Source organism: Pipistrellus kuhlii, unplaced genomic scaffold (assembly GCF_014108245.1).
Source record: "Pipistrellus kuhlii isolate mPipKuh1 unplaced genomic scaffold, mPipKuh1.p scaffold_m20_p_9, whole genome shotgun sequence".
In the NCBI taxonomy this organism is placed as follows: Eukaryota; Metazoa; Chordata; class Mammalia; order Chiroptera; family Vespertilionidae; genus Pipistrellus; species Pipistrellus kuhlii.
The window spans coordinates 35,782,228-35,841,648 of NW_023425595.1; the positions used below are offsets into that span (position 1 = coordinate 35,782,228).

At 61.8% G+C, this 59,421-nt stretch overlaps 2 protein-coding genes across 3 annotated transcripts; both read left to right on the plus strand.

Moving 5' to 3' along the window:
* Positions 1-1,686: 1,686 nt before the first annotated feature.
* CAPN5 (calpain 5) lies at positions 1,687-57,018 on the plus strand. Of its 2 annotated transcripts, XM_036428537.2 has the most exons (13): positions 1,687-1,800; positions 22,303-22,538; positions 30,206-30,337; positions 44,348-44,556; positions 45,398-45,590; positions 46,221-46,414; positions 47,415-47,492; positions 48,312-48,507; positions 49,801-49,923; positions 52,206-52,402; positions 53,483-53,598; positions 54,300-54,436; positions 55,555-57,018. In XM_036428537.2, exons 2-13 carry the CDS (start codon positions 22,374-22,376, stop codon positions 55,735-55,737), a joined length of 1,923 nt encoding a protein of 640 aa, XP_036284430.1. In that variant the 5' UTR covers positions 1,687-1,800; positions 22,303-22,373; the 3' UTR covers positions 55,738-57,018. The 2 variants fall into 2 exon arrangements, with proteins under 2 accessions (XP_036284430.1, XP_036284432.1); XM_036428539.2 differs by lacking the exon at positions 30,206-30,337 and having other exon boundaries at positions 1,698-1,800.
* LOC118713010 (olfactory marker protein) lies at positions 35,703-37,954 on the plus strand. The gene has a single exon (XM_045577414.1). The coding sequence runs from the start codon at positions 35,847-35,849 to the stop codon at positions 36,336-36,338; it is 492 nt and encodes a 163-aa protein (XP_045433370.1). The 5' UTR covers positions 35,703-35,846; the 3' UTR covers positions 36,339-37,954.
* Positions 57,019-59,421: the final 2,403 nt, after the last annotated feature.

Consider the following 59,421-nt stretch of genomic DNA (forward strand, 5'->3'; position numbering starts at 1 on the left):
ACAGGTTGGGTCACTTGCCCAAGGTCGCACAGCTACTATGAGCCCAGGCAGTGAGTCCAGAGTCTATGCTTGCAACCAGCACCGGTCACCCCTCCTGAGGCTCCAACACGGAAATAGGAAAGGGGCCCAAGCATCCTCTGATCGCCACCGTTTTCTCAGACATGCCCCCGGCGTCACTTTGAACACATGGGAGTCGCCCAGCCCAGAGGCAACGCTGCTCAACACCTGTGTGACGGGGCTTTCCTGGGCCCCACGGCCTGCCCACACTAATCTTCACTCACTTCTGCTGGACGCCCGTTTCACAGCCCAGAAAGCAAAGCTTGGAAAAGACAGGATCACACAGCCAGTCACTGGCAGTGAGGCTGGAGCCCAGAGCTGCCTGGCGCCTCAAGCCCTGTCTCCACCGGAGGAACCTCAGCCTGGCGCTCCGGAGTCTGCCACCAACTCCCCGGGCAGCAGGAGGGCAGGGCCCTGCAAGAGACAGAGTGGCCAGGTGCGAATGCTGAAGGCGTGGTGGGCTGGAGGGGGAGACCTGGCGTGAGAGCTGAGGCCTGCTACCAGGACATGTGTGTGGGGAGGGAAAGAACAGCCTTTCAGACAGGGGCAGGCACAGCAGTATATCTGAGGGTGGCGGCAGAGCCCAGTGCTGAGAGGAGCATGGAGGGCCTGGGGAGGCGGCAGTCCCAGGCACAGCCCTGGAATACGGTGGAGAGTCAGACACGGCACAGACTGGGAGCACTGCCGAGGGGGGTGGGCCGTGGCTGCGAACGGGAAGCTCCCGGGCTGAATCGGAGGCGCCTGAGGGGCTGGAGCCACACCAGGAGAGAAGCCCGGGAGGCCTGGACAGAGGCTGCGAGATGGTGGAAGCGGCCCCTTACTCTGAGCGACTGGGAGGAGGATGAAACCGTGAACCCAGACTGGGAGCACTGCGGGGAAGATGAGTGGGCCTGAGTGTCCCCTTCTGGGAAAGGGGCCGATACAGCCTCAGATGAGCAGGCCACAGCGTGTCTGCCCTGTGGTCCCAGAGCAGTGAGGAGGAAGCCCCGAGCCCCTACTGTGTGCGGAATGGGTCACTCAGAAGCCTTGTCAGCCTCATTCCTGAAACAAGACTCAGCGCGGGCCTGGAACCAGGTTTCCCCACCAGACAGGTCCCTTAGCGCCGCCAGGGGTCTGGTGACCCCTCCTCCAGCCCAGCCTTGGGGATGGACATGGACGTGGGGACGGGGAAGAGCTGGGCGCTCGCCTCTCCAGGTCGCTCTTTCCCAGCCCCCGCCGCGGCCCCGGCCGGCTCCCGGTCCCAGACGCTGCCCGGAGCCCGGCGGCCCGGAGCTCGGGGCCTGCACGCCTCCCGCGGGGCCACCTGCCGCCGGGGCTCGGCCCCGGGGGCTCCCGGCGATGCCACCGCAGCAGAGCGCGGCTGGAGGGCGAGGGAACGGGCCCGATCGAGCCCGGGGGGCTGGGGGGGCGGCTATGCTGAGCCGCACGGGCCCCCAAACCCCTTCCCATCCCCAGCGGGAGCTCCGCAGCCGCCTCACCGCGGTCCGCCCACCGCGCCGCGCCAGTCCGCATGCGCCGCCGCCGGCCCCGCCCCCGGAGACCACGCCCCGGGCCGATGGGCGGGGCGGGCGGGGCGGGGTGCCGCCGGCGGGAGCCCCACTCCGGCCCCTGCGCTGCAGCCCCGCCGATCCCGGCCCGGACCGAACCGAGGCTCCTGCCCGGCCCGCCCAGCCCAGCCCCCGCCCGGAGCCCGCGTCCCGGAGCCCGGAGCCCGGAGCCCGGAGCCCGGCGGCGGCGCTGCAGGTAGGAGGCGCGCGCGGAGGGAGGCGTGTGCGGGCGCGCGTGCTCCGGTGTGTGTGCCGGGTGTGTGTGTGAGCAGGTGTGTGTGTGAGCGGGTGTGTGTGTGCCGGTGCGTGTGCTTCGGGGTGTGTGTGCGCGCGGGTGTGTGTGTGTGCGGTGTGTGCGGGAGCAGTGCCGGCCAGCGCGTGCCCGGGGAGCGCCGACCGTGGGGCTGTGCACACTCCGCCCGCCGGGGAGCAAGGGGGGGAGCGCTGGCTTTCAGCCCCGAGGACAGCAGCTCGGAGGACCCGACGGGGCCCCCCAGGGTTCGTCCCCACCCAACCCTCCACCCCGCAGCCAGGGCCCTCCCCCCACCCCTATCCCCATCCCCAGCCCACCCTTATCCCCACCCCCACCCCCCACCCCCCGGAGTTCCGGAGCTAGTTTCCTAGTTCCGACGCCCCGCGGTTGAACCCGGGGGCTTGACCCTCAGTGCCTCACCGTTTTCCTTCCAGCCCTCCGCCCGTCAATTGCGCAACCCCTCCTGGGTGTCCTCCTCCCTCCCTCGCATCCACCCCCGTCCCGGGAGGCTTGGGAAAGGGGTGCACAGTGGATTCTCTTCCTGACCCTCCTCCTCCGCTTGTGGATCTGGGGCCTCCTCCCCCGCCCCCGCCGCTGGGCTTGGGTGTGGTGTGAGGGGCGGGGCGGGGCGGGAGAGTGGCTCTGGGGCTTCTCATCCTTCCTGGGCCCTTCGGAGGAGGTCTGAGGAGCCCCGCCTGGCCTGGGGTCCATAGATGAAGAAGGATCGATCGCTAGCAGGTGCCAAGTTCTCTCCGGGCTTCCTTCCTCCCCGTCCACACACTGTACACCTCACCCCGCAGGAATGAGGAGAGAGGGCACCTGAGGGTGAAGGGAGCTGCCGTCAGGGGTGCTGAGCCAGAATTTGAACCTGGGTCGCCTGGCTCTCAAGCCAGAATCCTCTCCCTCCCTGCACCAGCAACGGCGGAGAGCGAAGTGCCAGGGGCATCTCCTCCTGGGCTACCCGGGATGGAGACATCCCAGTGCACTTCCTGGAGGCGAGGGTGGGAGGGTGGGGTTCAGCCTGGCTGGAGTGGGAGGCCTCCAGGGGGAACCGCTGTGCTCAGCTGCAAAGGTGAACACCCCCCCTCCCCCATCTCAGGGTCTTTGGGCCTGGTACCTGCTCCCCTCCCCTGGTACCTGCTCCCCTCCCCTGGTACCTGCTCCCCTCCCCTGGTACCTGCTCCCCTCCCCTGGTACCTGCTCCCCTCCCCGAAGTCTGGGTGGGGGTGGGAGGCTTGGCAGAGGGTGTGGGTGTGGGCGGAGGAGGGTGGAACCAGCTGCTGCTGCTTCAGGCCCGAGCTGGTGCCAGGGCAAAGGTGCCCAGGTGGGGTGATGCCCTGAGGAGCAGCTCTGCTGAGGGTGAGGCAGGCGGGTCCCCAGACAAGCCCTTGCCCAGAGTCACATCCTTGCTGGGAGCCGAGGTGGGAGGCCAGCCCTGCCTGGTGCTGGGGGGATTTTACTTTCCATACTTGGGTGTGGGGTCTCCGAGGATGAAAAGTTCACCAGGCAGAAGAGAGGGCAGGACACGGCTGGCCCCGGGGGCAGATGGGCACAAGCCTGGGGTGTGAATCGGAAGGAGAGTCCGGGCAGGGCATTCACCAGCCAGATGTGTGTGAGATGGTCGTCTCCGGCTGCTGTGGGGGGTGGGTTGCTGGGGGGGCCGTGAGGTGGAGGCCAGAGCTCCCTAACTCCCCACCCCCACTTCCTCACTGGGGGGCATCTGCTACGGGCCCCCAGAACAGGGCTGGGGTAAATGGGGGTCGCTCAGGGACGGCACCCGCCCCAGCCTGGGGAAGGATAGGTGGGGGAGCCCTGAATGAGATGGAGTAGGCCTGGGCAATGTTGGCGAGGTGTAGGGTTGGACACTGTGGTTGTGAGAGGCCTGCGGGCTTTTGGGGGTGACACCCAGACTCTGCTCCCCGACCAGCGCTGCTCTGGCTGCTTCGGCCTCTGCTTTTCCCACGGGAAGCCTTCAGGACTGCCCAGACGCTCTGGTCCGGAGGGCACAGGGAACCTCTGGATGACCCCCCCCCCCCCAGTGTCTCTGTTACCCCTGCAGAACCTGGCTCTGTTCATGACCTTGAGGCAGGGACTTCTCTGCGAGCCTCAGTTTCCTCATGTGCGAAATGGGAATAAACGCTGCCCAGGTGCAGGGTTCAGGGAAGGACGAGTCAGTGTAAGAGTGTCGCTAGGGCCCAGTCTGCAGGGCTCAGCGGTTGAGCGTCAGCAGTTCAGTTTCCAGTCAGGGCCTGTGCCCAGGTTTGGGCCTGATCCCCAGTGTGGGGTGTGCTGAAGGCAGCTGGTCAGTGATTCTATCTCCTCATGGATGCTTCTATCTCTCTCTCTCTCCCTCTCCCTTCCTCTCTGAAAGACAATAAAAACATATATTTAAATAAAATTAAAAAAAGCGTCCCTGAAGCCCTGGCTGGTTTTGCTCAGTGGGTAGAGCATCGGCTCATGGACTGAAGGGTCGTGGGTTCGGTTCTTGGTCAAAGGCACAGGCCTCAGGCGCGGATCTGATCCTTGTCCCAGGTTGGGGTGAGTGTGGGAGGCAGCCAATCGATGTGTCTCTCACGTTTCTCTCTCACCCCCACCTTCCACTTGGAAAAATCAGTGGGAAAAAAATCCTTAAAAAAAGTGTCCCTGACGGGCTTTACTAATGGGGTTTGGTAGCCATTATAATGAATCATACCACTCTCAGCATCAGTCTCTTCCCGGGAGGCAGGGCCTGCAGAGGAAGGAGGGGCTGCATTTGGGAGAAGCAGGCTGAAAGGAAATGGGGTCCCCATGGAAGTGGAAGCCCCTCTTGGTGCCAGTGGGTGTGACCCCCTCAGGCCCCTTGTGGGGGTGGTCTCTCTCTGCGCCTCCCTGAAGCGCCTAACCCCTAAGTGTCATACACAAAGCTCAGCAGCCGGCCCTGGCACCCCCCTCCCCCCCCTGCAGAGGGCAGGTCTGCAAACCTCCCGGCCCCCTGCTGCTCTCCTGCCGTCTGGGGCCTGGGCAGATGTGAAGTCTGTCTGTCTGTCTGTAGCTGGTCTCACCTGGCCCCTGCCTTTCGTGCCCCCAATTCCTCAAGTGTGGTGCTAACTCTGTCTTGATGTGACACCCTGGGCTCCTCTTGCTTCGGTTCTGGCCAAGCTGCCGACTTCCCTGTGGCCTCAGGCCCTGCCTTTCCAGCTAATCCAGGAGGTGTTAAGGAGCCAGCCTCAGGCTTGGGCTGCGTTACTGCTTCCCATTCTGATTGCTCAGGGATGTGTTTCTAGGGTTAGCTTTCCCGGGGCGAGGGGTGTGAGGGGGCCCGGGGCTGAGGCTGTGGTGGCCTGTGCACGTGGCACTCGGGCTGCTGTGGGAAGAGGGGCTGGTGGCCCGAGCAGACAGATCCCACCATTGGTGCCTGGTGACCATCCCTGTCGGGAGCCAGGGTGTGCCCAGTGATGGCCACAGGATCTCGAGGCCTGGGGACAACAGGCAGAGGCCTGCTCTGCCTGCCCCTGCCCCCGGGGCCAGCCCCACACCCCGCCCGCTGTGTGAACTCTGCCTGTCAGGTCAGTGGGACCCAACCAGTTTGTTACGGATAATAGCAACCAAGACACTGAACTTCGGGGTGACTTTGTTTTACGCCGGAGCAGTTCACGGTGCAATAACTTCATCCTCACGCCTCGCCCACTTCCCTGAGCCACTCCCACCCACCCTTCCGCACGGACACTGGAGTTCTCCGTTGCTGCTCCGACAAATCAACGGACTTCATTATTTTTTCTTTTAATATATTTTATTGATTTTCCATAGAGAGGAAGGGAGAGGGATAGAGAGTTAGAAACATCGATGAGAGAGAAACATCGATCAACTGCCTCCTGTACACCCCTCCCCGGGGATGCACCCGCAACCAAGGTACATGCCCTTGACCGGAATGGAACCCGGGACCTTTCAGTCCGCAGACCGACGCTCTATCCACTGAGCCAAACCGGCCAGGGCCAGGCTGTGCGGTTTTAAAACAACACACGTGCATCCTCCTAGAGTCCTGGAGGTCAGAGGTCTGGAATGGGTCTCACGGGGCTAAAACCAAGGTGTGGGCAGCCGCTCCTCCCGGAGGCTCCGGGGAGAGCTCTCCCTGCCTCTCCCGGCGGCTGGCGGCTGCTGGCAGCCCCGCGGCCGCACCCCCCAGCTCCCCTGCTCCCCTCTTGTGGAGTCACATCTCCTTGCGCCTCCTCCCTGTAAGAACTCGGGTGACTGCACGGAGGGCCCACCTGGACGATCCAGGATTAGCTCTCCGTCTCAGAATCCTTCTGCACGGACATCTGCACGGTCCTTTTGCCATATAAGGTAGCATCCACTGCTTCGGGATTAGCATGTTGATAGCTTTGGGAGCCCTTATTGTACGTACCACCGGATCCAGCCACAGTGCCACTGCAGGCTCCTTCCCCAGGACCCACCGCTGCTGGCTCCTGCCCCGCGCGGTCCCTCTCCGCCTGTCTCCCCCAGCCCGGGAGCTGCCGCGGGCAGGGCCTGGGCCCGCTGCACGCACACACACACACACACACACACACACACACACACCCGCCCCAGAGCCCCGCCTGAGGCTGAGGTGCACAGGGCTCAGGGACGGTTGGTTGGAAGAGAGGAGCGTCTGCATGGGCTGCCCCCGGGACCAGACCCAGCCTTGCATTTGACAGTTTGTTGGGGTCATAGAATGAATGAGCCCATTCATTCTATGACCCCAGTGCTGGGTAGGGGAGACCACCCTCGGGGGGCTGGCTGGCTGGCCGGCCAGCCGGGAGCCCCATTTTGTAGATCGGAAGCTGATGGGAGCTAAGTTGTGCCTGGGCAGAGGTGTGTGAGGGAGCAAGGCGGGGGGGCAGGGGGGCGGGGAGGTGGGGCAGGCCGGGCAAGTCGAGGGGAAGACCTTCACTTCACAGATGAGAAGCCTGAGGCACACGGTTACCGCTCGGCCTCACCCTGGGCCCGGGTCCCCCTCTGGGGGTGGGACGAGGACGGGCCATCCTGAGGCTCGGAGGCTGCCTGGGCTCGGGGAGGCGGCGGCATTGGCCTGAGGGCCACCGCGGGCAGGAGCAGGCGTGACGCCCAGCAGGGCCAGAGGCTGGACGCGCTGCCAGCACCCCTGCCCGGAGACCTGGCGGCCATCCTCCCAGGTGACGAGCCGCCTGGGGCCCGAGGAAGACCCTCCTCCTCCAGCCCAGCTTGCAGAGAGCCCTGGCTTGCGGGCAGCAGATCCTGCCGTGCGGGTCTGCGTCACATGCCCACGGCCGAGGCCATGCTGCTCGGAGCCCTGCCTCTCTCAGGGGCCATTTGTGCAGCCGGGTGTCCGCCCGCGTCCTGGCCTCCTCTCCCTCCCCCCTGCTTGTGGGCCGTCCAGGAGCCCACGCTCCGCACAGTCCCCTCCTCAGCCTGGCTCTCAGGCTGCCTCGGCCCTGCGGCCCCTGGGGTAGCCCCCTTCCTTCTCTCCCCTGCACCCTGGCCCCCAGCCTTGCAGAAGCCGTTTCTTCCTCCCGGAGTAGAGCTGGGACTGGGAGGCTCCCTGGGAGTGGTGAGCAGACTCTGTGGGGGGAGACTCACCCTCAGTTCCATCAATCTCCTGAAGCTGCGGTCCACCCTCTGAGATCCGCTTAGGCGCCGTCTCCCCCATGAAGCCCCCACCCCATTGAATGGTGTGGCGATGGCTCTCTCCTCCGCCAGGCTGACCTCCAGGCAGAGCCCTGCCGGACCCCTCGCTGCCCCGGAGCAGGCCTCCGGGGGCTGGCTAATACGCAGCTGTCTGCGTGCCTGGCCGGCCGGGCAGGGCAGAGGTTTGACCTGAGACCGGCTCCTGGCTCTGCCCCTCACGCACCTTTTCCCTCTCCGAGCCCCTGGATCTCGTCTGTGCGGGGAGAACAGGGCAGCGCCTTTTTGAGGTTGTGCGGGGGCTTTGGCCTAGGAATCAAGCCGCAGTTTCCCAGCCTGAGACATGGGCCCCCTTTCAATAGATTTCCAACCTTGAGACTTAGAGGCAGGGGGTGCAGGGAAAGAGGCTGTTCACACCGCCCCTGCAGAGGGGGGAGCGCTGGACGTGCTTTCTTCCTCGGTTCCGTGGCGAGAACCCACAGGCCGGAGAGGGTAGGAGGTTCCGGAGTCACACAGCACCGTGGAGCGGAGATGGCGCCTGTGGCCTGCTCAGGTCTCATGGGGGGGGGGGGGGGGGCGTTTTCCCTGTGGGAGTAGCAACACCGGCCCCCGAAGCTCCGTGCTCCTCCGAATGCCCCGGAGACTGAGAAAAGCCCCCGCCGGAGGCGCTCAGCCCCTGCCCCTCCCTCAGCTGCCCCTGCCCCTCCCTAAGCTGCCCCTGTCCCCCATCTGCTGCCCCTGTCCCCCCTCTGCTGCCCCTGTCCCCCCTCTGCTGCCCCTGTCCTCCCTCTGCTGCCCCTGTCCCCCCTCTGCTGCCCCTGTCCCCCCTCTGCTGCCTCTGCCCCTCCCTCAGCTGCCCCTACCCTCCCTCTGCTGCCCCTGCCCCTCCCTCTGCTGCCCCTGTCTCCCCTCTGCTGCCCCTGCCCCTCCCTCAGCTGCCCCTGCCCTCCCTCTGCTGCCCCTGCCCTCCCTCTGCTGCCCCTGCCCTCCCTCTGCTGTCCCTGTCTTCCCTCTGCTGCCCCTGCCCTCCCTCTGCTGCCCCTGCCCCTCCCTCAGCTGCCCCTGCCTTCCCTCTGCTGCCCCTGCCCTCCCTCTGCTGCCCCTGCCCTCCCTCGGCACAGTCTCCGCAGGCTGTGGTGCTGGGCTGGGCGCCCTGCGGCAGGGCGATCGCTGCCCTGGCTTCTGTGGCGAGGGGATGTTCAGCGCCCACACCAGCCAGATGGGCTGCTCACCCCACCCCCAGGCCTGGGGCTGCGCCTCGGCCGCCCTGTCCCCTGCACTGGGAAGCCCCAGCCTCCAGCTTCCCGCCTTTCCCTGCCTGCCCTGGAGGCGCCTGGGGAGGTTGTCTCTCAGGTACTCCCCCCTCCTCCCCCGCTCACCCCGCCTCCCCAACGAAGAGCAGCTGTGGGGCCGGAGCCTGGGACTCCGCCAGGCCACCTAGCAGGCTGAGCTGGAGGCTGGGGTTTCCCTCCAGGCGCTGCCAGGGGACACCAGTGCCCCGGGACCAGGGAGGGACCCTGCACCCCAACCCCCTGCCCTGCCCCCCAGGCCTTCTGCGTCTCCCAGCAGGGGAGCGGCTTGTCGTTCCTGTGCTGGAAAGATGACTGCAGCTGGGTGGGGAAGGATTGGACGCAGACAGGAGCGATAAGAAGGGAGGAGAGGGGAGGGGAGGTAGAAGAAAGACAGGATTTCCCAGCCCTGGTGCCAGCCGGCTCCGCGTTGGCTGGGCTGACTCACCGTCCCGGCCTCTGGCTCTGCTGGCGGAGCCCGGAGCCCAGCGCCTGGAACCCGGAACCTGGAACTCCGGGGCCCCTGCCCCGCTCGCCCTCCACATTCTCCCCCCAGCCCTGCCATCCCTCCCTCGGTACACAGCGAGTGGAGTCCTGGGAGGCCCAAATGTACCCACCCTAGAGGAGAGGTACACGTTCAGCTTGTATTTGTGGCGGTGGCTTGTGGGACCAGAGGAGGAGGGGATCAAAGAGAATGAACACAGACGCCCAGGTCACCAGGAAGTCAGCCACCTCCGGGGCTCTGCCCTTCCCAGACCCCCACCCCTGGCACCCCGCCTTTCCGGCTGTTCCTGGGGCCCTGCCCCTCCCCGCCGTCCATTGTGTCCCCGCCTGCTCTCCCTGGGACCCTGGCGCGGCCTTCAAGCCGCTCAGGTTCCATCTTCAGGGTCACCCCTACCCCCACCCCACACGCCTTCCTCCTCCGGGCGCCGGCCTCTGCTTAGCTCCTGGCCCACGTCCGTCTGTCAGGCCGGCCCCTCCTGTCCTGGCTGCCTTAGGGGCCTGACCCCGCCTGTCGCCTGTCGGCTCGGGCCAGCCTAGAATGGGTGTCGGTGAAGATGTGCCCCTGGAGCGGGGTGCAGTGGGGGGAGTGGATGGCCAGGCATGGGTGTGGGGCATCCCTGGACGGCAGCCATGCTGGACGGCGGGCACCGTGTGGGGATGGGGAACGCGGCCCAGGGGGGCCTTGCTTCCTTCTTCCTTTCCTCCCACAAGGGCTGGCCACCGGCAGGGGCTGGCCTCCCGCCCCCAGGGCTCTGGACCGCGTCTGCTCCCCGCTCCCCGCTCCCCGTGAGCCTCCAGTCCCAGCTCTACAGCCCTCCACCGGCCTTCCTTTCCTTTTCCAGTGCCTTCTCCATGTGGCAGCAGAGGGTTCCCAAATCCCTCCCCGGCTCAGCACCCTCCCCCAGCTCTCCGTCCCCTGGGGACCAGGTCCGATTCCCGCGCCCGAACCCCAGGATCTCTGCCTGGGACCCTGCGCGCCTCCCCACCCCCTCCGCTCTGTCAGCTCAGATCCTCAGGCCTGAGAGGGTGTCCGGGGGCGGTCCCGGTGGCTGGCACCCCTCTCAGAGGCAGGGGAGCCCATGGAAGGAGGCATGTAATCGGAGGGGTGAGGGGGTGAAAGAGAGCTGCAGTGTCCGAGAGATGGAGGCGACCTGCAGAAGGCCCACCGCCTGTGTGTGCCGCGGCCGGGCCCGGCTCTGAGCCAGGCAGGGCTCCTTCCCTCCAGCCGTGTAATGTCCGGGCAGAGCTGGTGACGCCGGGTCTCCAGGCTCAGCCGATCTTTCTGTCCAGGGCCCGGCACGGGCTTTTCAAACACATTCCATTGACGCTTAAAGAACAGTTCACACACCCCAGGTGCGCAGCTCAGGGACGCCCCGTGCGGCCCCCCTCAGACCAAGGAGCCGTGAACCTGGGAGGCCTCTCGTTCCCTTTAGTCGCCGCCCCGGAGGTGGTTCTGCCTGCTTTCCGGTTGTGTGTAAACGGAACCGCGGTTAGCTTGTCTTTTTTAGCATGCGCTCGTGAGATCCACCCACGGAGTTTCACACCGTAGTTCGCTCATTTCTGTTCCTGGATAGCAGCCCACGATACCAGCATAGCTGTCCTTCCTTCTCTTGCACTTTTGGGCCGTTTCCCATTTTCAGGTGTGACACATACCACTGTGACCAAGTTCTTTACCTGTATTCCGGTGAACACGCGCATGCACTTCTGTTCGCTATGCACGTGGGAGTGGACTCGCTGGATGATGGAGTATGTGTTTGTTCAGCTTTGGTAAATACGGTCAAACGCTTTTGCAAAGTGGGTGTACCAGCTGAAACTGGTTTGGCTCAGTGGATAGAGTGTCGGTCTATGAACTGAAAGGTCCCAGGTTTGATTCCGGTCAGGGGCATGTACATTGGTTGCGGGCACATCCCCCGTGGGAGGTGTATAGGAGGCAGCTGGTCTATCTATCCCTCTCCTTTCCTCTCTGTGAAAAGTCAATAAAATATATATTTTTAAAAAACACAAAAAAACAAACAAACAAAAAACAACAAGTGGGCGTAACAATGTACACTCTTACCAGTAATGCATATCTATTTGAGGGAGGGAGAGAGAGAGAGAGAGAGAGAGAGAGAGAGAGAGAGAGAGTGTGTGTGTGTGTGTGTGTGTGTGTGTGTGTGTTTTATTTTAGCCATTGTAGGCGGGGGATATAGTGGTATCTCATCGCATAATTTTTATTTTTTTATTTTATTTTAGAGGACGTTTATTGAAGTTGAGAACAATGAAACAAGGAAGGGCTGGGGAAATGAGCCCAGCTGCTCGGCTTTGGCTCGCTAAGAAGTCAGAACCAAGGACCTGGGGCACAGGGTCAGGGAGTTTGTCTGGGATGAATGCCCACTGCTCATTGCTGCCCCGGATGTAAGCCTTGTCTCTCAGCGCGTTTTTCACGTGTACCTGTTTTCTTGTGGATCAGTGAAATCAAGCACGTTTCTTTCCGTGTGTGGGCCACCTGGCCATGCTCTTTTTCTTTCCTCAGAAAGCTTCGTCATCTTCCTTTCCAGATGGACTCACACTGCCTGTGGAGCTGCTTTGGTGTGTGGAGTGAGGGAGGGTCGAGGGGAAGCTTTTCCCATGCGGGAGCCACGTGACCCAGCTCCTTTCCTTGAAAAGACCACTTTCCCCCAGTGCCCCATGGTGTCACCTTTGTCGTACGCCAGGTGTCTGTGACCTGGTGGCCTCACCCAGGCTTGCTTGCTTTCTTTCTTTCTTTCTTTCTTCTTTCTTTCTTTTTTCTTTTCTTTTTTTTTTTTTAAATATATTTTATTGATTTTTTACAGAGAAGAAGGGAGAGAGATAGAGAGCTAGAAACATCGATGAGAGAGAAACATCGACCAGTTGATATGCCCGCAACCAATGTACATGCCCTTGACCGGAATCGAACCCGGGACCTTTCAGTCCGCAGACCGGCGCTCTATCACTGAGCCAAACTTGCCCAGGCTTTCTGTTCGGTTCCCCACCCTTCGCCAACTTCACGCTGTGTCCACTGCCAGAGCTTTGTGGCAGGTCTGGTCGGTCGGCTGTGAGCGTGGGTCCTCCAGCTGCTCTTCCAATGGTCTCGGCCGCTCGTGGCGCTCCGTGTGCTGGCTCCGTTACCCCCCACTTAGAGGATCCCCCCTCTTGGAGGAGATCCCCCAGGCTCAGGGAGGTCTGGCGACTTGCCCCTACCACGCCCTCATTCCGCAGCACCTGCCCTCTGAGGCTTCTGTAATGCTAAGGTTCCTGCCTACACCACCAGGAACTCCATAATTGTTTTCTTTTAAATCAACTTCCTTTTTCCTTATGTCTTAAAGGAAACGGTGTCTACTGTAAATGGAAAGTCAGCGTGACCCCCAGTACTACTGGGTAACTGGAAGAATCTTAAAACTCAAGTAAAAACAATAGAGAAATCCACCCTTTTCCGGGCAGGTGCTGTGGCTCTGAGCCTGAGCCGGCTTCTCCCCTGTGAGAGGAAGTGGGCAGGGGTGGGGGGGGGGCCTGGACCACACGGAGCTCTCCCTGAGAGAGAGGTGGCAGGGGAACCACTTTCTGACGCCTTTAGTAACACACTCCCGAAGCCTGAGAAGTTGGGATCCAGCTAAGAAGCCCCAGATTTTTTTGATTTTTTTTTAATTTTTTTCTTTTATGTGTGTTGATTGAAAGAGTTAATCATAAGCCGAAACCGGTTTGGCTCAGTGGTAGAGCGTCGGTCTGCGGATTGAAAGGTCCCGGGTTCGATTCCGGTCAAGGGCATGTACGTTGGTTGCGGGCACATCCCCGGTGGGGGTTGTGCAGGAGGCGGCTGGTCAATGTTTCTCTCTTATCGACGTTTCTGGCTCTCTGTCTCTCTCTCTTCCTTTCTGTTAAAAAAAAAAAAAAAAAAAAGTTTTAATCATAAAATAAGAGTAGAAAATATGGTGTATGGTATCACAAGATGTCTTTCCGTAAGATATTTTGGGCCAATCATGCATTTAAATACCTCAGGACATTTTGCACAAAGAATTTACAGATCCTATTTCTTTAATAACAAAATGTCTAGTCCTTTAAGGACATGCTTTTAAGAACATCACTACAATAAGATTTTCAAAACCAAAAATTAAAATAATATTTTTTATTCATTAAAATATTGCACCAATGACTTAATTATGGACAGGACACCATAAACGTGTTTCTGTAACACAGTAGGCAGGGTGTGTGCTAGAAAGGGAAGAGGGGAGAGAGCTAAGTCAAACAAAAAAATCCGGGAGTGGGCTCTGGTTAGTGAGGCTTAAAACTGTTAAGTGGGGTTGGTCTTTGAGCATCAGATTTTGTTTATTAAAATAAAAACTTTGCCAAAACTGGTTTGGCTCAGTGGTAGAGCGTTGGCCTTCGGACTAAAGGGTCCCAGGTTTGATTCCGGTCAAGGGCATGTACATTGGTTGCGGGCACATCCCCGGTAAGGGGTGTGCAAGAGGCAGCTGGTCGATGTTTCTCTCTCATCGGCATTTCTAGCTCTCTCTCTCTCTCCCTTCCTCTCTGTAAAAAATCAATAAAATATATTAAAATAAATAAATAAATAAATAAAAACTTCGCCCTAGCCAGTTCAGCTCAGTGGATAGAGCGTTGGCCTGTGGACTGAAGGACTCTGAGTTGTGGGCTCGATCCCCAGTAGGAGGGCATGCAGGAGGCAGCCAATCGGTTCTTTCATCATTGATGTTTCTGTCTCTCCCTCTCCCTTCCACTCTGAAATCAATAAGAATACATTTAAAAATAAGTTAAAAAAAATAATAATAAAAGCTTCCCCAAACACCAGAAGTATGCCTTCCTACCTCAGCAAAGATTCCCCCCCCCTTTTTCTTTTACAATTTAGAATTCCGCTGTTTATTTATCAAATATAGGAACATTACCTGGTTAATTTCTTGAACTATACTAGTGTCACCCTTCAGATTATGGTTTTGTTGAATTTCTGTGTACTAAACCCTCCCCCCTCCTCCCACCCCAATCCCCTTGTGTTGAATGTAGGGCCTGTGATAGGAAAGTTACTGAAACATGCGTAGATAAAAATTGATCTCAGAGGCACTTTATTCATAAATAATTCAGCAAGTGTTTATTGAAAGCCTACGACACGTCCAGGCCTAGGAAGAGCAGGGCGGATGAGGCCGCCCAGAGAGCTCACCATCCAGCACATGGCGGCGGATCCAGCACTGGCTGCAAGTCAGAGGCACCTTCATTACCTCTGTAAAGATCTGCGTAGGTATTGTGTCCTCTGTGAGGACAAAGAAACCGTCCCTTAGGCCCGTCAGTCTGTACGTTCTCAGGAAGGGGATTTTGAGATCTGCGTGTTTGGGGGGGGGGGGGGGCTTTGCTCCTATTGCCTCGTGCTCCTTCCAACAAGCACCCTCTTTGTCCCCCCAGCACAGCCTCTGCGCTCCGCCCGTCTGCCTGGCCTTCTCTGTGGCACTTTGCTACAGCTTTCGGCTCCCCTTCGCTTTTTTTTTTTTTTAATTGATTTTCTTACAGAGAGAAAGGGAGAGGGATAGAGAAATAGAAACATCGATGAGAGAGAGACATTGATCAGCTGCCTCCTGCACACCCCCTTCTGGGGATGTGCCTGCAACCAAGGTACATGCCCTTGACCGGAATCAAACCCGGGACCCCTGAGTCCGCAGGCCGACTCTCTATGCACTGAGCCAAACCGGTTAGGGCTTTCCTTGCTTCTTACTACAATAGAAGCCAGGTCCCCTGGGCTTCCCCATCTTCCCTTCCCTGGCTTCTCAGTCACGTAATAATAATCTTAACACTTTCTTAATGCCGGGCCTTCGATGCGTGCAGTTCATCAGCATTTCCAATGAGCACTTCCTGGAGCGCTGGTGTGAACGCCGGGTCTTCCTCACACACTCTCTTCCTGAACGCGATTCAGAAACGTTCTTCTCAAAAAAGCAACGTTTCTTGAGCGTTCCCGTTTTAAAGGCTGTGTGGAAAAGAGAACGGCAAAGGGCGCTTCTGCTTTACCCCCAGTTCTTACTGGCGCAAGTATCGGGTTCTGCAAGGTCATCGTTAGAATGCTTTGGTGTGGGCTATCAAATTTACACCCATAAGCGCCAAATCTAAACATTTAATCTGGAGATCCTTGATAGTAAATTAAACTTTATACGAACACATGAGGCTTGGAATTTAAAAACGCACACCTGTGTGATAAAAAGTTAAGGCAGTGAAGTATGCATTGATATGTCTATATCCTTGTCGTAGGTGAAATAGAATTAAGAATTCAACTGTTTTTGAGTCTGCCAGTCGGATGCTGCCACGCGAACAGCCGTGTATAACCCACAGTCCTTTTTCAGTTTTAATTTACAGGCAAATAGGGAGATTCAGTGCATTTTCCAAATGTTCTCAGGAAGGCTGATCAGAAGCACACACACACCCCCACCCCAGTAATGGGACACAGTTGGATGATCAGTTGGAGGATCCAGTTCCTGCAGATGAACTGGCCGCTGTGCCGTGAGGCAGCAGGAAAGACGGCATCTCCTGGGGACAGGTGCGGACCTTCCACACGTACGCGTTCCGTCTTCACGTGAAATGTGGGAAGAACGAGAAGGGACCGACAGACACCTTTCATTGCTTCATCAAGTGTTGGTGTTTCCATTGTTTTTTTTTTTAAAATATATTTTATTGATTTTGTACAGAGAGGAAGGGAGAGAGATACAGAGTCAGAAACATCAATGAGAGAGAGTCATCCATCAGCTGCCTCCTGCACACCCCCCACTGGGGATGTGCCCGCAACCAAGGTACATGCCCTTGACCGGAATCGAACCCGGGACCCTTCAGTCCCCAAGCCGACGCTCTATCCATCGAGCCAAACTGGTTTTGGCTCCATTGTTTTAAATGCCTGGTTTCCGTGTTCCAACACCACTACTGACATTTATTTATTTTTATTTTTTTTAGATATATATTTTATTGATTTTTTACAGAGAGGAAGGGAGAGGGGTAGAGAGCTAGAAACATCGATGAGAAACATCAACCAGCTGCCTTGCACACTCCCTATCGGGGTTGTGCCCGCAACCAAGGTACATGCCCTTGACCAGAATCGAACCTGGGACCTTTCAGTCCGCAGGCCGACGCTCTATCCGCTGAGCCAAACCGGTTTCCACCCAACATTTATTGTGAAAGGTAACCCTATCCTCCAAGGGGCAGATAGTAACCAGTCCCAGCACGATCTTCAGGAACGATGTGCCGTCCGAGCCGCGCGTTAGAAGAACACTGCCCGCGGCCTGCAGGGTTTATTCCGTTTTCGTCACTGCAGCGGGGGCTGCAGGAACGTTAAGTTCTTCTCCCTCGGACGTTTACCACGGCGGTGAGAGGCGCGCTCTGGGGAACGCCGAGGACCTGGGACACAGCCTCTGGTCGGACGGCAGCGTGATCCTGAAGGGAACCTTCGACGTGGTGCAGCTGGTGCGGACAGGGAACGCCAACGGGCTGCAGATGTTGGACGCATTTCTGGGTGCTCTCTCTCCTGTTTCTCCCGGCTTTGGTGCTGCGCTGTCCAGGGGGGGCTCCTTGGATAAGGTGACCAGACGTCCCGCTTTTGGTGGGACAGTCCCGATTTTTAACCATTTGTCCGGAGTCCCGCGGCGTTTTTAAAAATCGGGACTTTTTTAAAAGGCCACGGGACACATTGCTAAAAATCGTCTGGTCACCTTACCCTTGGAGTCAGCTCTGTCCTGCCGCTGCTCCGCATGGCCTGCTGCTAGAGGAGCCCTCCCTCTGCCCCATCCGGCCATCATCTGCCCCACTTCCACAGATCCCGGGGGTAGCAGACAGGCTGCAGCCCCCCAGGAAGGGGTGCTCCACACTACCAAGGCTAGGACGACCGCTGTGGGGCAGGCCCGTGGCAGATGCCACTTTCTTACCTGCCACCTTAGACGCTGGATCCGGTGGGGCTGGCGGCCACTCAGAGGGCTTAGTGACTTGCCCCAGGACACACGTCTCTACGTGGTGTAGGCAGGACTTGAACTCGGGTCTGACTGACCGGCTGGAAGACTGGGTTCTCCGAGCTGCCTCCTTCTGGCCCAGCTCAGTTCCCTGTGCTCGGTCCCAGGCCCCACTGTGCTCGCTGGGTCTGAATGGCTTTGCACATTCCTGTGTGAGCCTCCTCCCTCCCTCCCTCCCTCTCTCTCTCTGTCTCTCTGTCTGTCTCTCTCTCTTTGTCTCTCTCTGTCTCTCCCTCTCTCTCTCTGTCTCTCTCTGTCTCTCTCTCTCTGTCTCTCTCTGTCTCTCCCTCTCTCTCTCTGTCTCTCTCTGTCTCTCTCTCTCTGTCTCTCTCTGTCTCTCCCTCTCTCTCTCTGTCTCTCTCTGTCTCTCTCTCTCTCTGTCTCTCTCTGTCTCTCTGTCTCTCTCTCTCTCTCCCCTTCTCTCTCTCATATATTTTTATTGATTTCAGAGGGGGAGGGAGAGGGAGAAAGAGATGGAAACACCAATGGTGAGAGAGAATCACTGATTGGCTCCACACTGGGGATGGAGCCCACAACCTGGGCTTGGGCCCCGACCTGGGACTGACGTGTGACCTCCTGGCTCGCAGGCCGATGTTCAGCCACGGAGCCAGCCGGCCGGGCCACCAGCCTTCTCTCGGGTTCTCTCCCGAAGCACATCTGACCCCGGGGCCCGGCCTCTGTGTCCCTCCAGCTGGAACCTCTGACACGACACACGTTTCGTGCTTTTGTATTCATGAAGTTCGTCGGCGACCGAAACCCTGCATGGTAACCTCCTGCCCGGAGTCTGGAAAAGTTGTAGATGGCCCCGGACACGGACACTGCGTGCCCGGGCTCCGTGCATTCACGTGCACCAGGCACTGCTCCCTGCTGCGTCCGCGTCTCGTTTGCCCCTCCAGGGGCCTGGCACGTTATCTCTTCCTTCCTGACCGGGACATGCCGGCGGTGAGGCCACATGGCCTGCCCAGGATCCCACAGCTGAGAGAGCCTGGGAACTAACGCCCAGGCTCCGTCAGGAGCAGAGAGAGGCTGGGCCACCGCTGAGCACAGCCACCAGGAGGGGAGGGGAGGGGAGGAGAGAGGGAGGCCTGGCCCGGGGAAAGGGCGGGCCCTGGCTTCGGGAGACCTGAGAGCTGGTGCTGCTCTGACAAGGAAAGCTGATCCCCCCCCCCCCCGGAGTCCCTCCACCCCGGGAGCCTGCGCTCCCATCAGTGAAGGAATTGCTCCTGTGTCACCTGTGCTGGTTCATTCAGTGAATGTTACTAAATGTGCCCGCGATGGTGGGGCCTGGGAAACAGGCAGCAGCTGGGCAGGGCCCCTGTCCCGCAGGAGCACAAGCTGGGCTGGGGAGATGGACAAGCCGTACGAAGATGGGGTACCACATAGGGAGCCTGTCTCGGGGGTTCCAGGATGGCGGAGGGAGGAGAGTGTCGGAGGCAGGTTGGGGGGGGCGGGGGTACGAGGCTGAGTCTCAGGCGGCGGGTCCTCGGGGCACGCTCGTGTGGCAGGAGCTGTGTGTGCAGAGGCCCTGAGTGAACAGCGCTGGGGGCTGGAAGGAGCTCGCACCCCTGGACGGAGGTGGGGCCTGGCGGAGGGTGGGTGAGACTGGCCGAGGCGGAGGGGTGAGGGCCGGCAGGAGGAAGGGCCATGGGGAAGGATCCTGCTGGTGCCTGGCTCACACAGAAGGCAGGCAGGGCCGTGGTCCTGCAGCTCCGGCCGGGAGGCCTGGCTTTCCTACCTCTGGCTTCTCCGTGGCCTCTGTGCTTCTGCCTGGAACTGCGGGGGAGAGGGCAAAGTTCAGGGGCGGGTGGCTCTGTGACCCCTGGGGTATTGACTTATTGACTCAATGGATGGAGGAGGACATGACCCTGGGGCAAATGCGGAGTGCGGTGCAGGAGGGTAGTCAGCGTGAGGCGCTGCCTGTGCAGAGGCCGGGCCAGACCAGCTGGCGTAAGTAGGCCAGGGTCAGCCTGCTGGCGGGGCTGAGGCCGGAGAGGTGGCTGCACTAGGTCAGACTCAGCAGCCAGGCTGGCCCAGGTTCTCCCAGGCCCGGCCCAGCTGAGCAGCCCCCTTCCCTCCCCTCCCCTCCCCTCCCCCACCGCCCCACTCGCTCCGTCCTCCCCAGGAGCAAACGTTCCCAGCAGCACTGGCTGCTGTGTGCCTGGAGGGCCGCCAGCAGCCTCCTCCTCCTCCAGCCGCCCGGCTGTGTGGCCCCGGCCAGCTCGCTCCCGCTGCCTGGGCCCGCTGGGCTCTGAGCTCTGGAGCTGCAGGAGCTGATGCCTGGGCGCCTGCCTCCAGCTCCTTTGATCTAATTCTCGCAGCTTAAATTGCTTCCTGAGAGGCCCTGCAGAACTGGAAGCCACGCTGCTAATGACTCCCGGGCGGCGGTGTGCCAGAGGCCCAGGGACAGGCGCCCCAGCTCTCACCCCCCACCCCCCGCCCCGCTCCTGCCCCCCTTTCCTGCAGGCCTCCAAGGAAGGCTGGGTGGGAGCCGGTGCAATGAAATGGCTGTGGGTCCCGTGCAGAGGGCAAACCCATTCTCAGCCCTCCCGCTCTCCGTGCTGTCCATCGTGCTCCACACTCCTCGCCCATTCTCACCCCTCTCCTTCCGGCTCCTCCCTTCCCCGCGGATCCCCGTTTCCCTCCCCGGGAGGCTGGCGCAGCCGGCGGGTGTGGGGTGAGCCCGCCCTGCCTGGGACTCGGCCTTCCTCCTGCCTGTGGGGTCACCGGGCCGAGGTGGGGGCACCAAAGTCAGAGGAAACGGCTTTGAGTCAGACTCTGCCGTGGGGCGTGGGCAAGTCCCCTCCCGTCAGGAGCCTCCGTCCTCTTGTCTGAAAAATGGAGACCGTAAAAGGCCCCTCCAGCATTTCTGTTTGCCAATGCCATTCCCATACGGCTTCTCTGCGTGTGCGTGGCCGGACAGTGTGCGCGAGGGAGGTGCCTGAGGAAGGGGGCTCTCTCTCGGAAATGAGAGGCAGCCTGCCCACTTCCCTTCTCCTTCCTCTCCACCCCGCTCCCCGGTCCACTAAGCGGTGTCCTCGGCCTCTGGTTAGTTATATCTCCCAGTTACTGAGGCGGTTATTGTTCCCGTTGCGGAGAGAGTAGAATGGGGACCCCGAGAGGGTGAGGGACTTGTTTGAAGCCACACAGCCGGTGAGGAGTACAGCTGGGACTGGCGCCCGCATCAGTCTTGCTCTCAGAAGCCAGCCTTCCTTGCCTCAGTTTCCCTCAGCTGCCCTGGAGGCCGGAAGCTGAGCCTCCGTGGGGGTGAGCAGGCTGGGGGCTTGTGGAGCGCTGCCGGCAGTCCGGATGGACGTCCAGGGGCCGTCAGTGGCGGGCCCGGCTCTCGGAGCATCTGTCAGGGGGTCTGTCGCTCCTCACCCCGCCCTCCCGCCCGGAGGTCTTGCCTTGTCGGTCCAGCCCGCGTCCTCAAGTCTGGTTGGGACATAGCTACGAGGGTCAGGGCGCCGGGCAGGGTCCACCCGGACTCGAGGGGCGGGAGGGAGGAGGCTGAGGTGTGCAGGAGCCCAGACCCAGCACGCCCGCCTGCTGGGGCTTCCGGTCTCTGGGTGCCTGTGGTCCATTCCCTGGCTGGGAGTCGGGGTGTGGGGGGTGAGATGAGGAGTTGGGATTGGGATTGGTACCGCTAAGGGGCCCTTGGCTCTCACAGGGAGTGGGCCAGCCAGGGGCCTAGAACAGGTGTCCGGACGGAGCACAGGGGTCACCAGCCGGGGAGGCAGGAGTGAGCAGGCAGGCCCCGGGGGCCCCTCTTAGGGGAGGAGAGGCCAGAGACAGGGGAGGGACCCCGAAGCCCAGGAGGAGGGGCTGCTGAGGAGTGGCAGACTCTGAGGTCTGAGAGGCTGTCCGGGAGAGTCGGACTGTGGGGACTGGGAGGCCACGTGATGGGGAATTAGGGGGGCCCTCAGGGGGGTTAGGCCCCGGGATGAAGGAGCAATGAGAACTGAAGACATTTATCCCGGAGGTGCTGGAGGGAGGGGCAGAGGGGTGAATGTGAATGAGGCTGGAGGGGCCTGGGCCCCGGTTTTCCCCTCGGCCAGCTTGTGCCACTCTAGGGGAAGGGGCGGGGCGGGAGGAGGGCCGTGGGGACCGTGCTGCTGTTTTCTGGGGGGTGCGCCAGCCTGGGAGGTCTGGGGAAGGCTGGTGAGACAGAGGAAGAGGGGGTGGGTGCCGCTGGCAGCCCCCCGAGCACCATGTGGTTGTGCCCTTGGCCTGCTGGCCTGGTCTCACCTCTAAGCATCAGACATGAGAGAATTCAGGCTATGGGGTCAGGCCAGTTGGCTCCTCTTCCTGCTCTGTGTGTACTTGCTGTGGGACCCTGGGCAGGTCTCTCTCCCTCTCTGAGCCTTCATTCCTGGCCAGTGGGAGTGAGGATGCCCATTTCACAGGGCTGCAGGGAGGGGTGTGCTGCCCAGATTTCAAGATCCCCAAGGACCACCAGGGAGCCGAGTCGGATGCAAAAGCAAAGAGCCTTTATTCAAGCTCGAGCCCGGTCTCTCCGCCTCTACCGAGGCAGGGGCAGGATTCGGAGAGACCTGAGTTCTCAGGGTCCAGCTTCTTTATAGGGCTGTCCTCTTCCCGCCACCGATGACTCACTGTACTACAGGGTGGTGGGGTGAGGGCCAGGGCCCAGGTACACAGGTGGCTGGATGTGGTTAGCTTATTTGGCCTTCTGCATTCCTACGGGTGGACTAGGCAACTGGAACTATTTTGTAAAAAAACTGCTGTTTAAAAAACGCTTGCTTTCTAGCCTGCTTCAGCCTGTTTGAAGATAAACTCAGCTATGTGACCTTGTAGGCCAGAGACTAGATATGCCCATACTCTCAATGCCATGCCAGGTGCATTTTTTCGATTGAATAGACCTGTGTTGCTTTCCAGGCCGGCATCGAGATAACCACTCAGTGCACCTAGGGCTGGCTCTTCAACACAGAGGGAAGTTCTGCTCACAGCCTTGCTCTGCCCTTTCAGGGGCAGACGGGGGTCACCTGACGCAGGGCCTCCCGTCCTCGGACACCAATGACCCCCTCCCTCTGTCCTCCCAGGGGCCCCCGGGGCCGCCCGCGCCGCCCTCTGCCGCCTCGCCTCGGCCCGCCCTCCCCGGGCGGCGGCCACCATGTTCTCCTGCGTGAAGCCCTACGAGGAGCAGAACTACGCGGCGCTGAAGCGGGCCTGCCGGCGCCGGAAGGTGCTCTTCGAAGACCCCAACTTCCCCGCCACCGACGACTCGCTGTACTACAAGGGCAGCCCGGGGCCCGGCGTCCGGTGGAAGCGGCCCAAGGTCAGTGTCGGGTCTGCACCGGAGCCCAGGCCACAGGCGGGGCCACCAGGGGCGCGGGGCGCGGGGCGCGGGGCGTCATCCCGAGGCCGGAGGTGGCTGAGATGGTGGAGGGGCTGATGCTGGGCCCTCCTGCTGTGGAGTTTGATGTGGGGGCCGGGGGAGGGGGGGAGGAGGGAAAAGGTGCCAGGAGAATGGGCCCTAATCCCCTCTGCCCTGTCAGGACTCCCAGGGTCCCTGTTGGGATAAAAATGAGTTGATCTCGGTCTGCGGACTGAAAGGTCCCAGGTTCGATTCCTGTCAGGGGCATGTACGTTGGTTGCGGGCACATCCCCGGTAGGGGGTGTGCAAGAGGCAGCTGGTCAATGTTTCTCTCTCATTGACGTTTCTAGCTCTCTATCTCTCACACTTTCTCTCTGTAAAAAGAATCAATAAAAATATATAAAGAAAAAAAAACTTAAAAAAAAAAAAAGAGGTGATGTGACCTTCCTTAGTGAAATTCAGGCGTAAGTGACGTGTAAGTCCCATTTAGTGTCATCCCAAGAGCAAGGCATACACGTTGCTGATTATATTCATAATGACTTTGAAATAGCCCTTGGCTGTAAATGGCAAGTACTTATTATGATGATTAATCAATAATAACGACAGTGGTAAACACTAACAGCCCCTCCTAGGGCTGTTGTGAGCGTTAAAGAGACGGAGCCCGGGAGCTCTTACCCTCAGTCCAGGCGGCTCTTACCCTCCCTTGTGGGGAGGGCGAGGGACCGGCGTCTGGCTGGCTGCTTCCGGGCCGGGGGCCGGCTGAGGCTGGGACGTGGCGGGCGGACGTGTTGGCCTCCTGGCTCGATTCCGTTCGCTGTCACCTCCATTCCCCAGTGTGAGGGCGGCTGTCCTCGGGGCCGAGGTGATGGGGGCTCGGGAGGTCCCCGTGGGGGTGGGTCCCCAGGAGGGACGGGTGCAGAGACGGAGCCGGGCCGAGGGCGTGGGGCCGGGAGGAGACGCCCGCTGCCCAGGAACCAGAGAAGGCGCCTGCCGGGGAGGGCTGCGCGGCTGATGGCGCGGAGAGAAGACAGGGGCTTGGGACTCCCGCCAGGCGCACCTGGGAGGGGGCAGCGCCTGGGCCGGCGGTGGGGGGCGGGGAGGGGGGGAGGCGGAGGCTGGGTCCTGGTCCTTGGGGCGGTGTGCTGAGGCCGGGCCAGCGGGGGGGTGGGGGGGGGGAACGACGACGACGACGACGACGACACACACACACACACACACACACACACACACACACATGCTCTGTGGAGGGTGTGGTCGGATTAGCCCTGGAAAGTTCCCTCTGACACCTGCACGTGTGGGGAAGTTTATTTGTTTATTTATTCATTTATTTATTAAATATATTTTATTGATTTTCGACAGAGAGGAAGGGAGAGGGATAGAGAGCTAGAAACATCGACGAGAGGGAAACATTGATCAGCTGCCTCCTGCACACCCCCTACTGGGGATGTACCCGCAACCAATGTATTGTACATGCCCTTGACCGGAATCGAACCCAGGACCTTTCAGTCCACAGACCGACTCTCTATCCCCTGAGCCAAACCGGTTTCTGCAGGGAAGTGAAGTTTAGTTTTCACATTCCTCTTCTAGAACGTGATCTCCAGTCCCCGCTAACTCAGAAAATCCTGTGTATTTCTGCCCAAACCGGTTTGGCTCAGTGGATAGAGCGTTGGTCTGCGGACTGAAAGGTCCCAGGTTCGATTCCGGTCAAGGGCATGTACCTTGGTTGCGGGCACATCCCTGGTAGGGGGTGTGCAAGAGACAGCTGGTCAGTGTTTCTCTCTCATCGACGTTTCTAACTCTCTATCCCTCTCTCTTCCTCTCTGTAAAAAAATCAATAAAAATGTATTAAAAAAAAAAATCCTGTGTATTTCCTTAGATGGAACAAGGAAGGGAAACAGGCTGGGAGGGGGAGGTGGGTGCTCGGAGTGTCCAGCGAGCTGTCAGCAGAGCTGGGCCGGGACCCAGGAGCCTGCCTTCCCAGCCCCCCCGCCCCCCTTTTCTCCCCGGCAGCAGACAAAGGGCCCGTGCCGCCTCAGACCTCAGCCCGAGAGCCGGGAGCCGCGCTGGAATCCCGGGCCCGCCCTGGTTCTCCAGAGCGCCCAGGGCCTCCTGGCTCAGCCACAGGATTCCTGCTTCTGGGCCACCGCTCCCACGCCTCGCGCCTTTGTCTGCTGCTGGGGAAGGAGCGGGTCTCAAAGGGCCTTTGTGAGGCCTGGGTGAGAGGAGGAGGGGGGACACTGGCGCTCACTCCACCCTTTGTGCCATCCTGACCCTTTCCCGCTCTCCTGCCGTCACCCCGACATTTTCGGTTCGTGGCCGGTCCTGGCCGGTCCGTGGCTGGTCCATGGCCGGTCCGTGGCCGGGAAGGAGGCTGGTGAGGCCGGCCTGGGGAAGTCTGGGCTCGGTGCCCTGAGAGGAGGAAGTGCCAGGCGGGCAGGCTCAGCACCCGCCTGCTGTGTGACCCTGGCGGAGTCTCTGCCCTCTCTGGGCTGCTTTCTTTCCCGGCCACACCGCCTCCTCGTCCACCCCCCTCCTCACGGGGCCGGGTGTGGGGCCGGCGCAGGCATGTGGGGGTCGGCACGGAGTGGGCCGTGTCTGAGCCGCCTGGCCTCGATCGAGGTCAGCTCCAGGCCCGGCCTGACTGAGGGGTGCTGGAGGGGAGAACCTGGGGACCAGGGTGTGACGGGCCTGTGTCCCGGGCAGGCTCTCACCCCCTGACAGGATGGGGCTGGTGGGGCAGGAAGCTGGGCCGGGCTTGCCCCAGGCGGGTGGGGTGGGACTGGGGTGGGACGGCCCAGCAGGGTGACCGTGAACTCCCTGCTGCTTGGCCCTCGGCCAGAGGGAGGAGGGCAGCTGCTGTGGAATCCCACTTCCTGGTCCTGTGACCTGCCTGTTTACAAACAGAGTGAAAGCCGGCTTTCCCGACCGCCCGGGAGGCCCTCTTCTCTCTCAGGCGCCTCCAGCGCCTCCTCTGCCAGTGCGGGCCCCGCGGCCTCCGGCTCCCGAAGGGGCTCCTCAGCCAGCACCCCCGCGCCCCCCCCCCCCCCCCCCCCCCCCCGCCTTTCTCCAGATCGCAGTGAGCCGGCCGGTTTTCAGCCCTTCCCCTCCCTGGGCCTCAGTCGCCTCACCTGTAAACGGGAGAGTAATTCTCACGGACCCTTTGGGCAGAGGACAAACTGGCTCCCTCCCTCCCCGCCTGGTGGGCCTTTGCCGGGGACCCCGGGCTGGGCCTGCCTACAAAGGCCCATCTCTGCTGGGCTCGGCAGCCGGCCTGGTCCTTCCAGTCCCCCTCCAGGGTGCCCCACCCAGGGCACCTGCCTTGGCCCTCCTCCTCCTCCTCCTCCTCCTCCTCCTCCTCCTGCTCTTCCTCCTCCTCCTCCTGCTCCTCCTCCTCCTCCTCCTCCTGCTCCTCCTCCTCCTCCTCCTCCTCCTCTCCTCAGATTCATTGTTCCTTTAGTTCAGTGAACACCTGCTGGCTCAGGTGGGGAGATGAGAGGGGAAGGGGAGGTCAGCTGTGACTCGGGGATCCCCATGCAGAGGGGGTGTGCTTCCTTCTCCCTCAGGCCCAGAGCCTTTACTAGGGGCCCCTTCTCATCCCTGAGGAGGCAGAGTGCCCCCCACTCTCTAGCCAACACCCTGCCTCCCCCTCTCCGCAGAGGAGCCTGCAGGCACCTCGGTGGGACCCAGAAGGGCGCCGGGAGGGGTTCTACAAACAGTACTAGTTTGGGAACCTCCCAGCACTCTCCCGGGGTGGCCTGCTGGTGCCCAGCCCCAGGCCGGGCTCTGGCCCCCTCCCCTGGCCGTGCTGAACACGGCCCTTCACGCCACGAAGTGGGCGGTTTGCACCCAGGCCAGCACCCGGGCCTCTGCCCTGCCCGCGGGCGCTCCCCTTCGTGGCATCGGGCATGGGATCGCTGTGGGGCATGGGGTGGGGGGCAAGTCTGCTGCAGGGATGGGGGGTGGGAAGGACGAGCTATAACCCTGAGGACTCTGCCCGGTTTCCTGCTCCAGGCAGAGGTCCCGCTGCCCTTCTCAGCCGGTTACCCAGTTTGTCTGGTTGATTCCCGCTTTGTTATGTATATTATTGATTTCAGAGAGGAAGGGAGAGGGAGAGAGAGAGAAACATCAATGACGAGAGAGAATCACTGACCGGCTGCCTCCTGCACACCCCCCACTGGGGATCGAGCCCGCAACCCAGGCATGTGCCCTTGGCCGGAATCGAACCCGGGACTCCCCAGTCCCCTCAGTCGGCAGGCTGACGCTCTATCCACTGAGCCACACCGGCCAGGGCTCCTGCTGTGTTCTTAGACTCGGGGGGAGGTGACTGGGGGCGGTGAGTGCCCGCGGAGGGGAGGGAGGAGCGTGGAGGTGCCCGGGTCCAGCTGCGTTCCTGTGTGCACACCGGGCCTGCAGACCGACAGACATTCTTGTTGCCGCCAAGGGGGGTGGTTGTGGGCAGTGACCTGTGTCGGTGGAACTGGTCTAAGGACTGGGAGGGCTGAGAGGTCACCGCAGGTGCAGAAGGCGGAGCCCCGGAGAGGGCCCGGCCAGCCCAGGGCTCACAGCAGGGGCCTGTCGGTCTGGTCCTGCCCGCCTTCCCTCCAGGGCTCCTGCCCGAGCCCAGCCCTGGGAGGGAGCACAGGTGGCCCGGAGCCTGGGGGAGGATGGCGGCGAAGGCGGGGGCTGTCTTGAGGCTGTGGCACAATCGTGTTTGGGGGGATTGTGTTCCTCAGTCCCCTCCGGAGCCTCCGTGCCCACCAGGGCTTTCTGTGCCCGCTCTGCGGGGCGGCCACCTCCAGGCAGCCTCCCCGGATCTCTCTGGGCTCGGCTGTCACAGCTGTGCGCTCGTGGAGACTGAGGGTTCCTCCTCGTCAAGGGCCCTGGGTGTGGGCGGGGGCCTCCCCGGCCAGCTCTGTGCCTGCGCCCGGCCGCTGGCCGCTGTGGAGGTGAGTGGGGGCCTGGGCTGCCCCTGACCCCTAGGTCTCGTTGTTGTGTAGTGAGACCCCCCAAGCTAGGCTAAGGGCATGTGCAGGGGACCAGTGACTGACGGGTGGCGTTGGCACCCATAACTCGCAGCCCGCCTGCAGGCTCTGGAGCTGCCTGCCTGAGCGGGGCTCCCAGCTCACCTCTTCCTGTGTGGCTCTGAGCACGTGACTTAACCTCCCTGTGCCTCGGTTTCCTCGTCTGTGAAGCGGAGGTGCTCCGTGCCCCTCTCGCCGGACTGTTCTGGGCGGGTTCCCAGTCCTTGTGAGCATTTCCTGTGATGGTTCCGTTCAGGGTGCCCAGATGGCCTCCGGGCCCGGGTGCTGCCACCTTCCAGTGGTTTCTCTGGGTGAGGCCGGTGAACAACCTCTCCAGCAGGGGGAGCACTCCCGGACCTCCGCCTCCTCTCTGCCCCTCCCAGGACCCCTTTCTGCCACAGTCAGGGCAATGCTGGGCCTGGAACCCAGGCCTCCTGACTCCTGAGTGCATGCCCCCTCTCTCTCTCTCTCTCTCTCTCTCTCTCTCTCTCTCTCTCTCTCTCTTTCTCTCTCTCTCTCTCTCTCTGCCCCTCCCCCCCGGAAAGTCTGGAGCCGGAGCCCTGTTCTGGCGGTGGTGGTGGTGGGGGGTGTTGGGGGGAAGGAAGGGCCAGGCTGAGACCGTCTGTTGCTGTGGGGAGCAGAGTTCTGGGTGGGAGCCCGCAGACCTGGGTTCTGTCCATTGGTCCGCTTACTAGGCTGGTGACTTGAGCACCATCGCCCCCTCCTGGGCTCGGTGTCCCCCGCTGTGGGATGGGCAGTCGTGTCTCTGTCCGGGGCTCTGGAGGATCTGACGGAGGAGCGCCTGGGAAGCCGCCTCTGCTGCAGGCCTGGAGACGCCAGGCTGCGGCTGTCTCTTCCCGTTGGGCTGTGGCTGCGGCTGCGGCTGCGCCATCCAGACAGGAAGCCCCCTCCACCCCGTCCTGCTGGCCTTGCTGGGCCCAGGGAGCCGGGCTCCGAGTGCTGCCTGGGAGGGAAGATAAGGAGGCAGCGGGAAGGGAGGTGAGACTTCCGGGTGCTGCCTCGCTGGGTTCCTGCGACCTGGGGCAGCGTTCCTGCCGTCTGTGCAGCTGGCCCCCAAACTGGCCACTCCACTGCCCCGTCTGGAGCCACTCACATCCTCAGAGCAGTCCTGGCCTCCGTCTGGCCCTGCAGAGCACCCCTCTTCCCAGGCAGAGGTGGCAACAGGGCTCCCCAACACCTTAGTGGGAAGGGACAGCCCCTTGCCCCGTTTTCCCCCACCTCCTTTGCACAGGGCAGGAAACAGGGGCTCAGAGAGGTTGAGCCATTGGCCCAGAGTTGCACAGCCAATGGTAAATAAGAGGGGGGGACGGGGGGAGCAAGAATTTGAATTCTGACTTCCGGACTCTCAACCCTCTGCTGGCTGACTCCGGTAGGACCTGAGTAGCTCTGTGTTGGCTGAGCTGGCTCCGGAGTTCACCTGCTGACCTGGAGGCAGGCCCATGCTGTGTGGTGGGCATCGTCCCACTTCCTGGGCCGCCGTGTGCTCCTCTGTGAAATGAGCACCATCCCGCCTCTAAGGACGACGGGGAGGACTGATTACAGTGCCAGCAGCGTGCCTGGCACCGGGAAGTCTGTCCTAGTGTTTCCCTCCCTCCTACCACCCGTTGTGGCCGGCCGTCCTTGGGGAGCAGGTGGGGGTGAAGATGCTGATGGGTGAGGGGGGGCTGAGGCAGGCTCTGGGAGTGTGTGGGAGTCTGCTCAGCTTGGTTTGGCCTTTGCTTGCTGTGTGCCCCTGACCAGCCGCTGCCCCTCTCTGAGCCTTCATTCCTCATCTGTAAATGGGATGACGATGTCACACTTCCATATATATATATATATATATGTGTGTGTGTGTGTGTGTGTGTGTGTGTGTATATATATATATGTATGTATGTATATATAAATATATATATATATATATTTAAACATATTTTATTGATTTTTTACAGAGAAGAAGGGAGAGAGATACAGAGTTAGAAACATCAATGAGAGAGAAACATTGATCAGCTGCCTCTTGCACGTCCCCTACTGGGGATGTGCCCGCAACCAACGTACATGCCCTTGTCTGGAATCGAACCCGGGACCCTTCAGTCCCCAAGCTGAGGCTCTATCCACTGAGCCAAGCCTGGTTTGGCTGATGTCATACTTCTGAGGCAGAGGGAGGGAGGGAGGAGGGAGGGTCAGACTAAACAGTCGAGGCTGTGCCCACAGGGGGCATGCTGCCTCACGTCAGCTCCTGCTGCTCCCGCCCTCTGCACTCAGCACGTGTGCTCTGGGTGTGTTCCCCCCGTGCCCTCGCGCGGCTTCATGGCCGTGGGCACGTGGGGGCTGCCGGTGCTGGAGCAGGACGTGCTGGTCAGGGAAGACCCGGGGCAGGAGAAAGGGGGTGGCCCAGGGCCCGGACCCCGAAGCCCTTCCACGGAATTCACTCACCCGCCTTTGGCAGCGAACGGTTCTTCAGCCAGGGGAAGCGGGGAGGGCCTTCCGGGAGCTCTGGGGGAAGCTGGCGTGGGGAAACCCACCGGCCATGCGGGGGAGGGGGGCAGCCTGCAGGGGGAGACCAGCGAATCTTACACTAACACCGAGGCCTCCTGTCGGCTTCCCCAGGAGATCTGCCAGGACCCCCGCCTCTTCGTGGACGGCATCAGCTCTCATGACCTGCACCAGGGCCAGGTGGGCAACTGCTGGTTTGTGGCAGCCTGCTCGTCGCTGGCCTCCCGAGAGTCGCTGTGGCAGAAGGTGAGGCCTGGGGGGCAGGGGGGGAGCGGGGGAGAGGGAGCCCAGCCTGGGCCCGCACGGATCTGCAGTGGGAGGTGCGGCCGGCCTCCAGCATGGGCTGACTGTTAGACGCCTTCCCCTCACCGCCAGCCTACGGTCCCTGGGCAGCGCCTGGGAACCTGCTCCCTCAGGGATTCTGGTGTGTTTCCCCCCCCGCGGTGGGGCCCGCAGTGTCCCTGGGCCATTTGGCTGGACATTTGTACTTGCGAAATGTGGAAGCTGCCTGAACCATGTGCGGTGGGGAGAGCCCTCTCCCTGGGGCTCGGAGACCCCTGCCAGAACCTGCTGTAAGATACGCCCAGCCGTGACCTCCTCTGGGCCTCAGTCACTCCCCGGTTCAGGGGCAGTTAGCCGTGAGTCACGGCTGATGTTCTGGACCTGTGTCCCCCAAGGGTTTAGGTTGGAAAACACGGGCGCTGGGCCTTACCCTTCGCCCCCTGGTGGCAGCAGTCGGCAGTGCAGCCCTTAGGGAGGCCTGGGAGCTGGAGCAGCGGGGGGCTTGTGCTCTCTAAAGAACTATCCACAGGGGTTCACCCCCGGGTTCCATGCCAGCCAGTTACAAGTCACTGCCCCGTCCTCATCCCTGCCCTTTCTGCTCTTCCTGGAGGGGCGTAAGAGCACCGGGCACCTCAGTCTTACAGGCTCAGGTGCCAGCCTCCGGCTCACCATCTGGCTTTATGGAAAGTCGGTTATCGGGCGGCTGCCCCTGGGGGAGACGTGAGGGTGGGAGGAGGCCTGGCGCGGGGCTCTGTGAGCAGTGGCTGCATTACCAGTGTTCGGACCATTCCTATCCTGCTTACCTGGGAATTGTTACCCGTACAACCGGGAGCAGAGTGGGTTTGTTCTCATCAGCCATCGGAGGGAGCTGTGCCTTCGGCTGAGGCTGGGACCGGTGGGGCCCCGCTGTCATGTCTTCTGAATGGAGTGTGACTCTCCACAGCCGCCCCAGGGCGGCCATCCCCGGAGCCCGGCCCCCGATGGTCCTGTGGGGGTGGAGGGTGGCTTCAGGCTGAAGGGTCCTTGCAAAGGCTCAGCCCGCAGACATGGGTGCCCTGGGGGCGCCGGAGAGCCACATGCGGGCCTCTGGGCCTGGACAGGGCTGGGCCCTGCACTGTGCTCTCGGGGAGCGCTGTCCTCGGGGCTCCCACCACCTTTTCTGATCCCTGGGCAAGGTCCCCCCGCCTCTGAGCCCCACCCTCCGCTCCGTCAGGACTAGTCCGGGGACGGAGGCGGCTCACGGGATTCCTGTGGTGCTGGCCTCGCACTTCCCGCCCAGCTGGGCCCTGCTCCTGGCCGGCAGCCCCACAGCTGTCCTTGCTGCCGTGGGCATCCTGGGGCCTCTGGTGGGGACTGCTGTGTCCCCCCCCCCCCCCCCCGGGGAGTGGGGTGTGATCATCGGCAGGGAGGAGCCCCGGCCTGCTCCTGCCCTGGGCGCTGGTGCAGCGGCTCCTCTCACCGAGGGAAAGGGGCCCAGCACCTGCAGGCGGCCTGTCGTCGATGTGTGGCCTGTGGCCGTGCAGACCTGTGCTTGTCTCCGGCCAGAGGTTCTCCTGCAGAGGCTGGGCACCTGGCCTGGCTGGAGGCTCCGGGGGCCGGGAGGCCGACGTCCCAGCCCTCGTGTCCCAGGGCTGTGGCTGGTGGGTGTTCGGGACTAATTGCTCTCTGCCTCCTGGAGCCATGGGGCCGGCCCTGGGGAGCTCATTACGGCTCCTTCCCTCCCTCCGGTCCCTGCCGACGGGCCCTGTTTGTTGTCACCCCTCACCCCCGGGCCTGTGGCCCTGCAGGGCCTCCCTGCCCCGCCCTGTGTTCTCCACAGAATGGGTGGGGGCGGCCGGTCTGCCTGACCTGCACCCGTGCTTGCCCCACCCGCCTCCACGAAAATGCCCTTCTCTGGGGCGCTAGGCCGTTACCTCAGTGAACCCTGAGGCACAGTGCTTGGTAGCCAGCCAGGCCCGGTTTCACTCCGACCCGGTCCCTTGCTAGTCATGTGACCTTGGGCCGGTCGCGTTCCTTCTCTTGGCCTCAGTGTAAAGCTGACCTTTCCAGCCCTCAGGGTTGTGGGATAATTAAAGGACCTGTGGGGGGGGGGGGGGAGAAGAGAAGAATGGGGGGGCGCTCAAGTCCATGGCATAAGGGGCAGTTTGCATGCGTTAAGCCCCCTCCCTGTCCCCCCTCTGCGCTCTCACCTATTTCTCTGTTCTGAGGGACAACTCCTGGCAGCCAGCCTCCCCACACGGGACCCCTTGAGGGGGCATTATGTCCTCCCAACCTTGACTGTGTGTTCCTTGGGGCCAGGGCATGGGCCTCGGGGGGACCACACGTCAGGATGTGACAGTGGGGTGCAGCATGTGCCATCCCCTCCCCCAGAGCCTGGCGAAGCCCCGGGCATGAGGGCAGGCCCAGTCCCTGCGCTGAGCCTGGGGCGCCCGGGCCCAGGAGGGCATGCGCTGTGCCGGCCAGAGGAAGCCGCAGTGAGGGCAGTCCCGGTAAGAGCTGTCCTGAGGCCTGAGGGCGGGCGCAGGACCGTGTTCCACTTAAATGTTTCCATGCCACCCGGCCCGGTTGTATGAGCAGCTCATCCACCACATGTTAACTGAGCACCAACTTTGCCCCAGCACCAGGGACAGAAGATTTGAAAAAAATAAACAAAACAAAAAAAAAAACCCACAAAGTTACTGAAGGTGTTCTTTACCCAGAAACAACCAGGCGGATGGTTTTCCATATTTCCTTCCAATCTTTTTCTATTTGGGGTTAAAGAGATGTTCATTTACTTTGTTTTTAAATACACAGTTTTGCAACCACACATGCAAGTTTGGAGCTTTTCTCCTCCTGGTGGTTCCTGCGTCCGGCCTTGGGAGGGGCCTCTCACGGCATCTGGGCGCTGAGCGGCCTGCGGGCGGCAGTGCCCAGTCCCTCCTGCACGCCCCGCCTCCCCTTCCTTCCTCTGGCTTCCCTTCCCGGCTTCCCTGGCTCTCACAGGCTCTCCCTTTTTCCCTGTCCGTCTGTGTGGCCCAGGTCCTGCTTCCCCCTCAGGTTCCCCCTGCAGGTCCGTGACCCCCTGCCCAGGCCGAGGCCAGGCTCTCTCGGGGTCCTGTGGCCCCTGGTCCCCCGCAGGTTCAGAGAGGGTGGGCATTCTCTGCTCTCAGGGCTGCTTCCAGCCCAGAGACTCCCCTTGTAAACCCTTACAGGCTCATGCCCTTTTCCCTCCCCCGAGCCCAGCCCACCCTATCGCCATCCCCTCCGAGTTCCCAGCCTTCCCCACCCCATCCATGCGCAGTCCTGCCGTGCCCCGGGATTACCGTGCCCTGTGCTGCCACCCTCGTCACCCCAGCTTCCGTTCTTGACAACCTGTCCATCAGTCAGCCTTCACCATCAGCGCCCTTGATCTCCCGTTGCCATGGTGGCCACAGCCTGTGCCTGGACCTGCTCTCCCTGCAGGTCTTCAGCGGAAGGATCCATCCCTCCGGCCTCCCTTTCCAGGCACCCCCTCACTCCTCCACCCTAACGAGCACTCCTGCCCCTAAACCACATTTTCGACCACATACTCTCTCCCCATCTATTCATTTCCTTGTTGTTGTCCTTGGTTTTGGGACCCTGTGGTCCATCACATCAACGGTTCCCTCACCATCCGTCCGTCCATCAGTCCATCCATCCATCCATCCGTTCGTTCATCCATTCATTCATTCATTCATTCAGCACGCACTTTCTGAGGGCTCCTCTATGGCGGGCCCTGCTAGGTGCTGGCCTACAGTGACGGGCCAGACAGACCTGGCCCCTGCCCTCTCAGGGCTGATGGTCTAGTGCACATGTGTCAAACACAAGGCCCGCGGGCCAAATCCGTCCCGCCAGGCCTTGCAATGTGGCCCGCACCGCGCTGTCATCACTGCACTCCGCTGCGTTTCCATCACAATGACAGTTTATGACTGTTCAGTAAACCATTCGGCCCGTGATTTAGGCTGGATTTTAGATTTTGGCCCCTTCTCTGATTGAGTTCGACACCCCTAGTCTAGTGGAAAGACAGGCAAAAGCCAAGCAGATGTCCAGCTAAAAAGCCACGCTTAGTGCGGGGAGGAGAGACACAGCTCTGCTTACGAAGGGACGAGAAGCCTCTCCCCCTCGGTGACTCCTCGGCCACCTCGTTCCTTCTCTGCTCCTCCAGCTGCAAACTGGACGGTGCTGTGAGGGTCCAGCAGACTCACTCCCGTCTCCCTGTCAAACACTCCTGGGGAATGGCTGCCAGCAGCTCCCAGAACGGACCCCAGGGCCGGCGGGACCAGGTGCTCCGACCTCTGCCGTGCGGGTGGCCCCTGGTCCTGCCGACGGGCTCGGCTCCGTCTGGCCAGTGGCCGTGCCGTGGTCCCCAGCCCCTCGCGGTGTTTCCAGGGCGCCCCGTGGGCCGGGCCTGTCCTCTCTTCAGCGTGGCCTGTCAGGGCAGCAGCTGGCCTCGTCCCACCCACCCCCAGCCGCATTCACACACTCCGGCTCCTCCATTTGCCCATGTCAGGGCTAAGCCCCTGGCCCCACCTCTGGCACAGGGGGTGCCGGTGTTGGTCAGAGGCTCCCCCTGCCTCAGGCTTCCTGGGGAGACGGAGAGGGTGGGCATTCTTTGCTCTCAGGGCTGCCTCCAGCCCAGACCTCCCCAGGTAAACCCATGCACAGGCAGAGCCAGAGGTGAGATTCTCGTGGAGGGAAACCTGGGCATGTGGCCGCCGTGCGCAGGCCTGAGCAGGGCCCGGGCACAGGGATCATCCAGGGCTGTGGTTCTCCGAGCACAAGCCCCAGCCAGCAGCGCGCGGCAGCCGGGGGACCTGCCGCCGCCCAGGGCCCGGCAGAGATCGGTTAAATCGGAAGCTCTGGGTCTTGAGTCCTACGGGGGTCCTGGTGCTCAGTAAAGCTTGGGGGCACGGGTGTCGGTGAGAGACACTGGCTGGGCCGGGGCTCTCGGGGCATCGGGGAGGCAGAATCGCGAGGCCTCGGTGATGGGGTGCAGAGGCTGAGGGGAGGCTGAGTCAAGGATGGCTAAGAGGTTTGGCTCGGGTGACTTCAGACCTCAAATCAGCGGGCCCCCGGGCCCTCCAGTGAGCCCCTGCACACCCCTCCCCCACCCCCCGCCCTGATTCCGGGCTCCCTCTGCTCCCTGCTCCACAAACAAGCCGCTCCCAGCCCATCGCGGTAGCCAGGGAGGTTGCCACAGCAATTGACATCAGCAATCTGGTCCCCGAGGAGCCTGCCACCCTCCCGCCGCCTGCAGGGCCTCCATTCCTTGGGGGACACTCGCCCTCCTACACCCCCCTGTTTTGAGGACTGGGTGGAGCTGGGAAGGCCCATTGGCCAGAGGGGAGAGGAGGAGTCGAGGTGGGCGGGCCCCTCCTGGGGGCCTCTGTGCCTGGGCAGGGAGGCCCCAGCTCACTCGGCTCCTGGACGGAGGTGGAGACGTGGCAGAGGCAGCGGCAGCAGCACCCGGTGGGCCATGGCGGAGGACGGGCCGAAGCAGCCGCAGATCAGCATGCCGCTGGTGCCGGACGAGGCCCTGACCAAGCAGATGCGGCTGCGGGTGGAGAGCCTGAAGCAGCGCGGGGAGAAGCGCCAGGACGGGGAGAAGCTGCTGCGGCCGGCGGAGTTCGTGTACCGCCTGGACTTCACCCAGCAGCAGAAGCTGCAGTTCGAGCGCTGGGACGTCCTGCTGGACAAGCCGGGCAAGGTCACCGTCACGGGCACTTCCCAGAACTGGACGCCCGACCTCACCAACCTCATGACGCGCCAGCTGCTGGAGCCCGCGGCCATCTTCTGGCGCATGGAGGGCTCGGACGCCGTGGATTGGAACGAGGCCGACGCCCTGGAGTTCGGGGAGCGCCTGTCGGAGCTGGCCAAGATCCGCAAGGTCATGTACTTCCTCATCACCTTCGGCGAGGGCATGGAGCCGGCCAACCTCCAGGCCTCCGTGGTCTTCAACCAGCTCTGAGGCCGCTGCCCGGGGCGCCCCCTGCCCCCGCCCGCCCGCCCTGCCCCCTGCGCTGCCCCCAGATGTGTATTGGGGACCTGTGTTAGTGGCTGCGCTCAGCTTGTGCAGGACCCCCAGGCCTATGTCCTTCCGCTTCTCCTTGCCTGATGCCGGCGCTCCAGAAGCTGGACCGGCTGCCGCTGCTCCTGCTGTAGACCCGGAGGCCAGGCCGGGGCCAGCGTGCGAAGATGGAGCGTCCGTGGGCACCTGCCTTCTCTGTGCCTCACCGTCGGAGAGAGACTGAGGGAGACCGAGAGGGACACCACAGACACAGACAGGATCCAAAGAGCCAGCCAGCGGCGTCCTCTGCAGACGGGGAGATGGAGACGGAAGCGGGTCCCCGGGGAAGCCAGCAAGCCACGTCCGGGAAGGCGCTGCTCCTGGGCTGGCCTGTGTGGGCACCTCGGGCCCTCAGGACATTGGGGCGGGAGGACTGGCTGGCACGCGGGAGGCGCTGCAGGCCTTGCTCTTCTGAGAGTGACTTCAGGAGGGAGAAGTGAAGGAGCATAAAGTCGTGTAGAGATGTACCTGTCTATCCATATAGGTATACACGGAGAGAGCACGCTGCCTTCCTAGGGGTGTATCCTGGAGTCTACTACGCCTGCCCCGTGCTCAAACCTGACTTGAGATGACCTGGGATAGAATTGCCGGCAGGTTCACGCCTGGGCTTGGTCAGCGTGACCTCAGGGCGGGGGCTTCCGGAGCCGGGAGGCGCTGAGGTTCGGACAGTGATCGGGGAACAGAGTAGAATAGGGGTTTCCCTCTGCCTGGGCGAGGGGGGTGGAGGGGTGCAGAGCCCTGGAGCTGGGATGGTAGGTTCAGGGGCCTCGGGTGTTCCCAGCTCACCGGCCAGCAGAGGTGAGTGTGCCACCTCTGTGCCGTCTCCGGCATCTTTAGTGGAGCTGAGGGGTGGGGGCGGCCTGCTGGGGCAGCGGTGATGGCCGACGGTCAGAAACAGACTGCAGGGGGCCACTAGTGTGGTGGGAGGACAATCCTCCCACCAGAGAACTCGAGACACCATGATCAGCAGACTCAGCTCCACCCACCAAGCCTCGCGCCCGGCACAGGCCCAGTGAGCCCCTGAGAAGGAGGGGTCTGACCCGCCTGGTGCCCCCAACACCCTGCCACAGGCCAGCCTGGCTTTTGTCAGGGACGTGCCCCCGACATTCCCTCACAAAGCGGAGCCTTTGGGGGCCACAGGTCCTGGGAACAGATCCACCGAGAGATGGAGGTCAGCCCTCCCCTCTGGCCGGGGCTGCTGGCAGGCGGGCCCCCACTCCGGAGGTGTGGGGGGAAGTCTGGATTCTTCGGGTGGGAGACTGGCTGTGGTGTGGGCTCCGGTCCTTCCTCACTCAGCTCCGGGCAGTTTGGGATGTGCTTAAAGTCCTGGCATTGCCTGCTTTGCTTCCCCTGGGGCTGGCCCTGCCCCCTGCCTCTTTGCTTGCCCTCTTCTGCAGCTCTGGGGACCCTCTTTTGCAGACTGACTGCCTGTACCCCCACCCTGCCCTGTGCGTGGCCCCAATAAAGCCTGTGAGCCCTGCCTCCGTGGTGTGCAGTCTCTCGCCGTGAGCCCCCTCCCCTCACAGCCCAGAGCACCCCTCCCCAGGCTTCCCCCACACTCCCGACTCCCCGCCGGCTGCTTCCTGGGACGAGGCCAGAGTGGCCAGGTGACGCCCGTGGTCAGGCAGCAGGAAGGAGTCTGGAACCAGGTCTCCTGACCCCCATTGGGCACCAATGCCCCCGGCGGCCCCAGCCCGGCCTCTGTATGGGGGGGTGGGGGGGGGAGCGTGCAAGCCGTGCTGAGGCCACAAGGAGGCACCATCTGGTCTTCAGGGGCCCAGAGGGGATGGGAGGGGTGCACCAAGCTGTGCTCAGCCTGGAAGGCGGGCTGGGTGAATGCAGATGGGACAGGGGAGTAGCTAGCGGGTGGGGTTAGGCCTGTGCCCGGGTTTCACCAGACCGACCCCGCATCACCAGTTTGCTGCCTGACCTCAGGCAGCTCCCAGCCCCAGCCTCTCTGGAGCGGGCAAGCTGCTTCTGCAAAGTCCCTTCCGCCCTGCCTGTGACCTGGTAAGACTGGTATTTCACATCCCAGGGTCCCATCCGAGCCGTCTCAGAGCTCTGTCCCTTGCCGTCTCTAACTCACTGCTTTCTGGGGCAGAGAAGAGGCCCGAAGGAGGAAGCAGCCGGCCCCACAGCACAGAGGGCGGGGGCAGGCTCTGGTCTGTGGCCTTTGCCTCCATGACATGCCCCCACCCCCCACCAGGATGAGCAGAGGCGATACCTTCACTTACCCAGGGCCTAGGTTTGGGCGAGGCTAGTTTCTTCCTAGAGGCCAAGGTCAGACCATGCTTCTGAGCCCACACTTGGGGTTTTGCTTGCAAACAACCTGCTGCTTCAAAATGCCCCCCTAGCCCCCCCCCCCCACACACACACCCCTGGCCACGTCTCACATCCCTGTTGTCCCCCACAGCTCTCCGCAGAGCTCCGGCTCACACCTGCGCGAGTGAGTCCACAAGGATTTGAGCCCTGCCACGTGTGGGAGTCCTCAGGGAAAATCCTGGGAGCATCCAAGGGCCGGGAACACCAGGGGGCGCTGTGATGCACCCATTAGTGGGGTCCAGTGGTTTCTGAGGGATTCAGCAGTGAGTGCTGGTTAATGGGGTCCCGTGGTGTGAGGGGGCCCCAAACCCCACACAGTGTTTACCTCTCTGCCTGGCCAGGCAAAGTGAGTACCGCGACCCCACAGGCCTCCCTTTTCCCACCTGCACAGGGGGCTGTTGGGAGGTTTGCTTTTCTCCTTTGGTGGGGAGGTTGACGGGTCATAGCCACCCCTCAAAGGCTTTGCATGCCCAGCCAGGGAGCTGGTGTCCCCAGTGGGGAGCCAACAAGAGAGAGTCAACCCAATGAGCTGCCTTCACCCATCCTCTGCTTCAACAGTTGTCAACTCAAGGCCCATTCCTTTTCCTCTCTACCCCCCTCCCCCCCAGGCAACATCTCTATATAGAAAAGCCTAAGCAACCATTAGGACCGGACAACCAGCCGGTAGCTAGGATGTGCACTGACCACCAGGGGCCAGACGCTCAACACAGGAGCTGCCCCCTGGTGGCCAGTGTGCTCCCACAGCCAACCTTCCTCGGCCCGCCAACTTCCTGCGGCCCCTCCCCTCGGCTGCCCTGATTGGCCCCAATTGCCAGCCAGGCCGAGGGAGCAACCTGTGCACAAATTCGTGCACCGGGCCTCTGGTACCATTATATTTCTGGATGCATTTCTGAATGATAACGACTCATTTCAAATAAAACAAAGAACCCTCACAGTAATAATGTAACACAACTAAATTTTACACTACTTTTTTTTAATATCATCAAGTATCCAGGAAATCTGTGCCATAAACGTGTGTGTGTGTGTGTGTGTGTGTGTGTGTTCCAGTTTGTTCGAATGAGACCCAGGGCCTGTCGCTGCGCCTGGCTGCTCCCCTTCACCTTTCAGTGTCTTCCTTGAGGTCTGTTTGCTGAGGATCTGCTGTCCATGCCTGCCCAGCGGCAGCAGGGCCCTCTTGTCTTCAGTTTTGCTTTCTGCCCTTTCAGTTACCCATGGTCAACCGTGGCCCGAAAACATTAAATGGAAAATTCCAGAAATAAACAGTTCGCACGTTTTAAATTGTACGTTGTTCTGAGAAGTGTGGTGAGCTCTTGTGCTGTCCCCTCCCTCCCGCCTGGATGTGAGTCACCCTCTGACCCGTGTCTCCTCGAGGGGTAAGCGGTGTCTCAGTGATCAGGTCAGCTGCCCCAGCATCCAAGTGCTTGTCTCTGAACGGTGCCTAGTGTACAAGTTGAGTTTTATAGAAGGTGTACATGTGTAGGAAAAAATGATACAGGAAAAATAGAGTTTACAGTTACTAAGTATAAACTTTTCCAAATTAATGTCTTGCTCTGCCTGATTTATAACTTGAGCTTTGTCGTAGGTATTGTGTGTACAGGAAAACACAGGATAGATAGGGTTTGGCTCTCGCGGCTTCAGACACCCACTGGGGTCTTGGAATGTACCCAGCGAGTTGGCTAGGGCCTGGGGTGGGGGTGGGGGTGGGGGCTTTCTCTCTGGGTTTGTGGCTTTGTTTTCATGGTGTGGTTTACCACGCTCTCAGTGCCCAGGACTTAGCCCCAGAGGCTTGGTAAGGTTCAGACTCAAATTCTGTCAGGCACAACTGCTTTCCCGGCGGTGGCCGCTCTGTTCTGTGATGTCAGAAGCCAGGATGTCGTAAATCCAGTGGCTGCAAAACAGCGGGCGTCTAACACTCTCGTGTCTTCCTCCGTTCTTAGCTGGCATTCATCTCCTGCTACAAACCCCCCTCCCTGTGCTCTCGGTCCCCCCTGCGGTACAGCTTGTGCGCAAGAGGCAGGACACATCTCTCATTCTTCCCCTTCGTCCTCCAGGCTCACAGACACGAGCTGACTCCCTGCCACCCCCCGGCAGTGACTAATGGTTTGTGTTCCATCAGGAGCTCGCGGATGTGAATGCATCTGACGTGTTTTCATCCATCCGAGTTGTTGTTATCCTCATTGCTGCTCAGATGGGCCCTGGTTGGAGCCTCTTCAAGTCGGTCCGGAATCCTTTGATGTGGCTCCAGGGGCTTTGGTGTTTCACTCCCTTGATTTGGGGCTCCATCTGATGCTGTCAGGAAGGGAGTTGAGTTTGTGGGCCTGCGAAGTGCCCCTTCCCGGACGGTCTTATCTCCCTGGCGTGGCACCCAGCAGACGACAGAGCTGAGTGGGGGAGGCTGAGGGAAGGGGGGGCTGGCGTGGGGCCCACCCCCTGCCTGATCGGGGGCTGTGATGCCGAAGGGGGAGGGAGGTCCCAGGGAGCCCTGACTGCAGGTCTCCAGACCCAGGAGCCTTATTAGTGCTTCTCGAGCCGCAGAGGGCTCAGAGCCAAGCCCTGGCTTTGGCTAATGATCCTCTCGCGGCCCCAGCAGGCCCTCCCAGCGCCCCGTGAGGGCTCTTCTTCCTCCCTCCTCAGCCCCCCTCCCGCCCCCCCATTTCGTGTCCCCTCCCCCATTCCCACACAGGCCCGGGCTTCCGGAGCGCGGAGGAGCCGGGCAGCAGGTCGTGGCCAGGCCAGTGTTCTCTTTGGACTCCCCGTTGCTCCGTGGGCCTCAGTCTTCCCGCCTGCGTAGTGGGGATGACACCCCACCCTGCACGTGCCTTGTTTTGTGCACAACGTTCCGTCCTGAGAGGGAAGCAGGAGGGAGGGCTGGGGGACAGTCTGGAGCTTTTTTTTTTTTTTTAATATATTTTATTGATTTTTCACAGAGAGGAAGAGAGAAGGATAGAGAGTCAGAAACATCGATGAGAGAGAGTCATCAATCAGCTGCCTCTTGCACAGCCCCCACCGGGGATGTGCCCGCAACCAAGGTGCATGCCCTTGTCCGGAATCGAACCCGGGACTTTTTAGTCCACAGGCTGACGCTCCATCCACCGAGCCAAACCGGTCCTGGCAGTCTGGAGCTTTTAGCGAGAAAGGACACAGAGGGGCTGGAAGGGGAGGAAGGAGGCGGGAGGGACCGGCTCAGGCAGGATCAGGCCCCGCTGGGTTCCAGACGCTGCGCCGGCTCTGAAGCCCTGAGTGTGGATCCCGCCTCCCCCGCTGTGTCCCGGGGCGGCTCCTGCCAGCGTTTCTGTAGATTGGCGAGGGTCGGGGTGACGGAGTACACAGCGGGCCCTGCGCCTGGCACCGGGCAGTCCTGGCACCTCCGGCTCTGACGCCTCTCACTGCGCTTAGCGTTTTCATTTTCTTGGTCTTGAATGTCCCACGAGGGAGCATTTCTCTTTCCCAACATCCCTGCTGATGGCATGAGGCGTAAAACAAAAACATCTTTAATGAGCGTAGGGGCTGGGGAGGGCTGTTGGCTGAAGTCTCTGTGCTCAGGCCCGCCCGGGCCCTGGGGGTTACAGCTCCTGATGCACGTCTGGCTCCCCAGCCTGGATGCCTGCGCGTCCGCCCCAGGCCTGGGCGTGGCTGGCTTCTAGAAGGAGCTGCACCTGGTCCCGGTGGTGCTCGGCCCCTCCGGCCTCCTGTTTCGCAGGGTCAGCAAGTCCCCTTCCCAAAGGGTCTTCCCTTCCCTGCCCACCTCCCAGTCTGTGAGGGGACATTCACGGCCAGTTCCCAGGACACGCTCTCAGAAGCTGCTGCTGCCCCCTGCCCCAGGCCGGGCCCTCCACCCCTCCTCTCCAGGGCCCGAATGCACCCGTGTGCCTGCCTCTCTCAGGAGACCGGGAGCTTCCTGAGGGCAGGGACCACGTCTGATTCATCCGGGTCCCCGGGGGCAGCATGTCCCCCCTGATGAAGAGCACGTGTATTTTCTAGCTGCGTGACCCTGAACAAGTTAGTTGCCCTCTCTGAGGCTTGATTTTTTTCTCATCTGTAAAGTAGGGACGAGTAATTGTAATAGATGCACGAGTTATCCTGGGAATGAAACTGATGTAACTCACAGCACTCACGGCTTGCTGCCTGACATTTCCAAGATGCTCCATCATTAATAATTGTTATTCGAGTCCCATGGAAGGCCCGTGCATTTATTCATTCCATCAAGCACCCTCTCTGGGCCAGGCTCTGGGCTGGGTGCTGGGGGAGGGCAGTGAGCAAAGCCTGAAGGGTCCCTGCCTTCAGGGAGCGGACATTCCAGGGTCAGGATCAGCGCTGTTCATGCCACCACAGACTTTTTTTTTTTTTTATAATATATTTTATTGATTTTTGTACAGAGAGGAAGGGAGAGAGATAGAGAGTCAGAAACATCGATGAGAGAGAGTCATCGATCAGCTGCCTCCTGCACACCCCCTACTGGGGATGTGCCCGCAACCAAGGTACATGCCCTTGACCAGAATCGAACCCTGGACCCTTCAGTCCCCAAGCCGACGCTCTATCCATTGAGCCAAACCAGTCCCGGCGCCACCACAGACTTTTTAGTGACAACCGGAATAAGGACCTCAGAGGAGAGGTCCCGGAAGCCATGAGACTGCTGGACAGGGGTCCTGGCCTCGTCTGAAGGGTCAAGGAGGGCTTCCTGGAGGAGGAGGGTGGGCCCTGAAGGACAGTGAGAGCCAGTGGAGGAAGGACGGAGAATGATCCTGGAGCAGGGGGCGGGTGGGGGTCGGGGGCGGGTAGAGGAACCAGCCTGGGAGGCGGTGGAGGGGACGGAGCCCCTTAGGTGTTTTTCCAGGGGCGTGCTGGTCAGAAAGCTCACGCTGCTGCTGTGTGGGGTGAAGGCAGACGTGGCTGCTGGTGCTGTTAGTGTCCCGGGTGAGGAGATGGGGGACTGGAAGCGGGGAGGTGCTGCGGGAAGGACAGGAAGAGACGGGTTTTAGCAGAATGTAAAGGACAGCGGGAGACGGGTTTTAGCAGAATGTAAAGGACAGGGGGAGACGGGTTTTAGCAGAATGTAAAGGACAGGGGGAGACGGGTTTTAGCAGAATGTAAAGGACAGGGGGAGACGGGTTTCAGCAGAATGTAAAGGACAGGGGGAGACGGGTTTTAGCCTGATTGGATGGAACGGGGAGGAGGCCAGAGTGGTTACCTACTCCTGTGGCAGGCTGGGGGTGGGGATGTGGGGTCGGGGGTCGGGAGTTGTGGCACCATTCACCAGTAGGAACTGGGGTGGATATGAGATGTTCCTGCGGGGTGGGGGGGGAGGGGCGTGGGCGGGGGGAGTGGGGGGAGTAGATGGAGGCACGAGGAAGGGAGGGGAAGCTCATCGGATCTTAGAATGGCAGAGCTGGGAGGAGCCTAAGGAGCCTCCAGCCACTGCAGAGAGAGGGGAGGATGTGCCCAAGCCCCACACTGTTCATGGCAGAGGGGGCATCGAGCCCAGTATTCCTGCCCGTTGGATTCCCGGGAAGCATGGCGCCCCCTTCCCCCCATTTCCTCAGGAAGCCAGATGTGACCTCCGTGTGTGCCCATCCTGTCGCCCACCTCAGGTCATCCCCGACTGGAAGGAGCAGGAGTGGGACCCCGAGAAGCCCGACGCCTACGCCGGCATCTTCCACTTCCACTTCTGGCGCTTCGGGGAGTGGGTGGACGTGGTCATCGACGACCGGCTGCCCACAGTCAACAACCAGCTCATCTACTGCCACTCCAACTCCCCGAACGAGTTCTGGTGTGCCCTGGTGGAGAAGGCCTATGCCAAGTAGGTGCCGGCAGGGGGCAGGGAGCAGGAGGGCAGGTGGCCAGGCCGGGTGGCACTGCTGCTGGGCTCCACATGGCTCCCTTTAGCCAGGGCTCCCGGCACAGAGAGGGCAGGGGCTGATGCAGAGTCACACAGCATGCTCAGAGCTAGGCCGCCCAGGGCAGGGCCAGCTGAGCCTGTGCTGGGTGAGGTGGAGGCCTGGACGGAAGGCCCTCTGGGCACCTGGTTGGAAGTCCCCACAACCCACCCACATCGGGAGGAATAGTTACCCCCACTTAGACCGGAGAAGACTGAGGCCCAGGGTGGTTTCCTGCCAGGGGCCGGGGGAGCCAGCACTCACGTTCAGGTCAGTGGTCTTTCCCAGAGAGCCAGGCTGCTGAGTTTCCTCCTCCTCCTCCCCCTCCTCCTCCAGAGGCCTCACTGGGGAGGTGGTACGTTTCCGGAAGCTCATTTTAAAAAAATATATATATTTATTGATTTTTTACAGAGAGGGATAGAGAGTTAGAAACATCGATGAGAGAGAATCATTGATCAGCTGCCTCTTGCACACCAAGGTACATGCCCTTGACCGGAATCGAACCCAGGACCTTTTAGTCTGCAGGCCGACGCTCTATCCACTGAGCCAAACCGGTTTCGGCTGGAAGCTCATTTTTGAAGACGGGCCGCTAGGCCTGAGGGGAATTGGAGTGAGAAGGTGGTGTGGCTCCGTGGGACGCTGCTGGCTCTGCTGTGTGGCCGGAGCAGTGTGCTTGGCCTCTCTGAGCCCCAGATCTCCCCGGCGAGGTGAGGACGTGGCGTGGCTGGGGGCATGAGCTGGGAGTTCTCTCCCCGTTGCTCCCAGGCTGGCGGGCTGCTACCAGGCCCTGGACGGCGGCAACACGGCGGACGCGCTGGTGGACTTCACGGGCGGCGTCTCCGAGCCCATCGACCTGGCCGAGGGGGACTTCGCCAACGACGAGGCCAAGAGGAATGCCCTCTTCGAGCGCATGCTGAAGGTGCACAGCCGGGGTGGCCTCATCAGCGCCTCCATCAAGGTCAGAGCCCTGAGCCGGACCCCGAGGGGGCCCACCCCTTCACCCGCTCCATAGGGTGGGAGGCGGCTCCTACTGCCCCCCTCCCCCTGAGGCATCCAGACCCGCGGCCTCAGGGGGAGGGGGGCAGTAGGAGCGGTGCAAGCCTGGCCCGGTGCCCGGCAGCACCAGCCGCCTGCCCCGGCCCCCAACCCTACGCTGTGAAATGCCCGGCCCACACTGGGTGACACACACCCTCTTCCCTGGCCCCCTCGGAATGGTGTCTATACATCTGAGGTCTCAAAGTCAAAATTTGGGACATCACACACTATGGGGTAGCTGGGGGAGGGGAGGGAGCCTGCTGCCTGCTGGCCAGGCCTGGGCGCTTGGTCTCATTTCAGGGACTGCTCACGCTTCCCTGGGAAAGCTGGGGCTCAGGGAAGGCAGAATTCGAATCCAGGTGTGGCTGACCCAGTGGTGTGGGGCTGCCATCCTCTCCCTGCTCTGTAGGGGGCGCTGGGCCCCTGGCTCCACCAGCAGCCTGATAGGGCCTAGCCTAATGAGCCACCTCCCCCTCCTCCCCCCACCCCTTTTCCTCCTCCTCCCCGTCCTCTTCCTCCCCCTCCTCCCACTCCTCCTCCTCCTGCTCCACAGGCTGTGACGGCGGCGGACATGGAGGTGCGCCTGGCGTGCGGCCTGGTGAAGGGCCACGCCTACGCCATCACGGACGTGCGCAAGGTGCGCCTGGGCCACGGGCTGCTGGCCTTCTTCAAGTCCGAGAAGCTGGACATGATCCGCCTGCGCAACCCCTGGGGCGAGCGGGAGTGGACCGGGCCGTGGAGCGACACGTGAGGCCTGGGTGGGGGCGCAGGCACCGGGCGTGAGGCCCGGGTGGGGGCGCAGGCACCGGGCGTGAGGCCGGGGTGGGGGCGCAGGCACCGGGCGTGAGGCCGGGGTGGGGGTGCAGGCACGGGGCGTGAGGCCGGGGTGGGGGCGCAGGCACGGGGCGGGGCGGGCCGGGCGCAGTGGGGTGGGGGCACAGGACGTGAGGCCGGGGTGGGGGCGCAGGCACCGGGCGTGAGACCGGGGTGGGGGCGCAGGCACGGGGCGTGAGGCCGGGGTTGGGGCGCAGGCACGGGGCGTGAGACCGGGGTGGGGGCGCAGGCACGGGGCGTGAGGCCGGGGTGGGGGCGCAGGCACCGGGCGTGAGGCCTGGGTGGGGGCGCAGGCACGGGGCGTGAGGCCGGGGTTGGGGCGCAGGCACGGGGCGTGAGGCCGGGGTTGGGGCGCAGGCACCGGGCGTGAGGCCTGGGTGGGGGCGCAGGCATGGGGCCGGCCGGGCGCAGTGGGGTGGGGGCGGGGCTTGGTGTGAGGGCTTGGGCAGAACAGGGGGGCTTCCTGGAGGCGGCGGCCAGGGCTGGGACTGGAGGATCTGGGAGTTGGGTGGCATTAGGAGGAGACTACGGCAGAGTGGGACCTGGGGGTGGATTCACACGCGCAAAGGCCTGGAGTTGGGGACAGAGACCAGTCTGGCCAGTGAGGGGAGTGGGGGAGGAAGCAGGAGGGAGGCCTCGGGGGTGAGAATGGGGCTGACTGCTCTGTGCCTGGTGAACAGAGACCAGGCCCCCGGAAAGGAGCCCCTCCATGCAGGGTCGTGTCCCCCTGTACCCCAGCCTGCAGCTCTGCTCCCCGGCCTCCAGGCCCGGCCCACGTTAGCTGTGGAAGTGGGCAGACAGGCGTCTTAGAGGGGCTGCTGCCCACATCCCTGTCCTCCTCGCCCTTGCCCGGGGCCGGGTGGAGACCCTCCCCTTACCCTCTCCCCTTCCTGCCCCTGTGCTCGCGCCCCAGCTCGGAGGAGTGGCGGAAGGTGAGCAAGAGCGAGCGGGAAAAGATGGGCGTGACCGTGCAGGACGACGGCGAGTTCTGGTGAGTGTGCTCTTGCCCAGGCGGACGGCCGGGGTGAGGGAGGACCTCCCCTGGGCCGGCAGGGCGCCGAGGGGAGGTGGGAGCCAGGGCTCCAGCACATGCCTAATATGCAAACTATCCCCTCGGCTGGCCAACTGTCCATGTCCTCTCCCCATGGACCCCACCCATGCATGGGGCCTCGAATACACACACACACACACACACACACACACACACACACACACTGAGTGGCCAGATTATTATGCATTCAGAGATCATTCTAATCTGGCCACTCAGTGTGTGTGCGTGTTCTCATAGAAGCCTTCTTGAAGGGGACGGGCACTTCCCCTCCCCCCCCCCCCCCCCCCAGGCCCTGGCGTGTGTGCAGCACGCGGTGACCATGGCAACATCCTTGCCTCTGCCTCACGCTCACCAAGGGGTTCCCGCCACCAGTTTATTCAGGCCCCACCACCGCCGTGGACGATGATGGATGGAAACGTGGTTTATTCGCCGCAGAGTGCGGCCTGTATTCGCTCTCGGTGCCATTAATGATTGTAACCGCCAGCCTCCGCAATCGCTCCGTCTGCCTGCCCGGAGTCGCACCACATGCTTTTACTGCTCTAGTTCATTCTTGCGCTCGCTCAGTGAGGTGGCGGCTGTTGTTCGGCCCAGTCCCAGGTTACACACCGGGAAACTGAGGCCAAAGAGACGTGACGGGTCTGGGTGACGCCAGGCCCGCGCTCGCTGCTGTGCGAGTCGCGGTTCGGAGCAGGCAGGGCGAGCAGGTGGCAGCCGGCGGGGGGACCTGCCTGACCCGGCCCCCGGCCCCCGGCCCCCCAGGATGACCTTCCAGGACGTGTGCCAGTACTTCACCGACATCATCAAGTGCCGCCTGCTCAACACGTCCTACCTGAGCATCCACAAGACCTGGGAGGAGGCCCGGCTGCGCGGGGCCTGGACGCGGCACGAGGACCCGCGGCAGAACCGCAGCGGCGGCTGCATCAACCACAAGGACACCTTCTTCCAGAACCCGCAGGTGGGCCGGCACCCTGCCGGGGACTTCCGCCGGCACCACCCGCGGCGTCCCTGCCCCGCGGCGGGCCCCGCACCCCCTGCCGGGGACTTCCGCCGGCACCACCCGCGGCGTCCCTGCCCCGCGGCGGGCCCGCACCCCCTGCCGGGGACTTCCGCCGGCACCACCCGCGGCGTCCCTGCCCCGGGCCCCGCACCCCCTGCCGGGGACTTCCGCCGGCACCACCCGCGGCGTCCCTGCCCCGCACCCCCTGCCGGGGACTTCCGCCGGCACCACCCGCGGCGTCCCTGCCCCGCACCCCCTGCCGGGGACTTCCGCCGGCACCACCCGCGGCGTCCCTGCCCCGCACCCCCTGCCGGGGACTTCCGCCGGCACCACCCGCGGCGTCCCTGCCCCGCAGCGGGCCCGCACCCCCTGCCGGGGACTTCCGCCGGCACCACCCGCGGCGTCCCTGCCCCGCACCCCCTGCCGGGGACTTCCGCCGGCACCACCCGCGGCGTCCCTGCCCCGCGGCGGGCCTCGGCACACCCGCCCTGCAGGGGGCCTGGATGGCATGTCTGGGTGGCCGTGTAGTCTCCACAGCTGGCCGAACCGAGGGAAAGGCTCTGAGGACTGAGGGTCTTGTCCAGCGGTACAGGGACATGTAGAGGCGGAACCGGGGCTCAAACCCTTTATTTCCACACACACAGAACCCTCCTTCTGGGGGAGTTGGGCCAGGCACCTCCACAGGCACCTCTCCCCTGCAGCCTCCCCTGTCCTGCCCCTGCACCGGCGTAGTCCTCATGCTCGGTGTGTCCTTTTGGTTTTTACTTTTTGTTGCCGAGACCTGGGATCAAAGATATGTCTCCCCCTCCCCCCCAAAAAATATATATTTTATTGATTTTTTTTTTACAGAGAGGAAGGGAGAGAGCTAGAGAGCTAGAAACATCGATGAGAGAGAAACATCGATCAGCTGCCTCCTGCATACCTCCTCCTGGGGATGTGCCCACAACCAAGGCACAGGCCCTTGACCAGAATCGAACCTGGCTCTATCCGTTGAGCCAAACTGGCTTCGGCCAAAGGTGTGTCTTTATTGAGCACCATATGCATGCGTCTCCGAGCTGAGCATGCGTGATCTCACCCCTCATGCACTGTAGGCGGTTTAGGCCCAGGTGGCAGGTGAGGAGCTGAGGCTCAGAGAGGTGACGTGACCTCCCACGCGCACACACGCGGGCTGTGGGCTGAGCTCCCGGGAGGGGGCGAGCCCGTGGCCAGTCTGGCCTCACCGGCGTCTCCCCCCCTCGGCCCTGCCTGCAGTACATCTTTGATGTCAAGAAGGCGGAAGATGAGGTGCTGATCTCCATCCAGCAGCGGCCGAAGCAGTCCACCCGTCGGGACGGCAAGGGCGAAAACCTGGCCATCGGCTTCGACATCTACAAGGTGAGGCCGGCTCCGGGCGCGGAGAGCGAGGGCGCCAGCACGGGGGGAAGAACACCTGGCCCACCGACATCATCTGCCACCCTGACCACTGGGCTGACACCAGGGCCATGCCGTGGCATCGGTCCTGGTGGCAGGACCCACCGAGGCCCAGCCTGGCTGGGATTGGCTTCCAGGGGGGGTGCTCAGCCTGATTTCTTTTTCTTTTCTTTCTTATCTTTTTTTTTTTTTTTAGATTTTTTAAAAATATATTTTATTGATTTTTACAGAGAGGAAGGGAGAGAGATAGAGAGTTAGAAACATCGATGAGAGAGAGTCATCGATCAGCTGCCTCTTGCACACCCCTACTGGGGATATGCCCACAACCAAGGTACATGCCCTTGACCGGAATCGAACCTGGGACCCTTCAGTCCCCAAGCCGACGCTCTATCCATTGAGCCAAACCGGTTTTGGCTCTTTCTTATCTTTTTTAAGGTATTATATGTGTACATACCTTACCAATCCCCCCCCCCACTTCCATACATGCCCTCCCTCCCCAGAGTTTTTCCTCCATTCGTTATGCTTATGTGCATGCATACAAGTCCTTCCGTTGATCTCTTCCTGCCTGAGACCCATAGGCCGGTCTGCGTGGTGGGTGGGGAAGGGGAGGATCTGGATGGGTGGGGCCAGGCTCTGGGTCCCGCTGACCTGGAGGCTTTGCTGGGCGCAGGGAGGAGGCCCCGAGCAGAGCCAGGCGGGCTCACCGGCGGCCACTCCTCCTTCCACGTAGCGTGACGCTCAGTGTGCGACGACACTCCGCGTAGAGCCAGACGCCGAGCACCCAGTGACACCCGTGGATACACTGGGCGGGTGGCCCACGCGGAGCCCCTGGCCTTTGACACGCCGGTCGTGACACTTGTTCATGTCGTGGTGTCGGTCCATGCACGCGCGCTGATGTGCTGTGGCCGGGACGTGACATGTCCGACCCCCACGGACGTGCCTGAAGCTTCCCGTGGCCCGGACTCCAGCCATTGTCCAGCTTGTCCTCCCAGCTGGCGATGTCACCATGGACACGGGCTGGGACCCGGGCTGGGACCCGGGCAGAGCGATGAACCCCCACAGCCGTTGTTCCCGGGAACTCCTATTGCCCCCGACTCACCTCCCATGCCATCGGCCACGTAAAGGGGGCAGTGACTTTGGTGTGGCCATAGAGCTCTGCCACCATCACCACACCCATTTTATTTGTTATTTTTTTAAAATATATTTTATTTGAGCCGAAACCGGTTTGGCTCAATGGATAGAGCGTTGGCTTGGGGACTGAAAGGTCCCCGGTTTGATTCCGGTCAAGGGCATGTACCTTGGCTGCGGCCATATCCCCGGTAGGGGGTGTGCAAGAGGCAGCTGATCGATGACTCTCTCTCATCGATGTTTCTAACTCTCTATCTCTCTCCCTTCCGCTCTGTACAAAATCAATAAAATATATTTTTTTTAAAAAAGAAAGAAAACAAATTTCCATATATGTGTTGTATGTGATTAAAAAAAATAAATAAATAAAATTAATTTTATTGATTATTTACAGAGAGGAAGAGAGAGGGATAGAGAGTTAGAAACATCGATGAGAGAGAATCATCGACCAGCTGCCTCCTGCACACCCCCCCACTGGGGATGTGCCTGCCCTTGACCAGAATCGAACATGGGATCCTTCAGTCCGAAGGCTGACGCTCTATCCACTGAGCCAAACCAGTTTTGGCGCCAACCCATCACCTGGTCCCACGCACACCACGCCTCCCCCGCCCTAGGCAGACACTCGTCTGCTCTGTCGCTGTAGCTTTACCCGTTCTGGGCCTCCCATGGACGTGGTTCCGTTACACTTTGCACGGCGGAGAGGGGGAGCTGTGGGTTGAGGGGGCGGCGGAGAGGGGGAGCTGTGGGGTGAGAGGGAGCTGTGGGGTGAGGGGGAGCTGTGGGGTGAGGGGGCGGCGGAGAGGGGGAGCTGTGGGGTGAGGGGGAGCTGTGGGGTGAGGGGGAGCTGTGGGGTGAGGGGGAGCTGTGGGGTGAGGGGGCGGCGGAGAGGGGGAGCTGTGGGGTGAGGGGGCGGCGGAGAGGGGGAGCTGTGGGGTGAGGGGGAGCTGTGGGGTGAGGGGGAGCTGTGGGGTGAGGGGGTGGCGGAGAGGGGGAGCTGTGGGGTGAGGGGGAGCTGTGGGGTGAGGGGGAGCTGTGGGGTGAGGGGGCGGCGGTGAGGGGGAGCTGTGGGGTGAGGGGGCACGGGGCTCCGTGTGACACCCCCCCCCCCCCCCCGCCCGCAGGTGGAGGAGAACCGCCAGTTCCGCATGCACAGCCTGCAGCACCGAGCCGCCAGCTCCATCTACATCAACTCCCGCAGCGTCTTCCTGCGCGCGGACCAGCGGGCGGGCCGCTACGTCATCATCCCCACCACCTTTGAGCCGGGCCACACGGGCGAGTTCCTGCTCCGCGTCTTCACCGACGTGCCCTCCAACTGCCGGTGGGTGCGCAGGGCCTGGCTCGGGCCCGGGTGCTGGCGGGGTGGGGATGATGGGGGCCGCGGCCCATACCAGGCTGGCCCAGACCTGACTCAAAGATGCTCCGTGTCTGCCTGGCCCCACAGCCCAGGCCTCCAGCCACCCCGCCTCCCGTCCCCTTCCTCTCTCTTCCCCTGCTCCCTGCCCCAGCCTCTCAGCCCCTGCTGGCGCAGCTGCTGACCCGAGCGTAGCTCTTCCCAGCTCACACAGAAGCTCTCGCCCGCCCCAGCTGCTTTCCTCCAGCCGGGAGGAGGAGGCCTGCCCCCTTCGGGTTACGGGTCCGAATCGGGGATTGAGGTTGGGGATGTGCTCTGAGATCTCGCGTTAGGCTAGGTCAGTGGTCGGCAAACTGCAGGCAAGCCACATGCGGCTCTTTGGCCCCTTGAGTTGTTAGCAAAGGCCAGCTTGGGAGGAGTACCCTAATGAAGTTCATAACAATGTGTCCACCTAAATAGTTTAAGCTTAAAAAATGTGGCTCTCAAAAGAAATTTCAATCGTCGTACTGTTGATACTTGTCTCTGTTGACGAGTGTGTTTGCTGACCACTGAGCTAGGTAGACTGCTAACACCGTCCCATCCCTGCGGGCCCCACACTGCCCTCCACCGGGGTAGGCAGCCCAGATTCGGTGCTGCCTGCCCACATCCCTCGCCCGGGGCCAGCTCGTGTGGTGGGCCCCGGGGGCCTCGATCCTGCCAGCCTGGGCTCCCCCCAGCTGGTGGGCATGTGCCCTTCCCTGCCAAGCCTGATGGCTTCCCAATCTGTAAAATGGGCATCATAGTCACCCACCTCCCGGGGCCCTGTGGGGATTAGAAATAATTCCCGTAACAGCCCAGCAGGGGGCGTGGCACACAGTAGGTGCTCAGTAGTACATTGCTTTTCCCTTGGGGAGGGATGGGGCGGGCACCCTTGGGTGGGGATAGAGCAGCAGGAAGCCCGGGGAGTTTGCCCGGGACGAGTCTCCCCTCCCCTCTTCTCGAACCCCTTTCTCTTCCATCTTCCTGGCCCCCCTTGTGACCGCCCGCCTCTCCTCCGCCCGGTCGCAGGGAGCTGTGCCTGGACGAGCCGGCCCGCTCTTGCTGGAGCTCCGTGTGCGGCTACCCGCAGCTGGTGACCCAGGTGCACGTCCTGGGGGCCGCTGGTCTCAAGGACGCCCCGACAGGTGCGCCGGCTCGAGGGGAACCCCCCGCCCGTGTCTCCTCCCCTCCCCCGCCGAAGACGCCCAGCCCCTGGAGCTCCCCGCCCTCCATCTCTGAATGAGCAAACCTTTCTGAAGTCCTTCCGGGAGGAAGCGGGGTGCATAGAGAGAAACACTCTGCCTCCTGCTCCGGGGGGGGGGGGCCTCCGGTGAGGTGGGGCACCAGGGCCGGGGAACAGGCAGCCGGGAGGGAGCGCTTCCTCCAGGCCAGAGGAGGTGGTAAGGGGCGAAGCCTGGTGAGATGGACGAGGGCGGAAGGACTCTCTAGACCACATGTGTCAAACACAAGGCCCGCGGGCCAAATCCGTCCCGCCAGGCCTTGCAATGTGGCCCGCACCGCGCTGTCATCACTGCACTCCGCTGCGTTTCCATCACAATGACAGTTTATGACTGTTCAGTAAACCATTCGGCCCGTGATTTAGGCTGGATTTTAGATTTTGGCCCCTTCTCTGATTGAGTTCGACACCCCTACTCTAGACAGAGCAACATGGGCGGAGGCCTGGAGGCCGGAGGTGACCGGTGCGCCCCCTCCTGGTCTGCCGCCTCTTGAATACCAGAGCTCAGGCTTGTGCTCCAGGGGGAGGACCTCACCGCCCAGATACCTGTTCCCCCAGGCCCTGCCCCAGCCCCCCAGCCTCACCCTGTCACCCCCTCCACCTCTCCAGGGGCTAACTCCTACGTGATCATCAAGTGCGAGGGGCACAAGGTGCGCTCCGCCGTGCAGAAGGGCACCTCGGCGCCCGAGTACGACGTGAAAGGCGTCTTCTACCGCAAGAAGCCCGGCCAGCCCGTCACCGTCCAGGTGAGCCCCCAGTCCGGGCCCCTCTCCCCTTGCCCCTCGCCTGACGCTTCCCCGTGCAGACGGGCTGGGCCCCAGGGATGCTGGGCTCCGGGTCCCCCTCCGTCCCCCGCACAGTGTGGCCGGGGGGTCCTCCCGCCCGCCCGCCCGCCCCTCCCGGTGCTCCAGTCCCTCGGCGGGGCGGGGCGTTAGGTCAGCTGCGGGGATTCTGGGCTCCTGCAGGGTCTGGCCGGGGACGGTGGTCTTCTCTGCCGACGTCGCCCCAAAGTGGGAGCGGTTCCTTACACTCCCCTGCAGGGGGGCTTCCCTGTAAACGTGGCACGGAAGTGGCAGGTCAGAGGGCAGAGAGCAGAGGTCAGAACGCCAGGTCCCTGTGCCTGGGCCTCCTTGTCCTCCCGGGATGGCCATTCTGAGCTCGTCAGCAGGAAGCCCTCTGTCCCCCGGGGCCCAGGCCAGCATCTCTGTGGTGAGAAACCATCTGTAAGAACGAACACTTAGGCCGAAAACCGGTTTGGCTCAGTAGATAGAGCATCAGCCTGCGGACTGAAGGGTCCCGGGTACGATTCCGGTCAAGGGCATGTACCTTGGTTGCAGGCACATCCCCAGTAGGGGGGCGTGCAAGAGGCCGCTGATCGATGACTCTTTCTCATCAATGTTTCTAACTTTCTATCCCTCTCTCTTCCTCTCTGTAAAAAATCAATAAAATATATTTTAAAAAAAGAATGAACACTTAGGCACCCCGGCAGGGAAGGGCCCCCCCGCAATCCCCCCCCACAAGGGGAGGCACTGCAGGTTTTCCGAACCCCGGATCCAACACAGACCTGTAGATGGGGCAAGAAAGACCATAGGGCCCACTCACATTAAAGATGAGGACAGCAGGCAGGGGGTGGGTATATCACTCTTCAAGGTCACCCAGACTTCAAGGTCACACAAAGCTCATAGTAACACACTTAACTTTATACGTGGGAGGGGGCTTGGACAGAGGAGGGAAAGCCAAAGGAAAGGGCTTCACGGGGAGGCAGAGGCATTGAAGGGTGGGATCGAGGCCCTGCCCCACACGGCCAGCAGCCCCCGCAGCCCTGTCCTTGGGGGTGGCCCCCACGGTCCCCTGTCTCCTCCAGATCTGGAACCACCGCGTCCTGAAGGATGAGTTCCTGGGCCAGGTGCAGCTGAAGGCCGACCCCGATGACCTCCAGGCCCTGCACACCCTCCACCTCCGAGACCGGGACAGCCGGCAGCCCAGCGACCTGCCGGGCACCATCGCCGTGCGCGTGCTCAGCAGCGCGGCCCTCACGGCCGTCTGAGGCCTGCCTGCCGCCCCGGCCCCCGCGGTTCTCACCGCCGCCTGCATGTCCCCGGCCGGGAGCCAGCCCCGGAGCTAGGACACTGGGTCCTTTTCCCAACGTTCCCCTGCGAGAGCGCGCGCGCCGTGTGACCTGGGGAGGTCTCTGCCCTGCTCTGGGCCGCGGGGTCCCGGGGACCCCCGGCGTTCCTCTCTCACGGAGACGTCTTCTTGCCTGAGATTCAAACGGCCCTCCCTTCCCCGGCTGTCCCCACCGCCGTTGGAAATGTTTTCCCCAGGCCCTGCTGTCAGCCCACAGAGTGCCAAGGTGTCACTTGTTTACACACAAACTGCCACGCCCCCAAACCCCACTCCCGCCGCCTCCCCTGCCCCTGCTCCAGCGCCCCGGATCCCTGACCCCGGGCGTCGCTGTCTCTGTCACTGAACTTGACTTTCTAGCCACCTCGAAAGGGCTCTTGGCCCTTCCTGGGTTCCTGCTCCGGCTGGAATTTGAGAAACACGCAGGTGACATTGGTTCATTCTCGAATTCCATCCACCTGCCCACCCGTTCATTCCTTCAACAGAGATTTGCCAAGTGAGTAAGCGACCCCAGGAGACGCCAGGGGGAGCTGGGGCCCTGCCCCCAGCTCTGTGAGGCCCGGTGTCCGTGCTGGGCCGCAGCTCTGCTCCCAGGTCCCCTCTGGCAAGTGGTTGGCCGCCCGAGGGCTGCCGCTGCCGTCTCACCCCAGGTCGATCTCATCCCGGCCTCTGGTTAAGGCCCCCGGAGAAGTCCTATCAGCGATGGACAGGAAGGGCGTCTTCCTGGTCCCAGAGGCGTGCGTCCGGTCTGGTGGCCAGGGCCCAGGGGGGCAGGGAGGACACGTGGACTCGGGGAGAGTCATGTGCTCAGGACCCCCTTTGCTGCGAGCACAGGGATTTCCTGGGAGGCGGGGCTCCGGGGCGCTGGCGTCAGAGCTCGGCAGGAGAGGCAAACCCAGCACCAGGCCAGAGGCCGTCGCCCCCCAAATGCAGCCCGGGGAGGCCACAGCCCTCTTCCTGCTGCCCAGACCAAAACGTTCCTTTCAGTCCTCAACATTTTATATTCTCTCTGTTTTCACCAGGGGTTTTGAAAGGAAAACTGAAAGCCGGTGGACCCCTTTTCTCCTCTTAAACTCCAGTTCTTGTGGTCCTCTGGTTTTATTTTTATGTTTTTGTTGATTTACTTTATTTGTTTAGAGAGAGGAAGGGAGAGGGATAGAAACATCGATGAGAGAGACATCATCCATCGGCTGCCTCCTGCACGCCCCCTACTGGAGATCAAGCCCGCAGCCTGGGCATGTGTCCTGACTAGGAATGGAGCCAGTGACCTCTTGGTTCCTGGGTCGATGCTCAATTGCTGAGCCACACCGGCTGGGCTGATTTTATTCTGGTTCCGATTTGTGGAGGGGTAAGGAGAAGCCAGACCTTCTCAGAAGGGGTTTGGGGGTGGATGAAGAGGAGGGTGTGTTGTACCTTGATGTTTTGTAAGTTGGCACCAATCGTGCGGGCGCTGTGTGACCCGCTTAGGGTCTCTCTCAGCCCTTCCCGGGCTCCAGACCAGGCAGCGTACATAAAAGCGTTCAGCCGGCTCCAGAACGCCCTGCCTGTGGCTTGCTGGGAAGTCCTTCGGAAACCGAATCCCCGCCCCAGCGCCCTGGCCGGAGGCGCTGCACACCCGCCTTTGCCTCCTCACCCTGTGGCCAGCTCTGCTCCTGTGTCGGGGCCCCCGGCCGCGTGAGGGCCGCGAACCACACAACCAGGAGGACGAGAGGACGCGAGGACTCGCTGGGCACGCTGCACCGTCTTCTCGAGAGCCTGGGCCTGGGGCCCGGACCCTGCCGATGACCAGGAGCAAATCCTCCCACCTCCTGTGCCTCGACGGCCCCTCCTGCAACATGGGGCCCGCGACTCCTGTCTGCCAGCACGCTCACGGACAAGTGCTGCCTAAGGGCAAAACCACACCCGTTCTCTGTCTCTGTATGCGTGCACTCTCATGTAACACTGTACCCTCTCATGTAATCACTTCTCTTCTGTCTGTTTCACATGCACACTGCTCTGAGTCGGGGTGGAGAAGCAGGGGCCGGAGAAGCCAGCATGGGGCCTCTGGGACGGACACATGGGTCTGTTCTCCGCTGTGTCCACCTGGGCCTTGGGTCAAACCAGGACCATCTGGCAGGCCATGGGCTCCAGCCCTGCCCCCCACAGGACTTGTTCAGTAACCCTGCCCTTGCTCTCTGCTCCCCGGGGTGGGCCAGGCTGGATCCTGGGTGTGTGGGGGACCTTGGTTCCCGGAAGTCTTGGGCGCAGGACAGGTGAAGGTGGCGTTCTGGGCTGGGACCGGAGGCGGGTGGGGAGAACAGTTGCTCCGTGCGCCTGAGGCTCCCTCCGTCCACAGGGGCCTGTCTCCGTTGGCGGGTGGGCCAGGCCTCCGGTCCACACCCCCTCCTCCCCCATCTGGGCTTCACTCCCCTCAGGGCCCACCACGGGGCCAGGGAGACCTGTTCTGTTCTCAGAATAAATGTGACCACAATCTCAGAAAGACCACCCTGTGTCCGTCTGTCCCTCTGGGGATTAGGGATGACGGAGGGACTATTTCTCAGGCCCCGGTGCCTGTTCTCTGGTCAGAGACAACGAGAGGGAGGGCCTGGGCGTTCTAGCCAAGGCTGGACCCCGCTGCCTGCCCGTTGCCGCTCTGAGCTGAGGTCCCTCAGCTGTTCCCTCAGCTGGCCCTGACCCAGCCACAGTCCCTGCGCGAGTGGGAAGGCCAACAGAGGTACTCTGACCGGGACCGCGTCCCACGGAGAGTTCCTATAAGGTGGTGTGGGAGTTGCAGGGGCAGGAAGGTTAGATCCAGTTGTGAGGGAAGGAGCAGCCGTATGAAGGGCTTTAGACAGAGGAGACGGGGCGTTTGAGGGTGCAGGCGGATGTGGGCAGAGCAGAGCGAGCAGCTTGAGCCAGGAAGCTAGGGGTGGTGGGGAGAAACAGGACAGATTGTGGAGATAGAGTGGACAGAGTCGGTGCTTGGTTTGGGGTGAAGAGTGAGAAGCACAAATGAATTAAGGCCAATCCCTAGATTTCCCCAGTGGGCCATGGAGAAAAGGACATTATGATTTTTAAAAAATTTAAAAAAATATATATATATTATTGATTTTAAAATATATATATTTTATTGGTTTTGTACAGAGAGGAAGGGAGAGAGATACAGAGTTAGAAACATCGATGAGAGAGTCATCTATCAGCTGCCTCTTGCACACCCCCTACTGGGGATATGCCCGCAACCAAGGTACATGCCCTTGACCGGAATCGAACCCGGGACCCTTCAGTCCCCAAGCCGACGCTCTATCCATTGAGCCAAACCGATTTCGGCTATTATTGATGTTTTACAGAGAGGAAGGGAGAGAGAGAGTTATAAACATCGATGAGAGAAACGTCAACAAGCTGCCTCTTGCACACCCCCCACTGGGGATGCGCCCACAACCAAGGTACATGCTCTTGAGCAGAATTGAACCTGGGACCCTTTAGTCCGCAGGCTGATGCTCTATCCACTGAGTCAAACTGGCTTTGGCGACATTATGAATCTTGTGCCCACCTCAGCGCAGAGCCTGGCCCTTAGCAGATGCTGAATGCATCGTGGCTGTTACGGCATCTGGAGATCACCCCTCCCTGG

Coding starts and splice junctions, on each gene's coding strand:
- LOC118713010 (XM_045577414.1), top strand. CDS start 35,847: ATGGCGGAGGACGGGCCGAAGCAGCCGCAGATCAGCATGCCGCTGGTG.
- CAPN5 (XM_036428537.2), top strand. CDS start 22,374: ATGTTCTCCTGCGTGAAGCCCTACGAGGAGCAGAACTACGCGGCGCTG. Junction 47,493..48,311: donor CAGGACGACGGCGAGTTCTG/GTGAGTGTGCTC, acceptor CCGGCCCCCCAG/GATGACCTTCCAGGACGTGT. Junction 48,508..49,800: donor CCTTCTTCCAGAACCCGCAG/GTGGGCCGGCAC, acceptor CCCTGCCTGCAG/TACATCTTTGATGTCAAGAA.